The sequence below is a fragment of the Indicator indicator genome, chromosome 10, assembly GCF_027791375.1.
Source record: "Indicator indicator isolate 239-I01 chromosome 10, UM_Iind_1.1, whole genome shotgun sequence".
Classification (NCBI taxonomy): Eukaryota; Metazoa; Chordata; class Aves; order Piciformes; family Indicatoridae; genus Indicator; species Indicator indicator.
The window spans coordinates 12,363,705-12,435,793 of NC_072019.1; the positions used below are offsets into that span (position 1 = coordinate 12,363,705).

The following is a 72,089-nucleotide window of genomic DNA, read 5'->3' on the forward strand; positions in this document are numbered from 1 at the left end:
TATATGAATACAAATCTCTGTAATTAATGAGTGTTACTGTAATATTACTTATGTTCAAAGTAATAGGCTGGAGGCAAAACTGAAGTGGAAGAGCCAATGGTCTGATGTGGACAGTTTGAATTAAGGCAGAATTCTCTGCATCACTTATGATCACTGATGATCCAAATGTTATATATCATTTCTCTGAGACCATTGAATCAAGAGCAGAAGTAAAAGCTAGATCCTGGCACAGAGAGATGCTGCCATTATTATATATGCCTAGAAGGATTATATCTTTCATCAGCATTTCTATTAGATTAAACAACCTCTATCTTGGTACCGGCTACCCTGAAATGTATTTACTTTCATTAGCAGTTGAAGGGCAGGTAGTTCTTGCAGGATGAGACCCATCATTTTCTCATTATTTTGCTTTGTAGCACACACGGAGTCACTACATAGTATTGGGGAATAAGGAATAACCCTTTGCTCGAGTTCTTAATTTTGTATGTCTTTTAATGTCTCTAATGTTGCCATAGAAACTACACTTTGTATAGTTACACATTGAGAGATTGCAATGAAACAGTTCTGGTGGCATAGAGACACAGACAAAAGTATACATAACGTAAATCATAGAAACTTCACCAAGGTAATTTCTTATTAATTGTATTTCTTTCTTTGGTTTATTGGTGTATGAATTACTCTTTTCTGAAAAGAAAAAAACCAAACCACCATGCCTCATGGCATGTTTCTGTACTCTATCAAAATACGTGTGTGTGTGCTAGCCAAAGAGAAAAGAAAGATTTGCAGACCTTAATTTGATAGTAGTACAGCATAGTCCTCTGTGTGCTTTGGCTGATGCCTCTTTCCTTTACAGCAAAGGGGCCACATCAGACTCCAGAAACTGTTGAAACAACCAAGTTCTGGCCATGCCCCCTTTCTGATAGCTGCACTTCCTTACTGGTGAATTCAAGAAGGGAGCACAAAACTACTATAGCCACAAAGGACCATCAGCAAATGAAGCCATATTGATTTACCCTCAGCTACTTGGGAGCAAAAGCATTGAGTGCATTTTGGTATCATACTGCTTGACCTTATAACTCCAACTTTTTTTCCCCCTTTGTCAGGTATTCTTGGCGCCATCAATTGCGGGAATTTAAAAGTGAATATCGAGTGGTGGCCCTGGATTTGAGAGGTTATGGAGAGACAGATGCTCCTTCTCACAAAGAAAATTACAAGTTAGACTGCCTGATAACAGATATCAAGGATATTTTGGAATCTCTAGGTATGTTACTAGAAGACAAACTCCTCAGCTCATTGATAACTTGATTTTTTTTTTAAGATGCATTCTCTTTAATATATACACATTACAGATATGTATAGATATAGCTCTAAAGATGCTCATATTTTATGGACTATTATCAATGAAAAAAAATATTTTCTAATTATTGTATGTATGTCAGCATGAACAATATGTAATCATTTTCCATGAGTTAAAAAATAATAATCTCCCCTGTGTGCTGTGAAATTCAACAGTACAAACTTATGATCTTTTTCCCTAAGAATGTCTTCATTTACTCCTAACCATTGCACTTAGCTGATAATGTTCTGAATTACTCTAGCACTTGAAGACCAAAGAATTTAAATCAGGTGACTTTTTTCTTGCACAAACAAGACAGAATAAATATTGTGGGCTTTATAAAGATGACAGTACATCTGCTGTATTAAAAAAAAATAATCCCAAAATACCACTCTTGCACAGTAGTCAGCTCTCAAGAGCTGAATCACTCTGTCTTATACAACAGTGAGAAGAACAGAAGGGACAACATGAGACACATTGCTCCCTGTGGTAAATACACAAAGTAATGGTCTACAGCTGAAGCAAGTCTGGAAAATTTGCCCTGGCAGTTCAGTCTGAAGGGGAGCCGTTCAGGTGATATATTGTAACACCTAGTGAAGGGTATTTCCTTTCTAAATCAACAGCAAGGCAAGGAATAAGAATGATATTCTACAATGTTTTTAATTTCCTGGATACTCTAGGGATACTGAAACAACTTATTTTGTTTCCTACGAAGAAATAGTAAAGCAGTGATTCAGCTGTAAGGCTTAAATTTAGGATTTACTTTGCTTGTGGTGATTGAGGATTGTCAAAAGATGCGCAGGCATTCCCCACACTGTGTTTACATTTTCCAACCTTTTCTGTTTATCTCCATGGTGTTAATCTCCATGGTGATACCATGGTTATGCTTAACAAATGCTCTCATCATAATTCAATTTCATAGGGAATTGAAAAAATTTGGAAACATATTTGAGGCTTGTCATCTTTACCCCAAGGCAAATTATTTTGGAGAACTTGACCATATCAAAGGTGCTTCAGAAGATTTCTATTCAAGAGAGGTTATAAGGTGCTTTGACAACTATGTCCAAATTTATGCCAGAATTCTGAACAGTTTGGCTTTTATACATTTCATTTCTAGTGTATGTTCTCAGTATTACCATTCTCAATGAAAAGGGTGATGGTATCTCACACTATAGAATGTATCTCCAGCAGTGGTTAAAGGGAGAATGGTTAGGCTTTCAAAAATTCAATCATGATTTTTCTCCTCCACTTTATTGCTGTTAAATAACCATTTTATATTAATGGAAAAATAAGTACATGAATGCTGAGAACTTTAAAAATTGCCATCAAAACAGCATATGGAGAAAAGCTACAGCCCTACTAAGTATGGAAATGTGTGTATTTGTGTGTGTGTATATATATGGCTATTAAGTATACTGCCCAATTTTTGCATAATGATGATGTTTAGTGTTTAGATAACTTCCTACATTCAAAGAAATTAATAAGGATTCATAAGGAGGGGCTCAGGAGATTGCTCAGTCTTTCTGTCTGCAGTTTAAAACTCCAAACTCAGAGCATAACAAATACATGTGCATTATAAATGCAAGTTGAATTGTACATCTGACCTTATATTGGCTAAAATGTGAACAGGGTGGTCACTTTGATACTGAGTGACTTCATTTTGACATTGAGGTAGTGTAGTTAAAGTGCAATTGAAGTCCAATTAAATGATATTAATTATTTGCAATATTTTTTCTGGCCATTTGTAATGAAAGTAGTGCAGTATTAAATAGTCACATTAATCAATGTGCTAGACCACATATTTTGCCCAGTAATTATTTTATTGTATATGGTAATTTGTATGTATATAAATTTCACCTAAATAAAAGCACAAATCTATGTTTATGTGGTAGGATACAACAAGTGTGTGTTGATTGGCCATGACTGGGGAGGAATGATCGCTTGGTTAGTGGCTATATGTTACCCTGAAATGGTGACCAAGCTGATTGTGGTTAATTTCCCTCATCCTTCTGTGTTTACAGGTGAGTTTTATAGTAGTCTCTTTTAATCCAGAGTATCTGCATTTTCATCATGCTTGTGTTTGCTTTGCGGTGCTAAAGAAGAATCAACTATTTGCCCCATTAGATGTTCAGTAGATTAGTTGCCAGTATTCAGTGCCTCTCAATCTGGACTGTATTTTATGAAGCAGCAAGGTATCATATTTGTTTCTTTGTTTGTTTGTTAATAATTTATTCTAGGAAGTGAGAGTGCTTGCAACCAAATTTTCTGGTGTTTTTCTTAGTTCTCAAAGGTCCACAAATATAATTTTCATATGCATGAATCTAGTTTATACCACTTTGGCAGGACAGAATTCCCTGAAGAAGGGTGTATATTACATTACACCCAGGTTAAGGCCTCATGCATTCTTAAATCTGCATAAACCAGCATTTGTATAAATGTGAATCAGACATGAGAATTTAATTCTCATTTAGATAACAAGTGACAATTTATGTCCAGTATGATACTCACTGAAACAAGACGGCCTTTACAAGCTACTTACTAGAGGCTTGGAAATGTACTAATATTGAGCTGAAACATGGATTAAAGAATCTGTTGTGTGGCAGGCTTTCAGCTTGTCTACTACTCAGAACTATGAAACATTTCATAAGGATTAGATCAACATTCATTAATTAAAATCACAGTAGTATCTCACTAATTTTAATTTCTTCAATTTCTGACCTTACGTAGTTCCATTTAAAAAGTCACCCCGTTTCCCCAGAAATATTTAAGCATATCAGTGTAGCTTTAATATCTTTATTTCAGCTGATTGTAAATCTGACCCTACATCATGATGAATCTCAATCGTTCACACATGTTGTTCTCACAGAGTTCTTGGGCACCTTTCTAAGATACTAAAGAAAATTTTACTGAGTAATTAAGCCTCACTTACCCAAAGAAAGGTCTGTTCACCACCACCAGCATAAGCAGGACCTTTTTGCATCTTTTTCACTGAAAGCAGGAGCCAGGCTGTATAGAAGACAAATACATTTTATTATAGTATTTCTTTGCATATTTGTTAAACTACAAAATCATTTTTGTAGCTCAATATAGTGTCCTTGGATCAAATCTGTTCTACTGTGGATTAAATGAAAATGCACAGTTTATAAAGTGCAGAAAAATAAAGTGAACAGTATTGATGGTGGTACATCAAGAAAAAAATATAATGGGTGATGCAGTTTAAGAGTGTATAAGATATGAAATCTTAAAAGACAGCTGACAGTTCAATTTACTTTGTTTTACCCATTTTAATTCACTGTCAGTATTTCAGAGAGATCTCCTATCTTGGGAGTGCAATTTTGCTTTCCTGAATTTGCATCTTTAAAAAATAAGTCTTAGATGCCCTTGTACCTTCATACAGTCTGTGCTTGCTTTGGGGAAGTTAGATATGTGAATGTCAGTGTTGTGTCTCTTGCAATTCATTGGAGAAACAAAATTACAATTGAAAAAAAAAAAAAAAAGAGAGACACTGCAGATTTGGCTATATAATTTTCTTTTGTATGCTCAAATGTCTTTAAAAAGTGACATTATATAATCTTTATTCTGGTTCTTAATATTGCCAAGAAGACAGCTGTTAGAAAAATTCTGTATTTTTGTGAACAGAATTGATGCTACCTTCAGATTGTACATCTTTGATGAGAGAAATACTGAAAGACTTGTATTTATGCCTCTTATTCCATGTCTGGGAAAAAAAAACAACAACAAAAGACCCCAACAAACAAACAAACAAACAAACATTATTTGGTTGTGCTGCACAAATAGATCTCTAAGTGAAAACCTATCATGTGGTTGAACTCTTGAGTGTCGATACTTTGGCAAGTTTCTGGTTTGCTGACTGTTTCTATTAACACACATAAACCAAGTATGTTATAATGGCCACAACACACACTCCTGAAACAATAATCATCTTTTGTTGCACAGCATGCTCTAATGTAATATTTTTAAAACATTCCTTTAAGTTTAAAAAAAGACTAATACTAACAGTAATTTTATTTGAGTCATCAGTTTTCATTTTTAATTCATGGGCATTTTTGTTTCAGAATACATTCTACGACATCCATCACAATTGATTAAATCTGGTTACTACTTCTTTTTCCAAATGCCATGGTTTCCTGAATTCATGTTTACAGTAAATGATTTCAAGGTGAGCAAAATAAGTGCTCTTGTTTATATGTTTAACTGTGAGTGATGGAAGAATTGCCACCTATGTTGATCCTTTCTGATGTAGTTAGGATTATTGGAAAAAAACCAGCACTTTCTGATTTTTCTTCTTAAGCCTTATATATTTATATTAAATAGGATGTTAAGTACACAGAGTCTCTGAGATTAAGTCTTTTGCATTTCTGGGAGGCATTCAGGTACATAATTTTAACCTCTGGCACTAAGTGCATTACTCCACCTAGACAGCTGGTTTTACTTGTGCATGTGCCAGTGGGATATATTTGGTGCCTGGGGTACTCCTGCTAACTTATATGAAGCTGTTGTGTGCAGTGAGACATCCTCTTATTCCCCAGAGCCTGCTACAAGGCAGGCAGCCTCAGAGTCTGGGCACCAAATTCATCCAGGTGATTAATTCTGCTTGAGGAACCAACAAGGCCAACAGTTTGTATAACCTTAAAAAACAAGTACAAGCATATAGAAAGGGAAAAATCTGCTGCAGGCATGCATCCTTCTACATGCATACAGCCCAGTGAAGAGCTCCCAGTGCTGCACACGCTCAGAGCAGAGCAAGCTGGGGATCATTCTCCCTCCCACCTTGTCAGATGCTGGGGTCCATCCCAAAGAAAAGTATGTGCCAGCACTTGCCTCTGCCTGTCACAGGGGGAGATCAGCGGGCAGAACTGTATAACTTGGTAATACTGATATTTGCCTGAACTTGATTACTCCAAAGTAAGTTATACCAGAAAGAAGTTTACCATGTGTTTTACACATAGCTCTCAAAAAAAAAAAAAAAACCCAACCCATTCACTATACTCTAAACAAGGTATAAATAGAGTTTATAAAACTGTGTCCTGTTGAATGAGAAGAATGATATTTTCTAGCTATGTTATGTAGTGGATTTTTATGCTTCCTTTTGCAGGTTCTGAGAAGTTTATTTACCAGCCAGGCCACTGGAATTGGAAGGAAAGGCTGCAGATTAACAGCAGAGGATATTGAAGCTTATCTCTATGTCTTTTCCCAACCCGGAGCATTAACTGGACCCATTAACCATTACAGAAATATTTTCAGGTCAGTGTAACAAGGTAAAATAATCTAGAGACCCTGGAGGCCACAAATGTCATTGTTGTCTTCTGCTGCTAAAGTAGAAGGAAAAGCCACAAGTCTGTTTCTAAAGTCTCATCAGGTAACAAAGGCATTCAGTGTCAAACAGGGTGATGCAAACTGAATTGTATGAGGTGTCCACACAAAACCATGAAACAATCAGAGTGCAGACAAGGCAAGTCTTTGTTTCAAAATTTACTAAAGCAGAGACCCTTCACAGAACCCAAAAATCCATCTCTCGATACTACTTTAAAAAATACCATCAATTATTTGTTCACATCACAGTTTGTATTACCTAATAATAAAATATATGAAGAGCTTAGATAATAATTCTAGATAATATGGCATCCAAGTATGTTATTTGCACTTGTAACTTTAGAAAACCAAGTCTCATGTTTGGGTTGAGTTTTTGAAAAAGGTGGGGTAGGGTTTTTCATGAAGTCTAAAACTAACCCTAACTCTCTTTCTTTTATGTTCCTGCACTGGTCTCATCAGACTCACAGGCAGCAGTAAGCAGATATAGCAGGAAGCATTCATAGACTAAAGCAGAGAGAGAGTATCATAATAGGAATAGGTTTTATTTTCTCAAGCCATTTTCTAATGATTTTAACTTTTCCTGGAAGGAGTTGGTTTGGCCTTAGAGATTGAAGCCCCATTTTTATCTACCAAAAACTCAACAGGGCCAGAAGATCTTCATCTCTGTACGTACTCTACTTATAATTTATATCCCTAACTTAAAGCCCTACACCAAGAGAATGGGACTGATCTTTCCTTTACTGCCTCCAGTCTTCAACAGTGCTGTATCTCCTTATTGCTTCTCTAACACAAGATCAACTTCCCAATATTCTGCTTAAATTACAATCTTTTTCCTTCTCTAAGATCAGACAGTAGATTAATTTTTCATTTTCCCCAGTCCAAATTCAGTGTTCTTTCTGTGCCTACCTTGCTGTTGCTGTCAGGAGAGCAGTCAAATACTTCAGGGAAATACTGGGAGCAGGGAAATACTGGGAGCAGGGAAATACTGGGAGGAAAAGAGAAATCTGAGCTAGGTACTGTCTTACTCAGGGTAAGAGACAAAACTGGAATGAGAAAGAAGAGAGATGGTTTATTTCCTTCTAAACAAGATAACCCCAAGCACAGACACCAATGAGGAATAAATGAGATGGCTGTGCTTGGTGACAGTATCCTTATTCAAAGCTGTGCACCATCAGCTGGATGTCCAAGGGCAATGGGGAGCTGTGTGGCTTCACAGCAGCTCTCTGGCCTTGCAACTGCACTGCAGAAACCCCCAGGGTAGGGCTAATGAGGATCTGGAGAGGCATGAGCACCCTGAGCCTTCTTTGTTAAATTTGCCACAGCACCTCGCATCAGTGAGCGTGCACGTTAACCAGATGCTTCTCTAACAATAACACTGAAATATCTGTGATAGCTGAATTGCTGTGGGATTCATACAAGAGAAATGTCAGAGTTGCATATGTTTAAATTACTGTTTCGGGCCTTTTCAGACTCAGGAAAAAAAATCTTAGTATCAATTATTAATCAGAAAGTATCTTCACAGCTATTAATTCCTTTGTGTGTCTGTATGTTTGTGCATTGTTTGCTTTATTTTTCTGTACTGAATTCAGAGAGTATTTTTTTAAGTGCTATCTGCCACAATGCAACAGGCTTTGGACTGGAATGAAAGGATTAGTCTTCAGCTCATTCAGTTCTTGTCACCAGTTCTGATGGTTGCACTTTGTCAGATGTGAATCATTAAAAAAGTAAAACTGGACTTAAATTTTCACTTCTTATATAAGCCATTAAGCAGCTCTGGGTTGTTTGCAAAATGAGATTTTAAATCCACTGCTACCAAAGCCATTTTAAGAATTTTTCTAATTCATCAATCAAAATGAAATAAAATTATTCTTTAAAGTGACCTTTTATTAGTGCATTTCTGGAAATTTTGTATAAGTGGAGAGGAAGAATGTCTTCAAAGTACCCATTTTTTCATCTTATTTTTAAACTAATGCAGGCAATCTTGTTTGTCTTTCCCTTTTTATGGAGCATAGTCTCTCAACTCTCAAAAGTTTCAAACTAGTACTTAAATATGTCATAAAAGTTTGTTCAGGAAATTTTTTTAATATATTATTGGTTTAAAAGAATAATATTTGAGCACAATATTGAGAATGATATTTGAGACTGGCATCTGATGGGACAGAATCTGTTCTGAATTTTCACAGCTAGTCCATCACAGTCTCTGGGAATGCTTTCTAGTCTGTTAAAGCTCTGGGTTGTGATGTTGCAGTTTTAAAGAGATTATGACCCCATGAAAGGCAAATTTTTAAGGAACAGTTTTCTTTTACTGCATACAGATATAGGTATGTAAGTCTAAAGCCTTCAAAAACAGGCTGTAGCTCTCTGTAAAGGAAACTGTGATGCACTTTGAATGTTTGCATGAATTTTGTTGATGTCTAAATGTAACTGAATTCTGTTCATTTCAGACATCAATGTTCTATCAAATATCTTTTTCTACACATATCTTTATTTTTAGGTGTATTAAATTGTATTTAATTTTGAGTAGATCTGAAACACACCGGCTAGTATCTTCCATAGTGTCTAAAAATGGCAGTTTGGCATTTCCTGGACAATCAATTTTTGGTAAGGCAGTTTGGCTACTCAGGTAGCTATATGTCTTTAACACTGTAGTCTTAACTGCTTTGTGTTTCATTAAAATCTACTTGCAGTAAATAATGCAGGTTCAGAAATTTTACCATAGCATTCAACAACCAAGGAAAAGCCACTGACCTACAAAATCCTAGCTGTGTTGTTCTACATTCCCTTTGGCAGAGATCAAGTGGCTCCTGATCTATGTATCACCATGAAGCATGTTCCAAAAATAAGACCTCTGTTGCAATTAACTGCTGATTACAAACATGTTACAGGAAAAATATCTTTTAAGAATGTCACCATTCTTAGAAACAGTTAAAGGACTCTGGGTCACAGGAGTGTTTTCTTAGTATCATAGAAAATATCTTGTAACGTTGGAAACTTGCAGTGAGATTCACTGTTGATTTCAAAAGCCAAGTTGACTGAAATCTGTCTTGGTGATTTTTTTATTTTTTTTTAAATAGGACCTAACTAACTGTGGTTTATTTTTAAAGCTGCCTACCTCTGCAGCACCATGAAGTTGTCATGCCAACTCTGCTGTTATGGGGAGAAGGAGATGCATTTATGGAAGTTGAGATGGCAGAAATTACACGAATTTATGTTAAAAATCACTTCAGATTAACTATTTTATCTGAAGCCAGTCATTGGCTCCAGCAGGATCAGCCTGACATAGTGAACAAGTTGATATGGACCTTTCTAAAGGAAGAGACAACAAGAAAAAGAGAATGACTGCTTGTATATGTTTTAATTTAATGGGTCTACATAAAAGCTCTTCAATTTAAAAAAAAAAATTGTTATCAGGGCCATATTTCCAGCCTGCCTTCTATTCTGAGTTTTTGTTAGAGAAAGTGTTTTCAATGTACTGTACCTTTGGACACCAATGTTACTGCTACAAAAAGAAGTATGAGAATACATGATACTAACATTGTTTTTACTTGTATTTTGCACATAAGAGCACCTGCCTTAAGATATACATGTGTTTGTACAGAAAGAAAACTATGGAAAGTTGCTTGGTTTTGTTTTCTCCCTTGCTTTATGGTTTTAATGTGTGGTGCCTTTTACAGATTTTCATGAAACAATAGAGTGGTGCCATACCAGAGGAAGTCATGAGTTTTCATCCTAGATTCGCCTGAATATTTTTAAGGTGTTTTACCATTAAACAGTAACTAACTCTTTTTATTATCTGTATTTTAGCACTCTGAATGATTGAATAATTTCTGGGTATGTTTGTAGTCCTCAAGTGAATAATGATACGTATCTTGTTGTATTGTTGAATGCAGCTGCTTTGTGCAATGTGTTCCTTCTTGACTAAAAAATGGGAAACCTGTACACTCAACTTGTCTGCACAAGAAGAATGGAAAATTAAGATATAACATGTATCAAATCCACCTCTGTCTAATAAAATGCAACTTACAATACTCCCTTTAGCTGACTTCTTATGGAGAGATTTCTTACTGAAGCTAAGAACCAGGTTTGCATAGCTGAATTGTCCACTGTGCAGCCTTCCTCTTGCTGATTGTTGTAGTTTCCTTGGAAATAACATCTCATTGCTGGCATTACCTATCCTGTGTTAACAACTACTGTTCTTGTGTCCAAGAAAAAAGAAGCACAAAACACGATTTGCCCAGAAGAGGTGAGTCACCTGTCTATAGAGTTTCTACCTCTCCAACTGCAGAGCCAAGCACATGCCCTAGAAACAGACAAGAATGAAGAAGGACCGATCAAGGAAGGCAGCAGAGCCTGAACCAATTTTCCACACCAGACCATAATACAGATGATAGTTGCTGAGGCATCACAAGTCTCACACTATCATGTGTCATCTCTTTCAAGTCATGGTGTCCACACTGATACTTGGCACAGCTCCTGCTGACATCTCGTTCAGTGTAATCCTTGCAAGAAAGTGGACCAAGCAGTACTGTCAGCTAAGTATTAGCTTCTGGGTGGCACTTTCCTTCCTTTCATGCAGCTCACAAAATCTGAGGAAGTACTGCAATAATCACAGGCAAGATAATTGATCTTGCTTGTTTTGTCCACAGCTGGTACCTGCCTTTCAAGGATAATTTTGCCCTGAATGTTTTCAGCGTTTATCAACTTAAATGGTTACATGCTTCTTTCATTCAAAGTCGGAAGGTTCTTCCTTGTCTCAGAAGGGTGTTGGAGAACAACTTTCATCTCCTACGCAGCAGGTTAATTTCTCGGCAAGCCTCAGTCGGCGCTGACGGGGTACGGCTTTTCCTCAGAAGTAACTGCTGCTCACCGGAGCTCCGCCTTGGGGGCTGCTGCTGCTGCTGCTGCTGCTGCTGCTGCTGTTCCTACTCTCTGCGAAGTGCAGCAGGTGGTCAGGTAACAGACAATAATCAAAGCCCAGGCTCTGCTTTTAAACGTGCCGGCTGCATACCGGCGACGAGAAAGACTGCCCTATCTGAGGGCCGAGGCGGCGCGGCGGCCAGCAGAGGGCTCCCTCTTCCCGCAGCCGGAAGGGCCCGCCCCCCGCAGAGAGGCCTCGCCCCGCTCAGAGAAGGGGAGGAAAGGGAGGCGGGCCCGGCCCTCCCACCACCCGCAGGGGACCCTCGGAGAAGGGCGGGGTCAGGCGGGGAGCCGCTGGCCCTCATTGGCGGAGGTGGCTGCTGGCTACGCCCGCTGAAAGGGAGCGGGTAAGGCGGCCGAGCCGGTACCGAGGGGCTGTTACGGTTTGTTCTGGAGGAGTGCCTTGTCTCCGTCGGGGTCGGCATTGGCGGGAAAGTAGGCAGGCACCACCCGCAGCGACGAGCGTTGTCCTTGTTTTCGTGAATACGGTGGGCCGCCGCGCCGGCGGCGTTGCTACGGGTCCGTTCGTCAGTTTCCTCCCCCTGTCCCTGCAGCCGTACTGGGCGCGGAGCGGCTGGCTACACATGGCGCGGTGCGGCGGCGGCGCGGCGCCGAAAGGTCCGGGTCCGGCGGCAGTGGAGCGGCACCGGCTGAAGGAGACGCTGGCCGAGCAGCTCCGGCAGGACCTCAGCAGGTAAACGCGGGGCAGCGACCGATCTCGGGGGCGGCTCCAGGCGGGGCAGCGGGCCTGGTCGGGCGGGGAGACGGCAGTAACGGTGCGCTCCCGCAGGTTGCTGGTGGAGGGGACGTGCTGCGACGTGACCATCTGTGTGGGCGACTCGGAGCTGCGGGCGCACCGGGCGGTGTTGCTGGCGCGGGCGCCGCGGCTCTTCGGCGCACTGGGCGGGGGGCAATCGCCCAGCGACGTGCTGCGGCTGGACGGCGCGGGGCCCGCGGAGACCCGGCGCTTCTTGCGGTGAGTGCGCTGTTGAGCTGGCTTCGGCGGGCTCTGCGTTGCCCTTCCTCTTATCTCTAGTGTTAACACCCGTTTGAAAGCTTTTTCCATTCAAAGCAGTATCTTCACAGCCTTCCTGCACCGTGGGCAGATTACTTTTCTGTAATTTAGTTTTCCTCCGCCTTCGTCTCTCTGCTGACAGCACATACTCTCCACTGTAGCATGTAATCTACGGTATGTAAATGCTTTGTAATAGAGCAAGAGAAAAAGCTGCAAAAATCCGGAATGTATCCTTTAAATTGTCTGTGCCTACTAATACCCGTGTTAGCAAGATGATCTCTTGAAAGCACCAAAGAAAAGCCGCTCTAGTGACATGTTTAAAAAAAAGAGAGAGAGAGAAAAGTTACATCTTTGTAAACCTAGCAAGACTTCATCAAGTTATATGAAGATGCGTTAAGAGGATGTATCAGGTGACTGCGTGGTCACCACTTAAGTCAAAGTCATCCATGGTCTAAGCTCCCCACAGCACAGCTCAACAGTGAGTTGACATGCTGCAGCAAGCTGTGCTGTACCATCAGAGCACCATACGGGCTGGCTGCTCCCCAAGAACTGGTGCAAAGGCCAGTGTGTTTTCCTACTGCCAGATATTGGCACATACTTGATGTCTCGCTCCAGATCTTAGGTGAGTGCATCAGGGGTGTTGGCTGGTGCTGCTACCAGCCCTTGCAATCCTCCTTACCTGTAAGTTCCTCTAATCCTTTTTCCAAGGCACTGAGTAGAGTTTGCTTTTCTCTAACAAAGCTGTGGTAGTGCCACCTACCTTCTATATAAAAGTGTTGATGTTAGAACTGATCAGCACTTTGGGGCATGCACAGAAGCAGAAAGGTAGGTACTCTGGGATTTCAGATTAATTCAGGATGTGCTTGTAAAATGTGTACACTTAGTTGCCAAGCGGAAGGGGAAGGTATTGCAGTTTCAAAGTTTAATGCCTAAAATATAACCTAGGTTGACTTTTCCCTATTGGTTTGGCTTATTCTTTCCTTAAATTTGTAAATAAAGCAGCAGATGGATGAAGATAAGTGTTCAGAATACTAAAGTTACAATAAGTATGAACAGAGGCTTTTTGAATTGAGAGTAATTTCAAAGCCACAAAATTACTGTTGTGGGGCAGGTTGACAAACTGGCATTTATTAGATTCCTGTCAAGGTCTTGCTGGAACATTTGCAAAATAAGCAGCAAGAACCAAAACTGCAGAAGTTTTGTCTCCTGTTTTTCTTAATTCCATTATTCATTAATTGGCTTCACATGCATGTACGTGGTGGTGCAGAAGCCTTTAATGCAGGGGCATGATAATGCAAATACTTTTAAAAAATCCAAATTAATTTGGGACTTGGGAAACAATTCTTTTTAGTACCTATACACTGTTACATCATTCCTTTTTATTACCTAAACGGTAAGCACTTTAATATGTTTACAGTTTGCTGATACTTGCTTTTGGTTTTGTCTGTGTTTGCTGGAAACCAAGTTATGGTCTCTAGAGCCCTGCATATTTTCCAAAAAGCATGGCACAGAAACCCACCTTTAAACTCAAACCTGCTCATCTAATTATAAACCTTTTTTTTCATTGTGATCTTAGACTCTTAAAGGAACATTTTCTTTTATTCTAAGCTATGTATGAAGCTCATTTTGCAAGCTCTTTTTTTTTCATAACTTAGTCCTTAGTGCTGTTTGATAACTGCAGCTTTTGAATCCTCTGACCTAGCACTTTCTGAAAATAGATGTCATTGAATGCACAATGGAATTCCAGCACAGTGAACTGCTTTCAACTGAGGAAAGGAAGCAGCTTTGGTTGAAAAGAGCCTAATTTCATTGTTCAAATGGTGAAGTCTGCTAGTATCAGTGGCTGTTAAATCTCAGTGGTTTCTTAATGCTGACATATAAGTTAATTAGATCTTAAATCCAAAACAGTGCTTCACACTGCAGCTTGAGGTTTACTGGAAACTAGCCTAGTTCTTGGAGAACATGAGTTGCCATGATGAGTTGTAATAACGACTTGTAGCTACAGCTCTGCTTATGAGGGAAAGTTGTAGTTTACTACAAAAATTCTATGTTTTGTGGTTATAAATGCTATTTCCCTATAGACTAGGGTAAGTGGAATACTGGTATAATATAGTGCTTTCCTATCTTTACAAGTAAAAATTGTATTTCCTTGGGGATTTGGATTACTTTTTCTCATAAGGTATATCTGGCATGCCTCGCAGTGAGACCTGCTTCCTTTGTGATTCTGTCTAGCTTAATCAGGAGAGATGTGGGCTATGTGTCACTTGTGTGCTGAAGGCTGTGCAGCTCCTCCTGCCAAACTTCTGAGCATTTTTTAGCAGGATGGAGGATATGGTGAATTTTATACTGATCTTTTTGCATAGCCTCAGCATGAAACAGATGAGCAACTGAGTGCTGCTTTGTTTCCCCTTCCTATCCTAGCATTGTCTGAGGACAGCAGCAAGAAACTCCCGGTCACCAGGAACCGCAGCATTCATATTGTAGATGCCATCCACCCTGCAATGAAGCTAATGTCATATTGATTCTGCCCTCCAACAGCCTTCTGTGGCTTCATGTAACACAACCAGGAAAGGGTCAACAATTGCAAATATGTCACTTGCAGATGACTGCTTGAGGAAGGTTCTGCAGTCTGCATTGACAACAAAGAAACTTAGCACCCCTGAAGGACAATAGTCTCTTCTAGATCATTAAGTCATAAATATCTTGCCCAGTGCTTTTTACATTTTCAGCTTTGGACATAAAAATACAGTTTTTGCTGTTCCCTGATATTTATATTAAGCAGATCTAATTTAAGGAAGGGCAGAAAGACCTAATGACAGTCAGATACAGTTAAAAAGCAATAAATATGGATCAAATACAAAGGAATACAATTGTCCTTGTGATGTTTATTTGCAGTACCAGAAGTTGATGCAAAATAGACAGCCAAGGCTGTGGCTGTATTATATTTGTGTAGTTCTGTATTGGGCATTAGAAGGATGCTATACCTAGATTAAGCACAGGCAAAAATACTCTTGAAGGTAAACTTCTAGCCTGATGACAGTAACTTTTTTTGTGGACTCTGTGCACGCCTTTCCTAGTAGGAAAGAAAAATCATAGGCTGTAGCAAGGTCTATTAATACAACAGATACCCTATAGCATTGTTCCAGTTTCATCTGTCACTTAGTCACACCTCTTGCATTCTCGTTGGTTATGTCTGTCAGAACCTTTTCTGTGTGCAGAGGGGGGAAAAACAAACAGCCAAAAAAACCAAACAACCAAAAAAACCCAACAAACCAGAAGGTGAGGAAGCTGTTAAGACTACTTGGCATCAGACTGATGTTATGGAAGAGGATGGTTGAGCTCTATCTTCAGCTTGACCTTCTCTTGCGTGTGAGGTTTTCATCAAGTGGTTACACCAAATACAGCACAGCTTGTTTGTGAATATTTCTTACCGTGGTGGTTTGGCCCTGGCTGTAGGACAGATGTCCACCAAAGCTGCTCTGTCATTCCCTTTCTTAGATAGACATGAGAGAGGGGAAAAAAACACAGGAGTTAAGATAGAAGCAATTTAATAAAATGCAAAGGCTGTGTGTGGAAGCAAAAGCAATCAGAGATACTATTCTCTGCTTCCCATTTTGTGGGTTATACAGTTTATTCTGATGTGGTCCCTTTTATTCTCTTACCACTTGTGTCTGTTGATGTGGTGTGCCCCACCATGCAAGCAGTGTATTCTCTGAGTGACTAACTCATGAGGCTTCAAAACAAGCTGACTGCAAAAATGGCTTTCTGTAGCACTTGCAGGTGCGTTTTTTTTTTTGGCTCAAGACCAGTTCCTTGCATTAAGACATAAGGGAATCAGCAAAACAGCTGAAAAAAATCATCCATCTGAAAAACGAATTAACAAAACCTGCCCTACAAATAAGGACAGTGTGGGAAATTTGATTTGACTGCTACTGTCTTAAACTTCATGAAATGGTAAGCACTGAATTGTGGAGGTTTAAGTGCTCTGTAAAGACTTATCTCCAGTGAACAGTGAAAGCTGAGAAAGTTGAAAACAAATTGTATGCTAAGTGTTTATTTCCCAAGGTAAGGGATTAATGAATTTGCTCCTCTGAATAGCTAAACGGTTCTAACTTAATGGCTTTCATTCATACAGCTGTCTTCTCCGTTCTGAGTTTGTTACTAGAGCATCAAGTTGGTTTGTTGTGGTTATAAATATGAGCTAAGCTAGTCATTGAGAATAATCAGACTTTGCTAAGAAAGGAAGAAGAGATGGAAGGAAATTAAGTACTGCATGAAGCTAGTAGGGTAGATGTTATGCTATATCCTGTTGGGGGAAGAAAACCTTAACCATGATCATTTGGGGCTTTTTTTTTGATGAAAGCAGGCTTTAAACACATGCCAAACAATGACAGCCTTATCTGCTTTCCACATATGTAGAAACAATGAGTTTGCCCTTTTTTTTTTTTTTTCTGATGGGATTGGAGCTTTTTGATCCGTGTTTATATTTAATTTCTGTTTCTCAGAGGAAGTTGAGAAGCTAAACTGTCAAGTCAAGTATATATCAGTGTGTATATTTCCAATTTGCTTTGGAAAACATAGTATCTTAATGCCATGGATTTATGGCCTTAGGAAAAGAGAAGAAAAACAAACGAAAACAGTCAATTCAAGAGAATTGGGTAGAAACCTTTCACTGGGACTATGACTACTTCAAGGGTCAGATTCTCCTGAAATGCTCAGCTTTCAGGAGAAAATGGAGAATTTAATTAGCATCTGTGTGAGGCAGCAAGGCTGATGATGTTGCATCTCATGAGAAGAAATTTACTGAAATAATTATCTCAAGAAATCAATGAAGTTTAAAATAATCATCTTAGCTGCAAAAATCCAGCCGACGGTTCTTACAGCAAATCTAAAGGGAGATGGACGACTTAAGGTAGGTTGAAGTCATGCGTATGACGTCCCTGACTTGTACTAACAAAGATTCACTGCTATAGGTGTACTGCTGAAATATTTTTGCTGCAAGTCCACTAAGATTAAATACAATGCATAAGAATATTGTCTGCATTTGGGTTTTATTAAAGACATCTGTGCATTAAAACCGTGGGCAGGGAGTGGTTCATAGATGTTGTACATTCACAGTGGGATTTTTATTAACAAAAGTTAATGTATCTTGGTTTTATTTTGGCATTTAATAGTGATAAAACATAGTTTTGTTAAAGTATAATGTGGTATTTTACTTGTATACAGAAGGTATTTCAGAGATAATCTAGTTACAGTGTGAAGTTATGTGTATGCTGTGCTGAAAACTTGTTGGAAACAACACACCTGTATAACTTGGTAAATAAAAGAAGAACAATATTTTGGGTCTGTTTTCATTAATTGTGTTTTCCTCTATTCTACCAAATGAGTATCCTGTTTTGGGCTTCTGTGCTTGTCTCTCTTTATTTTAAAGTTGCCATAGGATCTTTTTTTCAGGACAATTAAAATGATACACTGCGAAACACAGATTTTCCCCTTTTCATATATGTTGAACTTCTGTGCTGACAGGTTCTTGCCCTCTGTAGTATCTATGTTGAAGAAGCTTCTGATTTTTCTGGTGTACTCTGACATTAACAACCACTCTGTCTTGCTAGCCGATAGAAAAATACATGGAGATAAGAAAGAAAAAAAAATCCCTCTCTCCCTTCATTAATGGCTGTTGTTCAAGCCTGCTTTGTAATCTCTTTACTAATGCTCTGCAAATCTGGGCATGTGTGTAACATATCCATAACAATGTGCACAAGATTCTGTTTCAACAGCTAGTGTCTAAGCTCTCAAAAGCAACATCAATGACATGTGTGTATTGCTTTAAGGAGTGGCAGGTAACACTCTTCTCCAGATGGTCTCTCATTGAGCAAGTGGAAGCATTTGAAGGTGGACGTGTAATTAGAGTATTTATTTCTTTATTTGCTTAACAACTACTTTAGGACAATAGGAGAGGCTGTCCTAGCAGCTTTCAGTAAAGCGTCATGATGATGATAATGGTGTTCATTCCAGTGGCTTCTGGTGTTCTTGGAAAGAATAAGAAAAATGGGTTCCTCATGCTTTTAAATATGGTATTTCAGGAAAAGAAAACTTGTCTTTTCTCGCCTCCCTTCTTAGTTGTGTTGTCTTTGTGGTCATTAGTGGCATTCAGCATTTCAGTTTGGGATTTTGTCAGTCTGGTAGACAGCGGGTGTGGCCTATGGTATGTAAATGTACCTCTTGTTTCAAAGGACCAAAAAATGATTTTTTTTGATCCAGGCGCTATCTTAAGAAATTTTTGCATGTGTATGATTTTTTTTTATATATATATTTAGTGAGTATAGAAATATTTTGATGATTCTAGTCAGTATTGGCTTTGTGGCTGTTCTGAGAACAGAACCGTATGGTTGTTCCTCTGATGAGACTGTGGTTTTCACAACAATGGAATCTGACATCTACAATTGTAGAAGTAGGTGGCCATAAAGAGAGTTCTAAGGCCAAGAAACTTCTCAAGGAATTTAGCCTAAGTGATTTGGAATGAGAAGAGATGTAACTTCAGGACACCTTTAAAAGCAGAACTGTGGATGACATTTTTAGATGCACAGAATTAAGTTTGGATGGGCTACTTAGTGTTTTCATAATACTCTGTAATCTACCCACAAAGTACATTCTTCAACATGCACTTTGAGATGTCTGTGTAGGCTGTGTGGTGTTAAACAAAGTAACTCTGTGCATCCTGTATGTTCTAGGAAGATGTTTTGTTTTGTTACAGTAACACACATGTAGCACTTCCTAGATTACATTAGGAATGTTGAAAGAACTGAAACATTTTTATGCTGCCTTTGATTTTTCAGATGACTATGAAAATTGTCTAGTAAACTTCACTCTGCCTTTAGAAATGAGCCTATAAAATACAGGGTGTTGCCAAGCAGAGTTCTTTGTAACACATTTTGGAAAACAGGAGAATCTTCTGTTCTGGATAGAACAGCTAATGGGGTTTAACTAAGATAAAGAAAAATTTTGAAGAGTAATGGATGCCTCCATGAGCCTTTCAAAGTAATACATTTATAGTCTGGATTAAGCAAGGCTCTAATATGCAAATATTCTGAGTTTCTGGAAGTAGTAAATCTAGGACTGTGGCTGGATTTTAAATGTGAACTGGAACGATCAATGTTCCTTGACTTTTTTACAGGGGGGAAAAAAATGTTTCAAAAGGAATAACTTTTTAAGATCTAGGAACCAGATAGTTCTGTTTTAACAACAAGCTACTTTACTTATTCTGTTTACTGAGTTCTTACTTGTGGCAAGAGTGCCATTTGTATTGACTTAAGCTTAGTGATAGCAGATTTGCGTTCCTGAGGTTTCTTATGTATTATCTGAAAATACCCTGAGGATCCCCAGGAGATTGTTGCCTCATTGCCTAGCTTTTCAGACTCTCTATGGATATTTTTTGCAGTTACTGGCAGAAAGTAAGCAGGAGGATTAAAATAATGAATTTATAGCAAAGCAGCGTATCTGTTGCTGCTAATTTTCTTTCCTCCTCAAAGTCAATTGTACTGCCTTTACATGTTGAATATGTGATAGCTCCACAGCAACAGAAAGGTGAATAAGTAAAGTTCGAGTGGAAATTTAAACTAACATGTTATGAATGAGAATTTTCTTTCAACAAAACCTTACTAGGGATCTTTATTTTTTTCCATGTTCAGTGTGTTACTGTTTACTTTTGTAATTGTGTTTGCTTACAGCTGATGAAGAAGCAAGGATAAAGCAGGAATGATTGGATTTTGTCTAGTAGTCGCATTGTTTATGTGACTTCAAGTGGTATTTGTTGGAAGATCTAATGTGGAAAAATAACTTGAAGACAGAACTTCAAAATACTTTGAGATTTTGAAATCTCTAGTTTAATTTGGTTTCTACTCTTAATTTCTGTTCTTGTGTTGTACTGCTGTAGATCTGTAAAACTCCCATGTTAAGTACTGAGAAACATAGTGGATAGGGAAAATGTGTGGAAGTCATGGTTTTGAATTTTCTGAATAATTGCAAAGTTTCCCAGCTCCAGCAAGTAACCTGTAGTCTTGTTCTTGGTAATATGGCATAATATTACTTAATTTGTCTTTCCCTCATGCTATTGTTATGCTGGGTTGGAAAGTACTATAAGTATGACAAGCAATTGATGATCAGACCAAGTTCACAGGTTGGGAGTTCTGAAAGCACCTTACATGTACAATGAATGACCGTAGAACCCATATAAAGACAGTCCACCAATCTTAGTGTTTCAGTGTGAAATTTTATTCCTGTCACATTTTCCTGCCCTTGTTTTCAAAATCTAAGAAAATATTAAAATTCTCATTCTCTACATTCATGCTTCTTCTTTCTCTCTTGGCAATAACAAAACAAAAAATCTACCTAACTCAATCCTTTAAATACAGAATTTAAGAAGGAAGATAATTTCTTTGTATGTTTTCTCCACCCCTTCAGAGGATAGTGCTTAAATAGCATACTCAAATTACAGTGTTCCCAGTACTAACAATAAAGCCTCTTTGCTGTGGAATGAGTGACTAAATGAAGATCTTCAAGTACATGTCTACTAAATCCAAAGTAACTGTAGCTCTCCTGGTACATGTTGCTAACTTCATCTCTATGGTATGAAACCACTGATAAATTATGTTATCTGCTCACACTGACTTTTTTAGGCACCATTAAGTTGTTGATGTGCAGTATGCTATAAATATGAGATCTTTGCAGTCACAGAATGGGGGCTTTGTTAGCCTTTCTAGATCTTGAGCCAAAAATAAGGTGGTGAAACAGATGGGGAAGTGGGAAGTTGGAATTACTATATGGGCAAAGTGAATGTTCTTGGGTAATCTTAACTGCAGATTTTCATGTTTTCAAGCACTTCCTTTGAAGTTAAAATTTACATCTCTAATACCATTTATTTATAACCCTATACCATGACTTCAGTACTTGTGGCTTTGTTATTAGAAGGTTGTTTATGTTTCTGGGTTTGTAAATTTTGGTTGTACTCGGATTTACAAATCAGTCATCTGTCATTGCTGACACAGCTTGCTTCTGCCTTTGCCAGTAGATGATTATAATAATTGATGAGCTACAAAGAGCAGGCAAAACTTTCTTTAATTAAAAAAATGAGGGAGAGAAACCTTTCTCCTTGTAACATTAAATTACATTCTACATGTAATGTTTTCTATGGACAAATGAGGACATGGGGCTGTTGATTGACAAGAAGCTCAACGTGTCCTGGCAATGTGTACTTGCAGCCCAGAAAGCCATTGACATCCTGGGCTGCATCAAAAGAAGTGCAACTGGCAGGTCAAGGAAGGTGATTCTCCCCCTCCATTCTCGTGAGACCCCACATGGAGTACTGCATTCAGCTCTGGGGCCTCCAAGATAAGAAGGACATGGATCTGTTAGAGCAGGTGCAGAGGAGGACCATGAAAATCACCAGAGGGCTGGAGAACCTTGGAGCACCTCTTCTGTGGACACAGACTGAGAGAGTTGGGTTTATTCAGTCTAGAGAAGGGAAGGCTTTGGGGAGATTTGTATCACCTCGCAGTACCTAAAGAGGGGCCTACAGGAAAGTTGGAGAGACAAGTTTTACAAAGGCATGTAGTAATGGAAAAAGGGGTGACAGTTCTAAAGTGAGAGAGGGTAGATGAGAAAATTGTTTGGGGGAAGAGTGGTGAGGCACTGGAACAGGGTGCCCAGAAAGGTTGTGGATGCCCCTTACCTGGAAGTGTTCAAGACCAGGTTGCATGGGGCTTTGAGCAACCTCATCTAAAGGAAGATACTCCTTGCCTGTAGTAGGAGAGTTGGAGCTAGATGATCTTTAAGGTCTTTTTGAACCCAAATTATTCTATGATTTATACTTTTTCAAGCATTGCAGAAATAAGTTTTCTAGAGAGACAGTTTTAAAAAGAGGCCATGGCAGGGAGGAGAGTATTGTTAAACACTGCAGAGTGCAGCTTTTCTGGTCATCAACTTTGTTAGAGGAAAGAAAAAATCATTTTTTGTTTTGATCAGTTGAAAAAATTACAGGACTAAATGTAGTGTCATCTTCTAGGCTTGTATATGCATCTGATAAAAATCTTAAAGAAGATGAGGAGCTGGCGATGATGAAAAAAGTATTGGAGCCCAAATTAATACAAGAAAGCAACATTGTTCCTCTTCAGAACACTCAAACGAATGTAAATTGTGTAGGTAAAAGAACACCTATTGATCAGAATACACTAAGTGAAGCTGTGCAGAAAGTTGTTTGTGCATCTTGTATTGAAGAGGAAATCCCAGAAATAGCCTTTGATGCAGAAACCAACAAAGCCACCACAGGTAGGTTTGGACTTACACATTTATGTTTTGTATTGTTGTGTTGTTGTTTTATTTCTTTTAAATAATTATCCAAAGACTGATGTAAAAATGCAGGCAAATATTAAATCTATTGTTGTAACGTGGATATTCTTTGCTACGGTCTACCTCATTCACACTAATTGCTGCAGAAACTTGGCAGGAATAGTTCTCAGCCAGTGTGTAGCATAATAAATCTGATAGGATTTGCCAGCCTTTGGGCACATTCATCAGCATTGTGTCCCAACTTCTCTCTGTAATGCAGCAAACTCAAGTCCTCAACACATGGGACATCATAGAGCAGAATCTCTCATTTCCTTTTCTAGCAAATTACACTAGTACCACTGTTCTATGAGGCTTTTGGAATTCTTCAGAATCTTCCTTACTACTACTGTAAATGAAGTAAGATGAGGAAATGTGTAACTGCATCTACACCAGAGGTATTGACTGCTACAGCTGTGTCAATTAAGATAGGATCAAGCAATAAATCTGTTCAGGAAAAAGCTCGCAATGCTATATGACCCTGAACTAATTCAATTTGCTTTAATGCATAAGCACCAGATTTCTGTAGGAAAAAAATAATTGGCTTCATAATCTTATGATATAATAACTTCTGTAGATCTTAAATATGAAGTGTTTGTCAGATTTCTGACAAGTCAAAACAAGAAAAATGGAAGGTCTGGAAACTCTTCAAGGAAAATTCTATCTTGAATATGCAATATTAAAATACTCCATTATGTCAGATTCTTCATTTAAAATATTCTCAATTGCCTGTGTACTATCAATAATATAGTGTACACCAGACACAGTGAAAATAACTGTTTCTTTCCATCTGCAGGTCATTCCAAGCTAGAAACTGCATCTGTGTTGGGAGAAGACTTAATGATGCTCTACAAGAAGTGCTGTTGTCCAGATATTAATATATGTGTAGAAGGCAAAGTTTTTCAAGCTCACAGGTACTCACAGGCTTGGATGGATGGATGCTTTGCTGGGTAAAAAACTGGCTGGATGGCTGGGCCCAAAGAATGGTAGTGGATAGAGTTAAATCCATTTGGCAGCTGGTCACGAGTGGAGTTCCCCAGGGCTCCATTCTGGGACCAGTTCTCTTTTAATATCTTGATCAATGATCTGGATGAGGGGATTGAGTGCACCCTCAGTGAGTTTGAGATGACACTAAATTGGGAGGGAGTGTTAATCTACTTGAGAGTAAGAATGGTCTGTGGAGGGACAGGCTGCATTGATGGGCTGAGGCTATTTATATGAGATTCAACAAGGCAAAGTGCTAGGTCCTGGACTTTGGTCACAACATGCCCAGGCAACACTACAGACTTGGGGAAGAGTGACCGGAAAGCTGCCCAGTAGAGAAAGACCTGTGGGTGCTGGTAGACATGAGCCAGCAATGTGCCCAGATGGCCAAGAAGGCCAAAAGCATCCTGGTCTGTGTAAGGAATAGTGTCACAGGCAGGACCAGGGAAGTGATCGTCTCCCTGTACTCAGTACTGGTGAAGTCATACCTTGAGTACTGTGCTCAGTTTTGGGATCCTCTCTGCAAGAGAGACACTGAGGTGCTGGAGCAAGTCTACAGAAGGGTGAAGAGTATGGAGAACAGGTCTTATAAGGAGCAGCTGAGGGAACGGGGGTTGTTTAGTCTGGAGAAAAGGAGGCTGAGAAGAGACCTGCTTGGTCTCTACAACTAGATGAAAGGCAATTGTAATGAGGTGGGTGGTCATCAGTCTTTTCTCTCTAGTAACAAGTGAAAGGGCAAGAGGAAATTACCTCAAGTTGCACCAATCCCCATCACTAGAGGTGTTTAAAAGATGAGATGTTGCTAAGGGACATGTTTTAGCACCAGACCTGGTAGAGTTTGGTAATGGTAGACTCAATGATCTTAAAGGTCTTTTCCAACTGAAATGATCCTACGATTCTATGATTCCCTAAGTATTTAGTGTGAAGTTTTTCAGCCAAAATCCTTTCATTATAAAATGCTGTTGGTACTCTGTAGTGTGTTATTGCTGGTGCTGTTATCTAGCTGTGAACCATTACAGATTTAAGTCTTAATGTGAGAAGTGGCCATATTTGATACTAATAATAAATATTATCTTATTAATAGCAACTATTGTCAAAGCAGTTGCATTTTTAGCACTTTTAAGATTACCATTGTCAAGTCATATGAGTATATACTCATGTATAAATACTTCATAGGTTTTCTTTGCTAACTTCTATTTAAATCATCTGTGCTCTCTTGAAGAAAATGGAATATCTATTAATAACCTCTTCAGCTATTAATGCTGACTAAAATTACCATACAGGTAGAAAATTTCTGTAGTAGTAATTTTTTTCCCTAGTCTTTAAAATGTGCAGACAGAATCTGATTTTTACTTTAATTGCTTCAGTCATGCAGATGTAGAGATTGTCAGCAGCCTTTATTAGGTCTAAAGTCCAAAACCATTTAAGAACTTTGACTTATTGGACTTCTGTATCTTAGGAAAAAAAATTTAAGTGTCAGTACCACTCGTTTGTTATGAGTCTGTTTGCATTTGAGATAGCAGACTAGAGAGCCTGCATTTTGTTTCCTTTGAGTGTAAAAATAACAGAGATTATAAAAGACCTCCATTACTTTTGGTAGTTTCTGAACAGTATGTGGGGTTGTATTACTGACGTTACAGGTATATTTACAGAAGAGATGTCATAGTAGTGTTGGGGGGGGTTATTTTATTTTTTTAAATAATAGAATTAGGATAGATACTAAATTTCCATAATGTGTATTTAGCCGTGTTTGTTTCTTCTGGTCAGCACTGTAAGACAACATGTTCTTAGGTCCATAACTTCGAGGAAAAAATACTTTAATGGAAAAAGAAATTTTTAAAAATTCCATCAGCAGAGCTTCTTTAATGTAGGCCTCTACTGCCTGCAGCAATGTATCTGGTCTAAAGAGTTTCAAAAAATATTGCAGTAAATCACTGGGAAAACAAGGATGTTCTGAAACAGGGACAAAACTCACTTGCTTTAGTATTGCATCATGTGAATAGCTGGAGTCATAAGGGAAATCTAACTTTGTGCATAATTGTGTGACAGCACCAGTGTGATTTACTTATAAGGGTTTTTTTTTAATTTCTCAAACAGGAGACGATTTAAGCCCCCACTCCCTCCCACTGAATTATGTCTTATGATTCCTTACTTTGTCATGAAATCCTATGAACTTCCCACAGACTTTACAGTGCGTGCAGCAGAGTTCTAAGGAGAGCTGCCAAGTTATGTCTACCTAGAGCTGTGTTACAGTCTTACAGAACTTGGTGTGGGGCAAATAAAATTTATTCAGTAATAAGCGTGTAGCACAAACTATGTCAGGAGGAAAACACAGATAAATTTACTTTTAATGCATTTGGTACCTCCATGTGTTCTATGCTTAAAATTTATCAATGTATGTTTAGGTAATGCATATTTGTCCATATTCTACTCAGTAGCTGTCTAATTTAAAATGAGTCCTTCAATCATGGAATCAAAGGATTGTTTCAACTGGAGAAGACCTCTAAGATTATCGAATCCAACCATTGACCTAACACCATCATGGCTATTAAACCACATTCCAAACTGCCACATTCCCATGCTTTTTTGAGCACCTTCAGGGATGGTGACTCCACCAACACCCTGGGAAGCCTGTTCTGATGCCTGACCATTCTTTCAGTAAAGAAATTTTTTCCTAATGTCTAATCTAAACCTCCCATGGTGCAATTTGAGGCCATTTCTTCTTGTTCTATCATTTGCTACTAGGAAGAAGAGATCACTTGCTATTCCACTACAGTGAAATACCCACTTCCACTATGCCCTTGAAGTTAGCCTAGCCTTATTCATTACTAAACGTTAATTGGAAGAGGATGACAAAATTGGAGATAGTGTATTTCATATCTCCATGATAATGTGTTTTTTGAATCTTATAAAAACAAAGATTGTGTATGTATTGAAAATCTCACATACACAGACTTGTGATTTACATTTATACATTTAGATGTGGACAAAATTGACTGAGATGTGAAACGTTCTGTAAAAGCTTCATTAAAATTGCTGGGTGAATCACAGGAAGAATGTGCAAGAAGTTTCTAATTTAAGTATTGAGACTTCTGAGGCAGGAGGGAAGAGAGATGAGATGAAAGATTCCAGAATATATTATGACTAGAAAAACGTATAGAGCGTTCTTCTTGCTTCTTCCTATACAAAATGAGACCACTCCGAAACATCTTAAGAGTCACCAAAAGAAAGGATTCTTATGCCCAATAGAACACTTTGCCTCTTCTGCCACAGGAAATACAGAACATAAAGTAATCTTATCAATAATGGGAAGCTTAGTAAGTGTCAGGGAAAAGTTGGGTGTGTGACAATATTATCCACAGCTGCAGTAGCCCAGACAAGGTATATAAAGGCTAACACTATAACTGGTGGAAATCTGGAAGGCTGAAATTATAAAGCAGTTTTCATTCACTATTTTCTCTACCTCTCTGACCTTCTACTTTCATCTTAAGAAGCTCCTGTTGCAAAGATCTTCTCATCTTGTGGTTTTTTTGAAGAGTGATACTGGTGGAGATTCTAAGCTGCACAGAATGCTGGTCTGGGGTTTCTTTATTTTCTTTGATGAAAGTAGCATTAAATTTTATTGGATCCTTTATGGCCAGTTATGGCTTTTACATATACAAGGGTAATAAATATCAACAGAACTAATTGATAGATCTTCTTAAGCAGTGCTGGAAGCACACATCATATTGTTGTCATCTGTTGATATCAAGTTTGCTTGAATTTTAGGATACACTTGTAGATGGCCAGACAATTTCCAATAAAAGACTTTTTTTTTACTTGTCTTTTCATTTTAATAAATACGCATTTTGTGGTATAAAAAGAATTTAAGGGATTTAGGGTGTAATTATTTAGCTGGAATTGGGCTGTATAATCAAGGGGGGGGTTACTGTTATTTAGTGAATAAAACAAGAAATCAATTTCCGTTTTTCTGTTATATGAAAGGAAAATGCTGGGATAATAGATTTCCTCTGTGTGAATGTCAAAGTCATACAAGAAACAAGCCTTAACTGTGAAATTTACAGTACTGTTTGTGGTTTGTTTTTTTTTCTCTAGCATATTCTGAAATTACAAACATACTGGAAGAAAAGGCATGCAGCGTACAGATGACACTTTAATGCATAAAGGGCAAAGATTTAAGTCAATGTTGTCAGAGTCTCATAATAAATATTTTTATCTAGTGAAATAGCATTTACTTTTTCTCTCTCAGGGCCATTTTATGTGCCAGATCTAGTTACTTTGCTGCTATGTTGAGTGGAAGTTGGGCTGAAAGCTCCCAAGAGCACATCGCTCTTCAAGGGTAAGTGTTGTCTTTTCAAGTCGTGTGGGAGCAAAGGTAGGCAATTTAAAATCACTGCAAATATGTAACAACTGTGCTGTGTGTAGAGCACTGAAGATTAATCTGCCTTGACACTTTTCTTCAACCTGATATATTTTCTGAGTTTTGTTTTGACTTCAGTATGAATCTGCCTCTGTAGTGTATTTGTTAACACTGTCAGATGGTTCAGGGGAAAAAAAAATCATCTTCATCAGAGGAAAGGTACTGATTTTAGTTTTCAGTCATTGTAATATTGCTGCAAAATCCAGAATGTTCTCTCTTGATTTGTTTATCCTATATCTGATGAACTTCCTAATCCTTACAAAACAATATACTTTTGATTTAATTGATTCCTTAGCTTTAATGTTATACGTAGTATGTTTTAGAGGCTCGTAGACCAACGATTACTCTGGTATTTATAAAGTAAATGCCTTCTTTTCCTGTAATTGATTTCTACATGGCTAAGAAATTTTCATCTCTATTTTTCAGTCGTCGCTTTCCCCTGAGAAGTACTTCATTTTTGTATAAGTAGATTCTCATTCCAATGTCTCATAATTTCTGTTAAGAATCATATCCATAATTTTACTTTTTCTAGTTCAGTTTTTCTCCTTGAAGCAGACTTCCATGCTGTCTTTTTAAACACTTAGGGCTTACTCTGAAATAATAAAATACTGAAAATTCTGCATAACAGCTGTCAAGTCTGTGGGGAAACTGCCTTGCTGATTTCATGGCTGTCATGTGTACTAATACAGAAAGACAACTGTGCTGATTCTGCTTATTAGTATGTTGCAATATTTTTTTTCCTTTTGTTTTTAGTCATCAATGTCTGTTGTTTAAACCTGCCTAATGTTTGAAAAGGTCTTAGCTCAGTCTTTGTGATTATACTTCATTTATACTAATGCCTGCTTTCAAGCTCTGCAGATTGCACACAGGGATGCACATATGTAAGCACAGTAATGTCTTGTTCAGGAGACCATATCCACCATTTATAACAGACATCTGTGCATTCTGGTGCTGGGACAGTGCAAGGATGCAAACACTGTTCTGGGCAGGAATTGCATATTTCTAAATCTGAATCTCGGCATAAAGACGTTTTGTAAATATTTTGAGATTAAAAGTTCCTATGTAGTATTGTAATGAAACTGTTAAATGTATTTTTATTGTGGGAAAAGCTTAAATATATCATAAAATTAAAAATTATTACAGAAGAATTTGAAACTATAGAAATGTTTAATAATTAGTTTATTAGTAGTAAAGAGCTTGGAGATGATGAAAAAACTCTTTCTGAATATTGTTAGTGTACATAATCTAGGTACTAGTGTTAGTAGTCTTCTTATGACTTATTTTCAAAGATTTCAAATATTACAAAATTTTAGCAAGACTACCGAGTAGCAAAACTCACCCAAAACAGAGATCATTTTGATGCTCTTACATTGCAGTAATCTTGATAATAGCTTGAACCTGATCAGATCATCTACCTTCCATTCACAGAATCTTTAGCTAAGAAATGTGGTGCATTTTATTCTAGACATGTCTTCATCTTTTTTTCTTTCTTTATTTTATTTTCTTTTTTTTTTTTTTTTCCAGCATAAGCCATGTGGAACTAAGTGTCATCTTGCATTTTATATATGGAGGTATTCTGGACTTCCCAGACCAAGTTGATGTTGGGTATATGTCAACTTTTACTGTTTTTTTAATTGTAGGTTGTGCTTGTTTTGTGTTTTTCTCAGTTAAAAGTCAGAAGAAAAATACTTCATGTAATATAAGTAAGATCAAGGTGTCAAATATAATGACCATTACCCTTAAACGTAGTTCAGGAAATTCCAAAAATAAAGCTGTCGAAGAAATCTTGTCTGTTTGACAGCTACTGGAAAAGGTTTGCCAGCCATTTTTTGAAAATTATATGAGGACAGGGAAAAACAGAAGGGTGTTTTATAGCAAAATAATGCCCAGTTTGCATCTATCTTCCTTTTAGTGTGATATATAATAGTTAATAGTCAGAATTTATATTTCAATAATCATTTGAGGTGATGTGAAGGTAGGTAACATTAGATCCATAAAAGATGATACATAGCAACCAATGTTCATCTTGGCATTTTCTTCTGGGATAATTTTTAATCACTGTTTTATACATCACCTGGTAGTAGCAAAGCGTGTGCTGAAACATGTGAATTATTCCCTGAAACTGTTTATATATAAGCCATTGAACTTTGCTACTAAACATTATAAAACATGAGTTTCTTACTGTTAGAGTTGTTATTCAAAGCTTATCTATCTAAAATAACAACATGGAATTGTTTATAATACATCCCAATGTCAATGTTTAGGTAATAAATTGATATAGACAATAAAACTATGGTATTTATTAGTGTATAAAATAATGGCTTGCTCTCTGTGCTTTTTAGTATTTGGAAGGGACATAAATCTCAGATACTATGTCACCAATAATGTTTTATGTAATCCTTGGGAAACACCTACACATTGCTGAGACTCTGCTAGCACAGATATCTTCAGTTGCTACCCTCAAAACAGAGAAGCAGTGTTCTGAACAGTTTCTTAAGCCAATGGCTACTGCTTACTTTATATTACAGACTGGACTCACTAGTTGGGAGATCATTATTAAGTCAATACGTGCTTCTGTTCGAAGATTATTCTTTGCAAGTTTCACACTTGGTTATCAGTCTAGTTCAAATGGAACAAAGAGGTGAAATTAGCATGTACGTTTTCCTGTATACATCAGAATGATTTCTGATTCCTGTTGCTACTGCTTTCCCTTTAGCCGCATGTTGGGCATTGCAGATATGTATGGCCTAGATGGGCTGAAAGAAGTATCTATCTACATTTTGAAACGAGATTACTGCAATTTTTTCCAAAAGGTATGTCAGTTCTCATGTTGCTTTGTGAGTCATAAAGCCTAAGAAGAATTTTGATTCTATTATTTACACATCATACTGATGAGATACTTAAATTTGTGGTCAAGGTGTTAGCTGAAGTCAACAGATCCTTACCTGTAAATCTGCTAAATTCACTGTGACGATGGGAGTAAGACCTGTGGTGTCAGCCACCTACTTGGAGACACTTGTAAGCTACAACTGATGAAAAGCAATATTCCACCTGATTCATTCAATGTATTAAGTTACATGTTACATACTCTTTCTCTTAATAGGAATAATGAAATACTATATATTTACCTATCAGGTTTCAAGGGCATATATTTAGAAAATACCTGGGCTCAATTAAAATCAGTTCAAAAAGAAGTGACTGCTGGGAACTAAGTATCTTCACACATTACGCTTACAAGTCTGAACACTGTTTTACTGATTGTGGAAGCAAATTACTTCCTTATTCTACATGAAAGCAAACAAACTTAAATACTGTAGTAGCTTAACAGTACTTCTGTTTGAAAAGAAGATTTTGTACTAATGTACAATTTCTGTAAGTGGGAATGTACAGTAATTGTGACAATTTGATACCAACTCTAGCCTGTTCCTGGAAAGCAGCAACCTGTACTAGAATGCATGGCTATTGCTCATTCACTGGGAGTGGAAAACTTATATGCTGCTTGCATGAAGTAAGTAAAATAAATTATGGTGTATGCTTTTCATTTCTCTGCTTTCTGTTGAAATTATTTTATTTTGCTAGATTTGGTTTATTTCAGCATATAAAATCCTCACATTTAAAACATTATTTTTTTTTCTTCACAATACCATCAGAGGTAGCACTGATGCTAACAAATGAAGGTAGAACATTTTCCATATTCCATACCTAAGAAAGGCTCTCTTTTCAACAGATGGGTAGGAAAACATTTTGCAAAGTGTTTGTCAGAGAGAAGCTTTGCCAGTTTACCTCCTGAACTTCAGAACAACTGTCTTGTTATGTTGATTAACTCCTTGGTAAGTAGTATAGAGTGTACTTCATATTAAAATTAAGCAATATAATTTTTTTCCCTTAATTAGCTGTATAATGTAAATAAAATATTTTAAATCTGTAGTGTACTTATACTATCACAGAAACATTCAGGTTAGAAAAATCCCTCGGGATCACAAAGTCCAATTGATAACCCTCCTGTACAAGGTTCACCCCTACACCATATCAAGCACCACATTCAAATGACCTTTAAACACATCCAGAGTTGGTGACACAACCACCTCCCTGGGCAGCACATTCCAATACCTGACCACTCTTTCCGTGAAAAAACTTTCCTAATGTCCAGTCTAAACCTACCCAGTCACAGCTTGAGGTCATTCCCTCTTGTTCTATCACTAATTACCTGTGAGAAGAGACCAGACCAATGTCTCCACAACATCCTTTCAGGTAGTTGTAGAGGGCGGTAGGGCCTCCAACAGCCTCCTCTTTTTCAAACTAAATAGCCCCAGCTCCTTCAGTTGCTCTTCATAAGATTTATTCTCCAAGCCCTTCACCAGTTTCACTGCCCTGCTCTGCACTCACTCCAGTACCTACGTAAAAATTTCCATTCAAATAATTTTAAACCAGGTTCTGATGTGCGGCTGTCATCATTATGATTCGCAGCACACAGTCTAGTGACAATCGCATCTAAGTCCAGCATAATACAAAATAAGTTTATGAAACACAGCTGTGACATCATAGTACTGCATGTGTTTCGGTTGTGAGGAACAGCAAATTGCTGTATCAGTGTCTCTGTTTGGCTGCAGCATAAATTGTTTGTTTGTGTTTGCCATTTTCCCTTTGGCCATACAAGAATTTGGGAAAAATGTAATTTCTTTTTTGACCCAGACTTCAGGTTATCACTGGCTATTGGTGATCACAAGCCTTCTGTTAACAGGCAAGGTGACTCTTCACAAGTAAACAGCATACATATCCTGTGCTTCTCACAGAACAGTACTGAAGTTTTACCTGCTCGAAGCTCAGCGTTCATGTTTTGTGACACATTTTCATTGTTTCAATTTAGATCTGCCTTAAGTACTTTATCATTGTTTTTCTGTGTAAAACTAGGCCCAGAGCTGACTTAAAAGCAATTATTTGAACTAGACCTGTTAATGGGCGTTTGATCCAGCAATTGGCTTGTAAATGCACTGAGTTGTAACAGATGGGAAGAGTAAGAGGAGGAGCTAAAAGTGCCGAGTACAGCTGCTCCAAGCATGGCTGTGTATGTATGCGGCATACACAAAGTTTAACCTAAGCAGCTCAGGTGACATTAACAGGATGATTTTGGTTTTAGCACAGGAGATAACTGTGTGATGTCTCATATTTCTCATGCTGAAGTCCTTGTCCCTCTGTCTGTTACTGTTGCTGCCCAAGCTAAATAGCTCGGGTATGACTACTGACAGTGACAAAGTGGCCAAGAACTGCCCCTTGCTGATAGGGCTGTGAAGGCTACTTGTGACTATTTTTTTTTTCTTAGGACTTCTTTGATGGGGTACTTAATGCATGAAGTGCTAGGTCCAGCAGATCAGCAGTTAGTGGTGGTTACTACTGCATATTCCAGTGAAAGCCTGAAAACCAAGAGATTACAGAGCTGTGTGGCTGTTCCAAGGAAGCTTGAGAGTACCCATAGTTACAAAATTTGAACAGTCCTTCTACCAGAATGCATAATTTTTAACAGAATAAAGGTAATAAGTCTCGCTCTTAAGATACTAGGTGTTCTGCCATTATATTAGATTAGTATAATCAGTTGTTCCTAGAACATATATATGTATACACACACACACACCCCTTTGTCTGTCATGTGTTGTATAAATAGTTGAGAAGTTTTAAGTAATATTTTCAGGATTATAGATCATTCTGATCTATAGGTGTTCTTAGTTACACTACCAGCCATCTCCAAACTAGCTCAGGTGTGTACCATAGCCAAGAGTGTATGTAGACACAGTTCCAGGCTCCTCTCCAGGAGCCCTTGTGCAAATTTATAAGGACAGCATAAAGGTAAACCTAAGCCACTTCAGGCCTTCCTCCCCTCTGTGCCTATTAAACCAGAGCAAGATACTGTGGCTACAGTTTGTGTTGAAATACATGAGCTACATTTAAGCTGTCTTTTGCAGAACTGTCATGGCACTGTAGTACTTGGTATTGCTCCAGCTGTGCACCCAGCTTCTCTAGAACATTTTTGCACTTTGGACTAAAGCATGTTTGGTTCCCATTTTAAAATTTGTGTTGGTGTGTCTTTGCAAGATTCACTGGTATTTTATGGACTAAAACCTAGAAAGCTTTCAGAAGCATAAGCCTCTTCTACCCACAGAACAGTTCTGGTGAGCAATCATTTAACTCTGAGTCTAAAAACTTGGAGCTCCCAGTGGAGTTTTCCACAATATACAAAAATGCTTAAAGTTGCTTGAGGGAGAAAGAAGAAAAGATCTGAGATTATTTTTGCAGGGGCTACTGTGTGTTTTACGATCTTACAGGTTCCCTTCCAACGCCTAGCATTCTGTAATTGTGTGATTCTTTTCTCTGCTGTAAAACTTTTTAACAGTTACACCCAGTTAACAGCATGACTCTGCTGATACTTGCATTTGCCAATTCTGGAAATGCAAAACCTAGTTAATGTGGGATGGTCCTTTAGAGGAAGGAGAGTGTTCACTGGAAAATCTCTGGGAAGCCATAAGATGAACACAGACACATTGAAATGGGAGTGCAGTTTAAAACACTGTTCAGGTGCTTATCCCTGGTGTCTCAACTATATGCAAGAAAACTACTGTTTTTTGAAGTAAGTGAAGTGGGCTCCACTTTAGAATGGTCAGGGAAAAAAAAAATAAAACAAGAACTAAAACTCACAGCCATTCCTACAAAGTGCTGATTTAATTAAAAGTCAATGAAGGCGTTTTATATTTCACTGGAATTGTCTAGTGGGAGTAAATGCTTATTGCTTTCTGAGCAAGGGCTGAATTCTGGACATTCAAAAAGCTTGTAATTGAGTCCAGTGGGAGCAAGATCAAACCATAAGCATATACTTAATTTACCTTATATGCATGGAAGCAAACTGGTTTCACCCACAGATGAATAAATTAATTAAAAACTGTGTGAACAATGGCTGGACAGATTTTATGTTGTAACTATAATATGTATGAAGAAAATCCTCCCTGCATTATACTTTGCATGGGATAAATGTGATTATAATCTGAATTTACAGCAGAGGTGTTTGCGTCAAATATTTATCTGAATTGTTGCTTTCTCCAGTGTGACTGATCTTAGCTGACCTGCTATGTCATGTTGAGTACTGCTTTCAATCCATTCTAGTGTGGGTAACAATAACTTACAAGTTCATTTTACATGACGTGTTAGCCAGTAGAAGTTGCCTTCAGGTACCGTGCTGATTGAATGTATGAAAGAACCAAAGGCACAGAATAGGGGGAATAAATATTAGCAAATCTGTTTGCTTGTTTTCAATGTAACTATAAATATAACAGTTATGTTTCTTAGGAGAAAAGTTAGACAACAGTAAGGGTAAATTTAGTTAAAACTCCATCTGGGAAGACAAATATTTGATGTCTCCTTTCAATATTTGATTGACTCCTCTAAATAAAGCAGAACTATTCATCGCCATGAAAATGCTTGTGTATTTATGTATTCTGAATGCTAGGCCATCTTCATTCATCTAAAAATTTCACTTACCCATTTCATTTATCTATTATTTACCCATTTTATTACCTATTTTGTTTTTATTACATCTTTCAGTGACCTGAAACATTTTCCTGTGTTCATTTTCTCCAGTTACCATTTACCTTGTTGTGTTTAGAACTTCAGTATGTAGTGATACACAGTTCAAAAATATGATAAAAGCCAATATTCAAATTTATTCACAGTTCAAAAATACAATAAAGTTTTAAAACTTTACTGCCTAACTTAGGCAGGCAAAACCAAAGGGGTAGACTTTTTTCTGCTTTAGTTTCAAAGGTAGGAATAATGCTCAGAGTTACGAAAATCCATCTTTAAATAAAGAAGAGAAATTAATACATCACTGGATCCTTTTGTAAAATGTAGCTGAACAGAAGCTATTTATGAGCAGCAATTCTTGGCAGCAGGCTAATTTCTGTTTGTTTTAAGAACCACAAGAATGCTGCTTTTCTTTTGATGGAGAGTGACCGGCTGATCAATAGTCTTCCCCAAGTGAAATGGACAGAGACAGCTGTGGCCTTGGCATCGAAGCTACAAGAAGAATGTGTAACGTTTATCGTGGCAAACTTCCTACATGTAGTACAAAGTGAAGGCTTCTCTATTTTGTTGCAGGTAAAAAAGCCCTCAAGCTGTTGAATTATATCACACTTTTGAATTGAGTTATACCACACTTTGGATAGCTCAGGCTGCTAAATAATCAAAACAGTTTCAACTTTTGCTTTGAAGTACAATTCTGTGGAAAATGACAAACAAATAATTAAGTAGTGCTACCGGTTTGGTTTGGGGTTTTTTTTGTGGGGGGGAGGGGTTTGGGTTTTTTTTCAGTAGTGTTTTAAAGCACATTAATACTTTGATATGGAGGGTTGATGATGCATTCAGATTATTTGCCTCAGTTAAGCAAAAGTTCCAGTTAATTTAGTGGGATAGTTTGTGTTGGAAAGAGGTAAGTGTATACATAAGCTTCAAGAAACCTTTTGGACCCATTGAATAACAGCATGTACTTACTGGAATGATTACAAATATACCCAAACTTCTGATTTTTCTTGAAAAAGTTACAAGAATGGGGGAATGCTGCAGGTACTGGTGAAAACATACCTAGCCCTCCAGCTGGTTCAGTTCTCCCATTAAAGATGTATTTTTAAATATGTATGGAGGGTTAAAAAAATGGAGCTGTTAAATACATTTTGTCTTTGAATCTAGAGTTGTATGCGGCTATAAATTCCTTGTGGTGTGCATGTTCCTAAAATTTGGGTTAGCAAAGGACCTCAAGATGGTTTGCTAGAGCCCTGTAGAGGGGTGGGGTTATGGAATGGATGCAAGGAAGATGCTTAGCTTTGGAATACCTTCTGCACAGCATGACAGCAGGTCCCCTCTGCTCAGTAATGCTTTTGTATACAAAGTTCACTCGTTTGGTTTAAATGGCTGCCTTTTGTTGTTTTCTTAGGCACAGGCAATGAGCAGCAAACCGGATCTTCTAGAACTAATTTTTAATGCAATTGAAAAAAGTATTAATAATGAGAATAGCTGCTTTCTTCTTGTAGCTGTGGATACATTGTTGGACTCTACAAATGTGAAGGACATGGTAGGTTTCTAAGTGTGCAGTGTTTGTAAGAAAAACTTCTGGTATTGTCTTATGGCTCAAATCAGATGATGTGGTTTGAGCTCAGGTGGCTAAGTCTTGAAATTAGGGTTGCACAAAATTGGGGTTGCACAATTGGGGTTGCATGATTCCAAGGCCCTGTTGGAAGTGTAGAAAATGTTGACATTTTTTTACTGGATATTAACACTGTTTGTCTTTTTTTCCTGGAAAGAGAAACCCTATGTACTGCAATTAAAAAAATCTTGTGTGTTACTGAGAATGTAAGTCCCATGGGCACCAGTGTTCTGCTGATCAGCACTACCTCCCTTCCAACCCAGTGCATTCAACGATTCTTTGATTCTGTCACTTTAAATTTGTCATGAGAAAAAAAACTTATCAAAATGTTGCATTACCTTAAACTTGCAGTGGAAGGATGCTTATTCTTTTTTTTTCCTCTATCTATCTTTGCATGCATTTTTGTAAATAACTCATCTATGGTGGGTTTTGTTTTAAACTGTCCTCTGAAGGAAAAATAGCCTCTTAATCTAGTGTGCGTGTGTGTGTGTGTTTTGGACTGGGAGGAGGTCTCAGTCTCCATGTGTGTAACCTGCTATGTATATCCACACAATCTAAATAAAGGTATTTAACCTGTGGTTGAGTGAAATGCTGGGGATAATTCATTAATAGTATGAGATACTGATTAAAACACAGAATGAAGCTACAAGCAAAGAATGAAAAATAAATGCAAAATGAATTACTGCAATCTGGTGCTGTTGTAGATCTTCTTAGTAAAAGCAATAAAAATTTAATCAGATACATTATTTTTCCCTAGAGTATTTGACCTTGTTGTGACACAGCTGACAGTAAAGAGCTATTATGGGGTTAATTTAAAAAGAAAAAAAAAAGGAAGGAAAAAGAGCAATGTGGTGTTTTCTAGTGCTGTAGTATGCCTTGGTTTTAAAGTATTGTAAAAATTACTGTGGTGGGTAATAATCCTTCAAAAACAGCATCTTCATTTACCAGACCGTTATAAAATATAAGTGATGACATCATTGATCTAGCTTAGGGAGTAAGTAGATTCTGAAAGGAATAATGACTGGTTGCTATGACAATATGCCCCTCGCCAGCTGCTGATTTGTTACTTGAACACAGGGTTTTACGTGCAAGATCCAGGCTCTGCGTGATAAGCTCTGGGTCTTCCTGGTTCAGTCTTTTTATGCTGTTCGTCACACAGAAAGCTGGAAGCTGATGAGGCCAGACCATCAACATAAAATACAAGCAGGTATGTCTCTCATCAAATGGTGTTAGGATTTTTAGCAATTTGTTTAGTACATAAAATGTAGGTGGTATTGTGGAGGCAGATTCAAATTAAAGCAAAATTTGTGATGCTTTGTGGTTTTGAAGTGCTGCTTTAGAACAGAAGCATGGTAGAATGCTTTGCTAGTTTCTAACATGGACATCAGTAGTTCTGTGAAAAGCCTCCCCTGCTTTTCTTTTTAGGAGTGTATATAATAGGAACCAAAACCATGTAGATTGATTCTGTTCTTATTTATAGCTACTCTGAATTATTGAAAATACTGCAGTAGGATTAAAAACCTTATCTGCCTCATTTTTAAGGAGATAAGCACTCTGGATTAATTAAATTTGCACAAAGCAGATGATCTGTTCCACGAATTCAGCTTCTGTCCTTTATATTTTCCTCCATAATGTATAAATATTGCTTGTCTCTTGCATAATGCTTACCTTGTGCATTGTGAGTAAATGCAGATAGCTTGACTTCACAGTTGATTGGTATTGTGATATTGTGTGTGCTACTGCAGAGAGCCCCAAAGGAGCTGCATAGTGTTCTCTCAAAATTTAAGAGGCTCCAAGAAAAAGGAGTTTTTGTTCCAAACGTTTCTTTGTTTCAAAGTACAGAAGTAATCTGAGGATGCAGAACTACCGATGGAGTTTCGGTTATAGTTGAATATTAGCTGTGACAGCACAGTGTTGTAAAAGACAAAAATTGTGTTGGAAGACTTCTCTAAAATCAACTCACTTGTGATTGAAAGGAGAAATAAACGTTTTTGGTGTCCCTTACGTCAAAGACATTAGTCACTAGTATTTGAAAGTTATAACATTGTTTATGCCTGTATGTAGGTGAAAATTTTATTCTACAATTACATGCTGAGAGAAAAATGCAATTACTGTCTTTCTAAGCATGATTTAGGGGGTGTAGTCAAATATCATCTCGCTGCTACTGTATAAAACCGGTTAATGCTTTATAAACCCTTCAGAAGCTGCAGAGCTGGCTTCAGAAATAAGAGTGGATTTTTTTCTTTGTTTATTTTGGGCTGGTTTATTTTTAGGCTTACAATAACCTTATTATAAATAATGTTTAGGATGGTTTGCACTGGTGCTTTCAATACAAAAAAAATATTTTAGACCAGAGTTAGTTGTCCTAACTCCATCTTGCCAGAAACTGTTTTGTTCTGTTTTAGATTGTATTGTAAGTCAGAGCTAGCATGTATTTTATACAAAAATAGCCTGATATGTTGGCATAAATTATCTGGGTTTAATTACAGGCAAGGAGATCACACAATACTGGTAGACAGAATTGTAATGTTCAGGTAAAATACATCTAGGATAGCTTAATTTTCATCTTAAAGACTTCTGGTGGTGGTTTATCTTCTAGAGATGTAACCTATATAGAACTGGAAGGCTATAATAGAGGAGGAAAAAATGCCAAAAGATGACAGATGATATTGTGGGGTTTTTCATTCACAACATGTCTTGTGTTTTCTCAGGCACAAGTTTATATGGATTTTGTCTTAATACATTGGTATGTATTAATGTGCAGAGTCATTGCTAGAAAGGATTCGTCCCTGGGGTGCCATTTTCAGTGTACCTTTTGTGTGATTTTTACTGACTTACGTAAAAAGTATTTTTAGTATCTTCAATAAGAATTCAGCAAAATTTTGTTATGCATAAATGTATTTGTGTATAATTACTGTCTCAGAACATGAGACACACAATGCTTACCTTTTTTTTTTTTGTTGTTGTTTTCCAAATTTAGTTTTGAGCTGAAGTATTTATACAAACAAAATGAAACCTTATTGATTCTGGGTCTGCGCAGTGTCTATAAATAACCTTTTTGTATTCTACAAGCGCAATTGATTTAAAGGCTTTATTGAAAACTGCTTCCCTCCCAGAGTAGACCAGTCAACAAAAAGGAAAAAAGGGCATCCACTGCATGAAAATTCCACATGACAATCACAGGGATAACTCTCATGACATTATGCTGCATGCTATTTAAAGAGGCACTATGATCTTACTGTGTACATTTAGATAATTTGGCTTGTCTATTTTTAGAATTAATGTAATTAATCTCTTCTTTTAACAGAATAAATAAATACTCTGTAAATTACAGTACATCACTTAGGACTCATTAGTCCTCTAAATTTGAAGCTCTCTTTGTTCAAATGGTATACAATTTCAAAGGTCTCAGTGCACTGCAAGCTTAGAGTGAGCTAAACTTGGATAAACAAAAGTGTGTCTTACTATGGAAGTGGGGAAACAGAAGAGTTAAGCAACTTGCTTATGGCCATGTGACCTCATTACAGACACCACACTTTGTTCTGAACATAAAACCATGTATTTCCACTTAACATTTGCCATGTCACCAAAAATAGCTTTCCTAGAATAATTGAAAGACCCAAAGAGCTGCTTTCTGATTTCAGATTATATTAATTGAGTAGGCTGGCTTATTTTCTGTCTCCCTTCTTCCCTGCTAAAGAAACGGCTTGTTCCTTTTGCAGCTGCATTTGACAAGGGTGATGACCGGAGACTTGGCAAAAAACCTATATTCACTAGTTCTCAGGTAAACATATTATCCAAGCTTGCAAAGAGAACTATTTTCATCTTGTGTTTTCAATTCAGTCAGAATTTATGGTATTATTTAATATAACTTGCTTTTGAAAACTTCCTTCTTTTTTTTTTTTTTTTGATGAACTGTTATTTCTGCAGAGTCAGTAATGCCCATTACTGGGAACATGTTAGGACTCAGCCTATGCTCTGCTACACTTACAAACAGATAAGCTCAAATAAAAGACAGGAATTTGTGTTCATAATCTCACATTCCCCTGTTCCTATGTAATGAAATGGATCTGTTTCCCAGAGCAAATGGTTTGCTACTGAGCTAATGAATCTCTGCTATTATCACAAGCCATCACAGCACTGAGTCTGTTACACTCCCTGCCCTGAAAGAAAAAAAAAAAAGTTAGTGTCCTCAACAGCTCTTCTTTGAGACTTGCACTCAAAGCTACTTTACTCTTTGGCAGAAAAACAGTATGGGATTTGATGGTCTCAGATACATTGCAATGCCATTGGCATCACCAAAATTCCATTTCATGCATTTAATTCTCCATGTTTCAGTATATATCTTTACCTGAGAGAGAGAGTGAATATTGTCACTTATCTGATGGATACACTTGGTAAATCACATATATTATAAATTCATTTTTGGGTTTGTCTGTAATAATTCGATCTTTATTGCTTTTTGGAAAACATGTATGTGTAACTTTTAAAAAGTTGCCTTTTTTTTTTTTTTTTTTTTTACTTCAGCAGACACTAAGAAACATATATTACAGTGTAATTTGTCCAAAGTAAAAGTAACGTCTCTGCTTAGATATTTCTATGTACTCTATATAGAGCAGTGTGTCACCTGAGATTTACTAGGCACTCTTGTTATTTTTTTTTTTTTACTTTTATATCTTAGAAAGTCAGCAATGTGAGCTAAAATAGAATTTTTTTAAATTATGCTGAATCTTGTTGATTTAGGTTTATGTAATAATTAAAAAGTAGCTATGTTTCAGAAATGAAAGATTGTGAATAGTTTGGTGTTATAATATGTCTTCTGTTGTTTGGTTTTTGTTCTTGATGCCTTTTTTTTTCCAGCTAAACAAATCTGAGTCTGCTGGCATAAAGAATAGTTCCTGGAAAGAACACGGCAAGAAAGATTGCTGGGAAGGTTCTTCCACTAATCAGGATAAAATGAAATCTGATGGATTAGGAGCATCTGGACATACATCCAACAGCAACAGAAACACTGTTAATAAGACTTCAAAACATGAGGATGTAAAGGGGAAAGATGGCAAAAAAGTAGTCTCCAAGATTACTAAGGATTCAAAACCTGGGGAAAAAGCTGCTTCACCAAAGGCTAGAGCTGTTATAAAGACAAAAACAGAAAATAATGGAAATGCAAAGGCAGAAGGCGTGCTTACCAAGCAAGATACAGAAAAGACATTATCTGCAAGTGGACAAAAAAATTCAGGAAGTGGTAAAGGACTAAAGAACCATGAAGGAAAAATTGCAGGTGCTAGACCTAAAGTGCTGACAGTAACTTCAAGCGTGCAGATCAAAACAAAGCCATTGAAAAAAACGACAGAGAAGAACTCTCCTTCCTTAGTGACTGTGGCAGGAACTTCCAGCAAGTCAAACTCAAACATAGATATCCAGGCTGCCAGTGAACAAACAGAAGATCCCAAAGACGATAAGTTAGTAGAGGAAGGGAAAAAACAGACTGGTAATTTTTTTTGTTATTATTATTAAAGTCCCTTTATGATTTGTCCCAGACTGGTCACACACTGAAAACTAGCCTGGGAAGAGTCAAACTTCTTGCTCTGCAAATCAGTATTAGCTCGAGATAAGAATATTAAATTTCTTCTCTATTAACTGAATTTATTTAATGACCAACTGATAGCCATATAAAATGGTAAAAGTTTTACAAGTTCAGCATCTATGCTTTTTCAATAGCTGATCTTCATGTATTAGATTTATTTTTAGTATTTATATGCAATGACTTTCCCCCTATAATTAACTTTGCATTTACTTTACAGTAGTGAAAATGAAGCCATCTATGAAAACATCAAATGGAGTCACCACCAAAAAAAAGACTGAGCTTGAGGCTAATGTCACAACAAGCAGGTATGTTACAAATCATTACGCTGCTTTACATATATGTGTGTTTCTGTATGTTAGCGAAAAAATGCTTTAGGTGAACTATGACATTTGCTGCTAAGTCAGCATGTGCTTTTTAATTTGAAAGTGGTTGTCCTTTGCATATTATTAGCAGAATTGAGTTAGTTCTTGAAAATATTGCTGTGAAGATGAAAAATGGATTTTACTTTTGTGTTGGATTGTTTCATGCTAATAATTTTTAAATTGTTATAGGTCATTCAGAATTCTGCATACTGGAACAATTAATGACTACACAAGGTGTTGTAAACTTACCATTTCTGGGATAGCTTAGTAAACAGGAAAGTGACTGAAGCATTGTGAAATTGTGAAATGGGTCATTATGTATATATTTGTCCATAAAATATATACACATATAGGTTTTACACATATATACGAACAAATATTTTCCAGAAGTATGCCTTTTAGGTTGCATTTTCAATGTTTATATATGTGAGCATATTAAAACACATCTATTGCTTGTTTAAATGTAATTAAACATTGCTAGATCTTAAACATGGAAATGACAGATATAATAACTTATTTGCAGTCTGGCAAAAAAATCATCTGGAAAAGGGTGTAATGAACAAAATGTACAAGCTGCCATAAAGAAAAAAGGAAATGTGAGTAGCAATTCTGCAGCACACCAAAAGACTCAAAACACACCAATCAGTTCTCCCAAGAACCAAGGTAAAGTTTCGTACCGCAATTAAATTGTCTGCCATTATTATGCAAAGCTTTGCTGTACAGTAGGTTTTTTGTTGTTTTTTTTATTTTTTTTAGTGCAAGAATTTGGCAAAATCTTCTAAACAATTCTGTTTTCCACATTCCACTTTTGGTGGCAATCCAGAATTGTAAAATGCAAATGAATATGTGTCAATGTCAAAATATTTAAAAGATAATATTCACTGCCAATTGGTGTTTTCTTCTGCTTGTTTGATCTGCTTTTCAGAGTCTTTTATTTGCTGTTCCCTTGCAATTCTGCACTTGGAACCATGAGTGAGTTCAGCAGAAATTCTGTAGGTCAAGCATTTTTTAATGTGTCAAGTATCTGGACTGCAGACACCTCTATGAACTGTTAGTTTATGCCTTCTTTTTTTCAGTGATTCTGCCATAGCAGTAGCACTACTGATGCTGGCCTACCCCACAGACAAATACTTGATTTCAACAGCTATTCATATCAAGGGTGGGAAATGGCATTGTAGACGAGAGAGAGGATACCCTGGTTTATAAATATACAAAGTGTTAAGGATGGAGCTCTTTTTAATCCCATTTGGACTTGGCATCTACTGAAGTGGGGGAATTAATATATTAAGATAGATTATTTTAAATGCATTGTGATATAGAAAACACAGGTCCTGTCAATTTGTGGTCAGTAAAGCTCTTGCAGTATTTTCTAACTGAGCAGGGGCATTAATTCTGGTATTCTAATTGTGTTATAACTAATGTTATTATTTTCTGCCTGCTTTCATTTCCTCCACAATAAAAATTGAATACTGTACTCATCAATTCCCATGCTAAGCTGCTGTGCAGTGTTTCTGTGCACTGGTAGCTGCTGACTTTTACTCCAGCAATGACTACTTCTGTTACAAGTGAAAGTAATTCTTAATTCTTTAACAAGCCTTAAATCCCTTAGTTACACAAAAAGTGAAGTAACTTGCTTCTCAACATTAACATTAATGTAAATTTGGTGAATATACTTTGACTAACATATACAATCTTCATAGTCTTTTTCTACTGTTTGTTAGGACCTCAGGGGGAATCACCAAATTCACTGAAATCAGGAATGTCCCCAAAACATAACGAAGAAAAAAATGTAGTACATTTGGTTCAGACAACACTCCCCGAAAAACATCCTTCAGCCAAGAAGAGGAGTGTTAAGCAGTCACAAACACCTTCTGCAAAAGCCACTGCAAAAACAACATCTAAACCTTTGGCTGCATCAAAGCATGCTGAGATTATGAATAATAAAGACACAAAACTGAAAACAGTTGGGCAATCTGTCTTAAAATCTCAGTCCTCTGCCCAAAAACATTCAAGGAGTGAATCCCCTGTTGTCCAGAAGAATGTGCACGCCTCTGAGCACAGAGGTTCAGGTCAGAAACCTGAAAAAAACATGGCTGATGCTGTGGCAGGTCAGCTCAATGACAATAATGAATGCTATTCTGCAAAGCAAAGTGTATCTTTAGAACCTGTGATGGAAGGTAGCAGCAAAGAGAAAATGCAGGTGTCCTGTAAACCCAGTAAACAAAAATTATCAGATTCTTCTGAAAACATGGAATACAAAATACAATCAGAATCATCTCCTCCTCTAGTTACAGAGGAAACTGTTTCTAAACTACCCATTTCCCTGCAAGATGAAACGGAAGCAAGACGAATCTGTGGAGATCAGACTGGAACTAAACACATTGAAGATACAGAAAAAGATGATAAAACAACTGAATTTAACTGTCATGTGCAGTCTTCCAGTAATGGATACTCAGACTTTTCCATGGAAACCAATCAAAAAGCTACTGCTTCAGGACAACTGGTAAAACATTCAACAGCAACAGAAGTCTGTAGTGAACAAAGCAATAAATCAAACTCTGAAACAGGTCTTAACGATCGTGAAAATGCTTTACCAAGCTCTTCCAGTACAATAACCAGTGAAGAGGCTGAGGCATCATCTCCTCAGATTCATATGGAGGGGCTTCTTACAGCTGATGAGCTGTGCGATACATCAGCCTTAACTGAATATAAATCAGTTACTGCAGATTTAGATGATGCTTCGGAATGTTCCACAGAACAAATAACAGAAAAATGTTCACCTAGTTACGCAGAGCCTATGGATACTACAGACATGCCAGAAAACCATGAAAATGCAGAAATTCCCTTCATGGACCACTGGAGTACTGGTGCACTAGATCCAAAAGAGAGCCCTGAATCAGATACTGGTAGTGCAACCACATCCTCTGATGATATAAAACCAAGATCAGAAGATTATGATGCTGGAGGCTCTCAGGATGATGAAGGATCTAACGAAAGAGGCATTTCTAAATGCAGCACTATGTTGTGCCATGATTTTCTTGGAAGAAGCAGCAGTGACACAAGTACACCTGAGGAATTAAAAATTTATGACAGCAGCCTACGAATAGAAGTGAAAATGAAAAAAGAGAGTTCTGATCTCTTCCGTGTTAATTCAACAAGTGATGATGAAATACCACGAAAAAGACCTGAAATTTGGTCCCATCAGGGAAGTGCAAGGACCAATAGTAGAGAAAGCAAAAGTTCTACTTTTGGTAATACACAATTTAGTCAGGAAGCTGACCAAGTTTCTTCTTCCGCTGATGAAACAGAAGATGACAGATCTGAAGCAGAGAACGTTGCAGAAAACTTCTCTCCGTCAAATGTTCCTCCACAACAGTTCCAGGGAATTGATAACTTAGCTTTTGAAGATGCAACAGAAAATGATACTGCAAGTCAAGACTTTTCTAAAACTAAAAGTTTCAAACGATCTGTTTTACTTTCAGTAGATGAATGCGAAGAACTGGGATCTGATGATAGAGTGGAAACTCATACTTCACGTCAGCATTCAGTAGATTCTCTTACTCCTTCAGAAGTATTTGACAGTATTTCTCAAGAGAAACATGGAAAGACTTTCTATTCAAGGTACACAGTGGAAACTGAAGATGGATTCCCAGATTGCAAGCAGCATAAGGACAGAGACAATAGATCAGTTAAAAGTGCGAGTTCTGTCCTACATCTTCATGGCACTGAAATCCCAGGGAAGGAGAATCAAGTTGCTTCAATGACTAAACAGCATTGCTCAGAAAAAGTAGATTCAGCAGCTAGTCCATGTCCAGGAGAGAACCAAAAAGTAAACATGAAGAATGAGGTGGCTAGCGAATTTCACCAGTGCAATAAATACTTAGACAATGATGCAAAATCTCAAGAAAGACCATGTCATTTGGACCTTCATCAGAGAGAAACTAATTCTGATGTGCAAAAGAGCAGCTCTGCAAAACCTGTAGAAGCCAGTAAGAATCAGATACTGACTCAGGAAGGTCAAGAGAGAGACAGTCAACCAGCATCTACTGAATGCGCTAATACTGATTTACTTCCAGGTAATGTACAGAAATAGAAACATTCAGTCATTCAACAAACAAATTAGTAGGGAAACCTATGGCAGTTTTCTGGGATTGAATCCTGAACTGAAGTAATTTTGGCTGAAATGATATTAAATTTAAATATTTTAAAGTATTTTACTTAGGTAGAGATTGCTTGTCTGTTTGAAATGCCTGTCAGTACCCTGCTGTTCAATGAGAAACTTGACTACAAGAAAAGAGATTTTATGAAATGCTAAAAGAAAGATTGGATGCAGTTGTCTGTACTTCAGTGATTTTTAATCCAATCTAACATTGACAGCATCAGCATTTGATGGAATTTTAATATTTGTGTTGTCTGCTTAAGAACCTATAGTATGTCTGAATGGGATGTGCAATAAATACAGTAATAACCTTAACTAAAGCGCACTTAACTGTTTACCTGAACAGCTATATGCATTATTGTTGTAATTTATTTATTTATATAATATACACAAATGTGGACCCTTCTCCCACTGAATATAACTGAATATTTGCCATACACATCAGTGGGAGCAGGTTTGAATTCTGATTTAGAGCTTATGAGATGTTTAAAATTCTAAATTTTACCAGTGAAAGCTTATTTCCTAAAATAGAGATATTATACTTAGAACTAATGCTTATATACAAAAAGGTTCTAACTTGTTTCATGTAGCTAGATGAATACTTGTCTGGTTTTGTGTTTTGTCTTCTTTATACCAAATATTCAGTCTGTTTACCCCATCCGAAATATACAATAGTGTTGATTACAACTATTGTATATTCAAGAGTAATGAAATGCTGATGATGATATCTGTTTGACAGATCACAGAACAAGAAGACATTAAAATTTGTACTATTTTTCTTTTTTAAGTTTGCTTGCCCTTGCCTGCAGCTGCCCTTGCATGTGCAGTGTAGAAAAAAGCCTGTGGATAAACAATTTTGGTTTTAATTCTCTCCTAAGCTGATATAGCTTAAGTCACCATTCAGTAATCATTCTCTATTAATTCCCTCCATACACCTCCTGGTCTAAATTTTAATTCCTGTAGTAAATGAAAAATTTCATGTGCATTAAATGTATATTTACATTGTCATTTTCTGTATCAGAAACCTAATTATGGAGGTTATTGTTAATTACCAGTGGTGATTGCTACTTTAACTTAATTTATAAATTATACTTTGTTTTTTATATAGGAAATAAATGCCTCAAATTTTGTCAATTTTGTATAACACTCCATTCCCCCTTTTTTAACCTGGTTGGATTATCTGTCCTGAATGAGTTAAATTTTGCTCTACACAGCCCTGAGGGGAGGATCATCTGCAATTTTTACATTGTACAGTATTGTGAATTATTTCAGGAGACATAGATGATTATGACTCAATGGCACAAACCTGCATGTATGAGCATCGCCCTTCAAAAACCCTTTCTCCAATATATGAAATGGATGTTGGAGAAGCAATTGAGCAGAGGATGGATTCAGAAACAGCAGTTCTAGATGTGGATTTTGAAGATCAGCAGTTTGCAGAACAGGACTGGACACTTCTCAGGCAATTATTATCTGAGCAGGACTCAAATATAGGTTTCAAAAACTCTGTTCCTGAAGACCTTAACTTAGCACAATGTCTTATCAATCAGACACTGTTTCTGGCACGAGATGGTTCAAATCCTCAGGGTACATCACAAGTTGACACATTCAGTAGGTGGACTGAACTAATATCTCCACTTGATGACTCTTCAGCAAGCATTACAGTGGCAAGCTTTTCATCTGAAGACTGTTCGTCCCCTCAAGGGGAATGGACAATTCTTGAACTTGAAACCCATCATTAAGGTGATCAATGGTTTGCAACTGAACTCCAACCCGTTCCCCAAATCTATTTTTGATGATTTTTTTTTTCCGTACAATAATGAAACACTGCATCAGTCGAGAACGAGCGATTCTTGATACTGAGGCAATCTTTCTGGTACAATGAGGTAACTATGTTAATTTATAATCTAGAGTTAATCACAGGTACAGTAATTTTTTCAAGACTTAAATGTATGTCTTTTCTAAAAATGAACTTTTAGCATGTGTTTTCTAGAATTGTTAGAAAAATTAGATTACATAAGAGGGAAAAAAAATCCTGGTTCCCACCCTTCTTTCTATCTTCCTTTCTGACATTTGCTATTCTTATTGAGCAAGACTTTACCGATGATGGCACAGTTAGTCGAGCTATTCCCCTCTTCCCCCTCTCCCCCACCTGCCCTTATGGTGACTTCATTTTCCAACAATAAAGATTCAGAGTGGTCATGTCGAAAGGTGATGTGTGCCAGCACTGCTTTAAAATGATGGAAACATATTCAAGGAAAATGTTTCAATACGAATCTGCCTTGGACTTTATTAACATGAGAAGTTTGCTTCATCTGTTTGTTTCAGATTTGATTTTTGTATTTTTGGTTTGTTTTGTTTAGAAGTTTCCAATAAATTTTTTACATCATCTTTCCTTTAAATAGAAGACTTCGTGAGGGTCTGTGCTATAGGAAGAGTACTCTTTCCTTCTTGGAAATGCACATATTTAAATATGTTTAATGGCATAGTCCATGGAATTCAGAGGAGTTGGTAGAATGCTGCTTCTGTTCTAAAAACCAGCAGATCTGGAATCTCCAAATGTGTATCTCAAGTCTGAAGTTGTGGTCAGTGTTACATCAGAAGTCTAACATTGATTAGAGTTACTTCAGGTTTCGATTTATTATACTTGCATCCTTCTGACTCTGTCTGAGGCATAGAAAGATTCTCAGGAATTTGGTTTTGTTTGTTCTCATAGATGCAACATTTTTCAAGGGATAACATAATTTTTGCATCTTCATTAATAGCTCTAGTGTAGCTTTCATATTGAGACTAAATGTGAGCAGAATGTATTTCTCAGTACTTCTCATTCTGCTGCTTCTGGCTATTAATATTGGTGTGGATAGGACTGTTTATTTTCTTCTCTGATTTAACAGGGGAGAAATCAATTTCTTAATTCTTACCAAGTCAAAACCCCTCCTGAAATATACAGGGTTTTCTCCCTGCAAAAGTTAGGCCTTCTAAGATAGCTGCATTGTGGAAAGAGCAGGGCTAGTATTTCACACAGCCTAAAATCTGAACAGGAAGCATTCTACCTCCTCTTGGTCATTAACAGAAGTGCCTTCAGAATTGGGTACCATATGGCAGTAAAAGGCTACTAACATCTTTTTATTAGAGATTAAGTATACAACTTAAGGTGACTGTAACCACTGATAATATAGTCACTTTTGCAAGCTTTTACGCAGTTTCAGCAGTGCTTTACCCATATTTTTTAACATCCTTCTGAATTGAAAAAGTAACACTGCAAAGTGGCATATGAAGTTTCATGTTTGTTACAGGAAATACAATGGTGTATAGAAGTTTTTTAATTGTTGGGGGGTTTTTATTATTATTTCTTTTCCAGTTGTATGAAAATTAAATTAGCTTCTCTCTTCAAGTCCCTGACAATGTTGTTGCCATTACTTTAACAGTTTTGCAGTAGACCAGTGATTAGAATTTTGTGTATTGTTCCGTTGGTACATATGCAGCCATAGAATTCAGCTTCCCACAGCCAAATAGACGCTGTAGAAGCAGCCAGAACAGAAAGTGGTATTGTTTTAAATTTGCGTTACCAGAGTGCCTGTGAGGCTTAATCAGACCAGCATCCCACTGGCTAGACACTGTGCAAACACAGAACAAAAACAAAGACTTCCCACAGAGTGGTTATAATCCAAGTTAAGACAAAAGACAAAAAGAACATGGATGGAAAAGTAAAATGAGAGTGTCAATATTTGTCTAGCTGATTAGCAATGGTTTCAGCACATCATCAGTTTAAATATTGTCATATTTTTTCTTCTGTATGCATTATGAGAAGGGGAGAATGGAGAATGAGATTTGGAGGCTTGTTAAGAAGGGAGCTTGTAAGAATCTATATTCCTGACCAGCTGTCTGTGCCATCTAAACTCTGTTCCTTGACCTGGCTTAGTAGTCTTTTCTCACTCAGTCAGATGTTCAAGCTTTAAGCAGGTGTAGGTTTAACAGTATCAGTCACCTGAGCGCTCTGGAGTCCTGCTCATGCCTCCTGATAGTGATTTTGCCATTGTATTGATCTCTTCTCTAAAATAAGAAAATGGACACAAGTTTGTTTCAAAACTTTACAGAGAACCAAAGCTGGTGTTATGGGCTCCAACCTAACAGTGGTTAATGGGTCCTGAGTGACCTCTAAAGAAAAGACGAGGTATGTACATCTGATGAAAGACTGAGAGGGCATCAGTGAAGAAACTAAAGACAGAGATGACGTAATCAAAATTTAAGAATTTACCTTTGCAGCAATATTTTGAATGAGTAAAAACAGTGAAATTGCTTTGTCAGAGCCTGAGAAAATATTGCAGTCAGCAGGTGATACTGACAGCTCACATGAGATTAAGTGAATGAACAAAAAAGTCTGTATCCTACAGCAGCTAACAAGAAATTCAGTGAAATATCAGTAAAATTTAGAGACCTCAGAAATCAGAATTTAAGATGACTCTGGTTTTACCCACTTTGAGTGACGTTATGAAAGTGAAAATAAGGAAGGATGTTTTAAGTGTATGGGTGTATTAAGTTTAAAATAGGCTAGACATCTAGAAGGTGACATCAATAGGCATCATTACTTCTTTTGTTTGAAAAGTTAGTGTCTAGTCTGGACTGCAGAGGCAGCTCTGCAGGTCTTTCACATGTAGATGCTAGCTAGAATAGTATTTGTGGGATAAATCACCAACAGACATGTCCTGGAGGGAAAAGGGAAGGAAATATGGAGTGTTGGGTCTCCAAGTGTTGGAAGCCCAACGCTTGGAACAGTATGGGAAATTGAGGAAAGTTCTTCCAAATGATCTGCTGGGAGGAAAAAAAAAAATAAATAAAAAAGACAGTGAAATGAGGATTACAGGATCTAATGAATAATGTACCACTGCCTTCATTGAAGATGACCTACAAGATGAGTATAAAATAGCAGTTTGGGGGGCAGTTAAGAACATATTAATAAGGCCTGTGATCAAAATGAAATACTGGCTTGCTCAAAATGAAAGGCAGGCAGATGCCAGTTTGGTAGTGTGACAGAACTACAGGAAGGAAAGTGAGTGTAGCCATTAAAAGAGAGGCAAGAGCTGGAAAAGCACATCGGTTAATATATGTGTTTTGTGTTTTTAAAGACGAGAGATTATACCATATTTATATAGTGTATCAGGGAAAAAAATAAAAAAAATTAGGAGACTGAGACAAAGTGAAGATCAAGGCGGATAAATGTGCTTGAAATGAGATGAGCAGGCAGCCTGAGCTGTTACTACGAATGATTAGATAAGAGCATAAGAAAAGACAAACATCTGCTTTTGTGGTAGGAGTAGTGGAAAGGACACTCCGTATATTCTTTTTTTTTTTTTCTATTAGAAAAACTTGCTGTAGAATCAGAACTACAAAAAAAATCATAGAACTACAGAAAAATGCAAGATGGAAGGGATCTCAAAGGGTCTCGAGTCCAACCATATACTAAAAGCAGGGGTAACTTATAGATCAAATTGCTACAGCCTTATCAAGGTCCATAGCATGTAAAATGGTAATAAAATCAGCAGGCAGGAACATGGTGCTCACAGGAGAAGTATTTATGTGAGGTATAAATATTCTCATTATAATGAAGTTACTTTTGGTATTGGGAAATATTAGTAATAAAGTACAAGAACTACAGGTTGCTTGCAATATTTTTAAGTCCTGAAAGATGTGACTGAGCTGTACACATTTAATAGTCATATGCCACGTTTTTTGAGGTTTTAAAATTATTTCAAAACTACGCATAATTTTTGAGTTTGCAAATTTTATTATTTTGGAAGAAATAGCAGGCAAGAGAATTTCTCATGCTTCTCACAAAGACTGTCCATAGGATCTGTTCCCCTAACACTGTCTCTCAGTTTCTTTCAAGGAAATTAATTTTTTAAAAAATAGTGCACCTGTTACAGATTGTAGGAGACTGGTTTAAAACTTTGCGTAGACGTTACTGCCATCAGAAAAATAATTAGTAGCATGCTTATTCTACTTTGCTTCAGAAACTCTAAACCTTTGCATGAAGTGATTAAGAACTGCTATTATGTTGTTCATGAATTGCTCAGAACCAAGATGTTTAAGAAGTCATTATTTTGCTTTCATGAATGTCAAAGCAGAAAATTTGGTTGACCTCAGATGAAGCAGGTTCAGGGCATGCCTATATTAAATGCATGTACTAAAACTGCTATTTTTCCAATATATCTATTTCATAGTTTTCTAGTTTTATTCTACTGTTAACATTGTACGATTGTAGATGTGACAAATTGCAGCTAGAAAGACTTCAATTTAGGAGTCATAATTGTATGTGTTTTGTTAATATTTCATGACTGGAGTGATTTAACATTTGTACATTGATAGATGACGTTCTTGCCAGGACTACACAGGAACTAAGGACAAAAGACAGAATGAATAGTAGCAGCTTTGTTAACAATGGATGATTCCATGGAAATGGGGTTTTGGATTTTAAATCCAGTACAGTTAGAAGCTTTCATCTCTTGCACAAAATCCATATTGGTTTTCAGCTCTATCCCTTGAACACAATCTATATGTGCTGTTTTTTTAAAAATAAGGTTTGAATCTATTCTTTGGCTAATTTAATACCAAACTATTGACAAACTACTACATGTGTTTGAGAAAACTAAACTTTGAACAGGGAAAAGTGATTTATATAAAAAGTGGGTAGCAACTGGGGGAAAAAATACCAAGTTTGATTGGTTTGGTTGGTTGGTTGGTTGGTTGGTTGTTTTTTTACCTCTACTAACTAATAACTGAAGAATCTATACAGCATATGGGTACATGCACACCTGTTTATTTTTTGCATTCTGCCTTCGTTTTCTACTTAGCTTTACAATCTTCACTGTCTAGTCAATTAGGCCACAGTTCTGCACACCTGAGAGCAAATTGACTTAGAACATTTGCAGATTGGCTTTCAGGTTAACATTCACTTTTTAGAGAGGGTAATAAAAATGGAACTGGCACTGGGGCCAGGCACTGTGTATATGTCTGCTTTTATGTAGTACTCAGTGAGGTTCTAATCCTGATGAACCTTCTGGACACAAAGTATGAAATAATGGAATTTCATTAAGTTGCTTCCCTGTTCTTGATTTATTGCTGAAGTTCCCAGGTCGGAAGACTGTTCCAATAGAGAAATCAAAGTCGTAAGAAATCAAACTTTTTGCATTAAGTGCAACAAAAGATCTTTCACTATTGCACAGTAAAATACTGATCAGATCTTCAATAACTCCAATAAATGGTTAGAGGGGGCTTGACTACAGCTCAGTAACTAGTTATATTTAACGAGGACATTGATGATCAAAAGAGTTTTTGTATGTTAACAGAAAATTACTCTTAACTGGATTAGAGTGAGTGGATATTCTGATGTACCTGCCAAGAGGCTCAAGTGTACAAATATGGGGACTGGAGCTCAAAACCTGAGGTAGTCCATCAGGTTTTATATTTATGCACACGTGTAGAAGTGACTCTGACTTTTTCTCAGCTCCCACTGAAATTAGTGTGAGTGGTATCAGAGCCACGTTTATAAAAGACTAGAAACACAAGTAAAATTTTTGGCATATGTAACTTATTTTTTAATTGCATAGGCCAATTTTGAGACTCATCTCTCCAGATTACTTTTTAAATCTACAGCATCCTCATTCAAGCAATCCTTATTTAGTCATTTGTGTGACTCTCTTGTGTTTAATGGAATTGGGTTTGGTTTTCTTTTCTTCTTATAATCCTCTTTTGAGTCATCTGCCTTTCAGTAGAATTATATCAGTGTGCTTAAAAATCAGTATAAATAGGACAAGCCATATATATATGCCAAATTCAGTATAGGTAGTATAAAACCTTTTTGTTACCTTCATAGAATCTGATGATTTCCATGTCCATGAACATGAGACCCACCTGTAAGTAAAATCTCCTGTCTGTAACAATATGTTCTTCTGTATCTTTGTGGTAGAAAATGAAACATCAGTCTCTTATTTTCTGGATTGTCCTGGTCACAAGGATTAATCCTATCTATCCATGATGGGACGCATTTGGAGAAGAGTTTGAGTCACTACCTATACTCCATGGATTTATCATCCTAGTCTTTGGGCGATGAGGGTGTTAAGCTCTCAAACTGAATGCTTGCATGTTTTCCACCTGCTTGCTTTTCAAACCTGGATAATTAGCTGGGGGCTAAGTAAACATACTTCTAAATGAATCTGTGAACACAGTCTTCTATTTCCAGAATCTCTGTTCAATTGCATAGTCCCACAAGCTTTCTTCCCCATGCTCCATACTGAAGATTCTTAGTTGACTTCTGTATGACAAAATAATAAACCCTATCTGTAACTTAAATGTTGAGTCATTGTACTTCATTGAACTTGTGGACTGCTACAATCAATTCTTATTTGTGTTCCCTAAATTGCAAAAAAACCCAAACGTGTTTCTTTCCTCTTCTGTTTAGTGGACTTCCACTCCTTTTTCTCCTCTAAAAGGAAAAACTGCTTTTTCATGGATCACAGCATCAGAGAACAAGACAGGTAGGTGATGTGTGCGAAGATGAGGCCATACCTCAAATACTATGTTCAGTTTTGGGCCCCTCAGTACAAAGAAGTCATTGAGGTGCTGGAGCATGTCCAGAGAAGGGCAACAAAGTTGGTGAACAAGTCTTACAAGGAGTGGCTGAGGGAACTGGGGTTGTTCAGTCTGGAGGAGAGTGAGGGGAGACCCCCTTGCTCTCTAAATCTACCTATAAGGAGGTTGTAGTGAGGTGGGGGTCAGTCTCTTCTCCCTAGTATCAAGTGATAGAAGAGGAGAAAATGGTCTTTAATTGCACCAGGGGAGGTTTAGATTGGATACTGGGAAAAATTTATTTACTGAAAGAGTGGTCAGGCATTGGAACAGCCTGTACAATAAGATGGTGGAGTAGCAAAATAGGAAATCAGATGCTAATCCACTCCTTGTCTGAAACAAAAAGAAGGGTTATTTTTAAGTCACTAAGATGTCTAATTCTTTCTATGCAAGCCAAGCAATTTGCTATTAAAATATATCGCCTTTAATGTATAAAGTCAGTTTCTCTCTCTAAAAAAGGGCTTAGATGAAAAAGCTTTTACCACAATTTCCCATTTTCACTAGATAAACATAAGGCTGGATTCACATACTGGGGGATGAGCAGAGCTGGAAATCTATGTTCTTTTTCAGTACATTCGATGACTGCACTCCAACTCTTTTTTGCCAATAAAAGAAGTACTGTTTCCTCTTCCATGATAAAAAAAGAAGCTCAAGTGACCTCAGTACTTCTCTTGAACTGAAAATGGTGCTGTTTATTGATTTCACGTTTTTGTACTGTTACTTCTATATTTAGAGTATCATAGAAAATAAGTCAGAATATTCTTGCCCAGAAACAGCTGCAGATTCTTTTCTATGCACAAGTAGACTACCCTCACTGTTTAGAACACCCACTTGTTCTGCTTGGTGTTCTTCCACGTTTTTGTCCTTCCAATCCTTTTTATCATCTAAAAATGTCACACAATCTCTATGTGTATGGCAACAGCTTCTCAGGCCAGCACCTAAGTTTCTGGAAGACTTTTCTAGGACATTTAAAAGATAGCAGGGTTTTCAGCAGTAGAAGCCAGTGCCAGATTAAGGGTGGAGTGGAGGGAAGGCAACTAGCTTCAGTACTCCCTCACATCCCACAAAAGCCCGAGATACTTAGCAAGGAGCTATGTGCACTTCATTTGGTTGTTACACATTTGCCATGTCTGAGGGATTACCCTCAGCTCTGTGGGGCATGGTTGGTTTCACCTGCCACACATCCCAGATAAGGAGGAACCACGCCTCCCCCTGATGGCTGCGGGAAGGGAACAGACATCCACAGAGGCCCAGCCAACAGCCCTGCTGAGGACAGGCCTGCCCCCTGCATTGCAGTGCCGCTTGATGCTGGAGGCCTCTGCGCGCACCTCCAAGGTTGAGACAGTGAGGCAGGACAACAGCCAGGGCTACCCAGAAGGCGGGAAGTGTGGAGCGGGTGGTCCCTGCCCACCACCGGATCCCTCGCTGTCCCGGGAGGCTATGGGCTCTTCATTTCATTGTATTACCGAGCTGTTAAGATAGCAAGGGGCCCAGTTAAAGCCTACACTGGGAACCAGCTGGCATAAGGGTTTTGTGGAATCCAGCTCTCCCAGCACTCTTGGCTGCCTCACGCTCTTGCCTGGGAGCTGCTGTGTCCCCAGCTGCACCAGCTGACCGTAACCCAAAGAGAAAGGCCTGCTGAGCTGGGTAGCCAGGTGCATTTTCAGAAGAGCAAAGTGCAAACATAGAAGAAAAGAGCTACTGCTCTGGCCTATGGTGTGGTGGGCTGCCCCAAGCTGGGAAGGAGGCCCAGGGTTGTTTTCCCAGAAGTATCTTAGTCTAAAAGGTTCACAGTGCCAAACATACCATTTGAATATAGAACAAATGTTCCTTACTTGTTTTAAGTGCTTTTAGGAATGTTTTTCTGGACTTAGTTATTATGTTGCTCTCCCTGTTATGCTTTCCTCTTTAAAGGAAGCCCTCTCAGATTTAGGTTCTTAAAACCATTTAGCTATCTAATTGATATCTTAAAGTAGTTCAGTGGTAGTAGGCACCTGTATATGTTTTGGAGAAATGGGTAGTGCCCAGTTCCCTTTACTCAAATATTTAAGGGACCCATGTGCCTTAAATATTTTACATCTTTAATTGGCAGGTAATATCTGTCATCTTTTTCCAAGCTATTCACTAAGTGGCACCTGAGATTTCACTGCAAACTGTTGAAAAAAATGTCAGAATGTGGTGGGCAGGAACAGTCAAGATGGACAACAACAGTTATTATGAGTACAGTTCTGCAGGTACAATATCACTTGTCAAGAGCAGCATCTGGCTTACTAAGAAATACTGAAATAAATATTTCCTATATTTTATACATGAAATATTTTTATCCAATATCAATGAATTTATTTTTTTTTAGGATAAAAAAATGATACTAGTCTGAAGTTGATTCTGCTATAGTACTGGTTCTTTGTTTTTTTTCTCCTAGCTGCTTCTGTATCTATTTAGCATTCTTGCCACCTGCTATTTTGAGTTACACAGATTTAGACTTGTCCTTCTGACTCATCATTTTTGCACTGAACTGATGCTGCTTTCAATTAGCTCTATAAATATTTCCATCTGAAATGTTTCTGATTTACTGAATTCCTCTTTAAACACTTTATTTTCTACTATACTGTACCAACAGCAGGGTAGATTGTTATTCTGGCATTGTAAAATTCAGTTTAAAATAGTCTTACAGATACAGATTTATAGCTGTTAATATCATAAGCCTCCCCAGTAAACTGAAAGGGTATGTCAAGGAGCTGGTAATTAGTTTCTGCAGCTGAGGCCAATTTCATGCCAGAAGGATAATGAGAATTTAGAGACAAGAGGGCTTTGATTCACAAGCAGGGATATCTTATGCTAGTTTGGCTGACAAGGTTATCACCTTGTCTCTTCTGCATAAATGGGTGAATGGTGTTGAAGTAATTTCTGAATCATCTCAGTATAAAGCATGTTCTTATTTGCTTGCTTGTCTTGGAATGACAGCTTGTAAACTGTTCCAGTTTGGGAACTACTTCAAGAACAACTAAATCCATAGTATGGTGAGAGCTAATGGAGGGCAGTGACACTAGTGTAAGTCACTCATTAATAAGCACCACAGCTGTAGTCAAAATGGACTCCTGGTGAGCAAATGTATGGAAATAGTTGAATTCAATTCTAAGATGGCTTTTCTCTTACAAAGATAGTGCTTTGTATCAGTTTTGATCATGAGCTTTCTCTTTTCCCTGTGCAGCTATCCTTATCTTTTAGCTGTTATTTGTATTTGTGTATTAAATAATTCACTGTCAGCAGAGGCTTTGAAGAAGCAGCGTCTTTTTCCAAAATGAGAGCTATACTTCAGCAGCAGCTGTCGCTGAGTGTTCCCTTTTCAGACCAATTGAAAGCATAGCGTTTCTGGTTATTGCCTCCTTCAGGGTTCACTTGCTATGCTGACTTTATTTTGTACTCTTCCACTAAATCATGACAATTCCCTATACAGGCAGGTTGGCTACACTTTAAATGAATAGGTTAAAGAACATGGTATTAGCTACAAAGGATTCAGTGATTTAATCTTCAATATGTGTCAAGCAACTTCTATAACATATTACAGAAATGCTTTTTGCAGGCTGAAAAATACATCCCAGCCCACTCCGTTCTCTAGATGATTATGTTGCATAGTGAAATGTTCTAGTTTTCTTGAGTGGATTGCATTCTGTCAAAAAGCTTTAAAGAAAATCATGTCCCATACAGATTTTTCTGAACTATCTTCCAGATGAAATGCTGACATCTGTGAAAATAATACCATCTAATTAACTAGAGTCATGGAAACACACTGCTGTATGTTCCTCACTTCTGTAAATCCCCCTTTAGCACATCTTACAAAAACAGACTGCAAAATGTTTGAGCTTCTTTATGTATTATGCAAGAGCTTCCTGAGGCAAACTAAATGTATGCACACAAAATTGTTATTCGGTGCTTGATAACTTCCAATCCAAATATTTTACCATTTCATTAACTAAAAAAAGTTTAATTAACATGTTACTACCTTTTTATTGCAAGCAGAATAAAAGAAAATTTAAACATTTTTTTCTATAGCTAATAGTTCAGACAACCCTTTAAGAATATTTTTATCAATCTTGTTGGCTGAAAACATATTTTTAAAATAACCTTTTAACATTTATTCAGAATCATGAAATTTCTACAGTTCTACGAAGGCAGCAACACCGAGTTCGATATTCTGATTCAGTGGAAATTGGATCTGTGATTTTTTCTCTTTCTGGTACAGTACTTTGAAGTTTACACTTTGAAACTCATAATCTCTAATGAGGTACAGTATCAGGCCCTGTTTTAGGCTACGCTGAACTGAATAAAAGCTGCTTTATTGGGTGTCAATAGTTGAAGGAGGTGTGCTGTGATTGCATGTAAATCAGAGGATGGAGCAGAGAACTCTGGGGATTAAACATTTTCATTGATTTTTGCTTTTTTTGGACATATTGTAGAACAACTACATTAGATTTGATCATCAGCTGAACTGTTCAGCAAATTCTTGTTATTACTCAGCAAGCAGGCTGAGTGCCACTAACATGTAAGACAGCCATCATTTAGTATTCATGGCTGTAAACATAAGACTGAACAAAGACCCTTAGCTTCCATGTTCCAAGTTGAGTCTGCAGACCTGGTGCTAGCAGAAGAGTTAGGGAAAGATTCTTTGAAAAGGTTTGATTAGGAAATCACTGCAACTGCAAATATGAAACACCTATCCTTCCTTTTTAAAGCAGAGAATTTTTTAGACAGGTTATTATCTGTTTTTTTCCTGAACTGTAAGGACTAACAAAGTGCATGTTGGCCTAGTCTTTTGTATCCTTGATTGTCCACGGCAGACAATTAAGCTAACTTTTAATATGTTACAGGTGTGATTATCTCATTTAGAAAGAGGACTTGCTGCGCTCTTCAGTCCTTGCATTTGCCCTAAATTCATTCCATTATAGCAGTTGCTTGTTCCTGAAGTGTGTGCATTCAAGTGGATTTAACAGTTGGAATTTTCTTTTGATGTTATGGTAGAAAATAACCTCCAAGATATTTGTAGATTAATTTTCAAATTATTAGCCATCACTGGCCAAATCTTATGATTGCATTTTACTGTGAAGATGTGTAAATCCATTCATGTGTTTTGATCCACCACCTTTTAAACCAATGGTTAAATGGTTTGTGGTGAGAACTTACCATCTTACTACCGTGATGTGTACATTTACATCAATTTCTTTGACAGGTGTTGCATTTATGCTGTTAGACGCTCAAGAACTGCTTATAGCAGGGGAAGAACAGTACTCCAAAAGACTTCAGAAATTCATAAACATTCATCGAAACAGTTTTTTGGTTTTGTCAGCTGCTCTTCATGGACCAGAAGAATGGAATGTCATGTTTAGGATTCAGAGAAGGTATGATTTCAACATTGAAACAAATGTTTTATTGCTAGGATGAATTGAAATAGCATTTCTAGATTCAGGAATATTATTTTAGGAATTAGGTTCAGGGATATGAATTTTACTTTTCTAATGCACTGGAGAATTAAATGAAAACAATACTAAGTCAATCAATCTGATACATCATGGGTAACAGAAGAGGATGTTCCTCTAAACATACCAAATAACACCTCTTTCAGTCAGTTTATGGCTATATAATATAATCCTTTTCTGCCTGGAAAAGTAGACAATTTTCTTAGCTGTGTCAGCATCTTTTCCTGGTCATTTTCAAAACAGAACAGGCAACTCTCCACCAGAAAAGGCTTTGCTGGCTTTAAAAATCTGTTTACTTTTTAACAGTGTCTATTATACACAGCTACAACAATGGAGTAATCAGTGTTATTTTACACCAAAAGTATAAAACTAGCTATTAAAACTGGTTTGTTTAAAACTTTATCTGTGATTTCTAATGATGCCTGAAAACTTGTATGTTTCAGTACTGTTAACAACAGTTAACAGACTGTGCTCCATATTTGTAGTCAAAACTATTTTCTGGTAGGTAATGTAGTGTCCTAACTGCAGTCGATTTTCACTATTGACAACCAAGAAGTGACTATTCTAATGGAGTCTTTGATCTTTACTTCCTTGAAACCAGCATCAATTCCCTTAAATCCTGGGCACACTGCCAAATGCTGATGAGCAGTAGAGTGTCTGGGATGAAATGTAGGAGATCTATTACCCATTTGTGAAAATTCCATAAATTTTCATGAGAGGTCTTAAAAGCTCTGCTGCTATTCAGCAAGAACATGTTATTCAGCTGGTAGCAGTTCTAATTCTCAATCTACTTTGTGGTTATGGACAATGGATTTTGTGCACGTCTTGATCACTGCTAACAAATGTGATGTTTTGAAACTGTATTCCATTTAGAAAGTGTATTCCATTTGATTTTATTAAAATAATAGAAACAAAATAATAGTTTTGTCATTGAAGGCTATCATAGCAAACTGATGCTGAGACAGCACGACTATATTTTAGATGCATGTGCATTTTTACTACCTGGAGTTCTGCTACTGTATGTAGATCACTGGCTGAGCTTTTGTGTCAGTGGGGTTGAAACTTGTGCCATATTCTCTCAAACTACAAGTTACATACTAGGTTGGTTAAAAAACAAAGTCCCCTGTTTCTTTCTGCATATCTATGGTTTTGTGGAACCAGGGGAAGGATTTAAAAATTATTTTTAGCAAGGACATGATGGGAGTGATGTTCAATAACACAAGCATTTTACATAGGGTTGCGTTATACCATGGGGGGAAGTGGGAGAAAAGCAATCTTCATTATCACAGCTCAGATGAGCATTCCACCAATATCCTCAGTAAATCTGCATGCTAATTTTTTGAACACTGGAGCAAAGAGCAGCTAGGTGTTCTAATGGCCAGCGTTCTGCTCCTTGATCAAATTAATAAAATACAAACTAAATTCAGACCTGTAGTAACTGGAAGTAAAACTGCTGATAGAAATGGATTTTCATGGATACAGGTAAGTACAAGTAACTGTTTCTTTGGTGCACTTTGCTCATTCATGCTTTGCTTAGCCCACTGCTTGGATTAGCAAAATTGCATCTGTTTATTTCCCTAATACCTAAATGTAAATCAACCACACTTCTGCATTCAATTTCAGCAAAATTCAACAGTGACCTGAGTACCTAATCTTAGGAAAGGCCACTGCCTTTAACATTTATTTCTGATAATTACAAGAAGGGGCAGCCAAGTTCAGATCAGGTATCTACACAGCATGAGTCTTAATATGAGTAAGTCCCAGTCATCAAGCAGACTGAGGTAATCACAAAGGGTGGTAACTACGGAGTATGCAGTTGAGCAGCTGGGCACTTAGTTTGGATTACATTTTTTATTATTTAAAATTCCTCATTCTTTGCTGTTAAGTCCATGTAGTGTTTTAGCTCTACAAGAGAAAACAGCAGCAATTCTAACTTTGTTACAACCTGTTTAAGATACAGGCCTTAAGGAGAATCTCTGTGTTTGTCAAAGCTTTGATCTCCCTCTCTTTTCTGACTCTCAGTTCTCAAGAATCAATTCATATGAATAACATTATTTATAGAAAAAGAATAAATTTTATATAATTTTCAATTAAATTCTTAATCACACCTTAGACTGCTACACTACAAATACTTAGTTCAAACTCAAAGCCTTTTTAGCACAGTGTTTTTAGATACTTTCCTGTGTTCTTCCCAATCCATAAATAAAAATGCAATATATAAACCATAAAAACCAAACAACAGAAAACCCCACAAAAAACACCAACAACAAAAGCAAACAACAATAAAAACAACAAAAAACCCCAAACAAAAAAAAAAACAGCAATTTTTTTTTACTGGCAGTGAAAACAGTCTTCATCAATATAGCCGAAGAGGGTTTAGTCCTCTCTGCATGCACACATGCTTAACAAAGTGTTGATTGTCAAAAACCCCTAGAAAAAGAAATGAGCCCTTCCAAGTCCCACCTAAACAAATAGTACAGAAAAGGGACAGATGGCTATATAAGCAGCATCAACTCTCCAGTTGCCTTTAAAGTTTAAAGAAGTCTTCTGTACACTTGTAGTGAGGTTACAGTAAGAAGTTGTGGGAATGCTTGAGTTTTATGGCATAACAAATCGAACATGTGTTCTTAAAGTAACCTTAATATATTTTGACATGCAGATTCTTTGGCAGTAATTTACGCATAATACCAGTTCATAATACTGCTGAAACTGTTAAGTTAATGCTAACTATAGCTAAGGTAAGTCTCATTGCAAACAATTAAATGTATTTGTTCAGAAGTTTATTAGCCAGGAAAAGCCAAGAAATAGAACATTTATTTTTCCTTATTGGAACTTTTTGGGTCACATTAACCACAAGCCCTGTAATACATTGGGCTGATGCTTCACCTGAGTTTTTAAATTATTGTTACAGATAACTCTGAGAGCTCTTAATAGCATTTATAAAAACAGGTATGTAAGAGCTAATTCAGCTCTTACTTGCCATTATTAAGTCAGGATGTCTTCAGTATCATTTACTAGCGCAGAACCAGCCTGATAGCTAAATATGTAATGACTTAAAGTGCCAATCTGAGAACTCTGCTGGTGGATTTTTAATGATAGTATGATTTCCACAGCTTAATGAGTGTCATTTATCTGTGTGTATCTGTATTTGCAACATATCCTGAATGCATTGACGTATTATTAATTAAATTTACTGAACGGCCTTGAAGAACGTTTTTCCATGAAAATTCTAAATTGGATACTCAGTGCAATAGTACTAGCAGCATCCAGCTTACTAAAAATGCCTTAAGTGGGCATCTCAAAATAATAAGCATTAGCGTATTCAGAGTATTCATAAGCCACAGTTCACTTATTGTATGGCAAAAGTTGTTAAATACTTCTTACCATGTTGAACATGGAACTTAAAAAGCTTAAGGAACCCACTGATGTCTGGCACAGTCTCCTAACATTGACCTGAAAGCTTTTAAGATTACGGCTGCTCCCACAAACTTGAATTTGCTTTTGTACTTGTTCAGAAAGCTTACACCAAATCTCACCAGGAGAGCCCCATGAGAAGTGATGACAGTATATAGCATAAATCTGTCAGGACCATTACATTATTTGTTACCCATGCAGTGCAAAGCCAGTTTGAAAAATAAGATGTTCTTTTATTACTTAAGTTACTGCGCTCTATTCATAATATTTTTCTCTCCTCTAAGATAACTTCCAAGCCAAAAGCAGATGATATTTGTTACAAAATGGTAATGATAAAAGCCCAAATAATAGAAAACAGTCCAGTTTGGAAGATGCTTCAAGAGTACCAGAGGCAATGTAATTAATTTAATATTTGGGGGGTTTATTCATAAATAGAGTGGTTACATTTTAAACAAAATATAAAATGTTCCTTCAAATAGTTACATTTCAAAAGACTATATACAACTTATGCAGGTGGAATGAAAATTTGTACTGAATAACTATACGGTGAAAAATATCATACATTATACTAAATATGCATTCTAATTAAAAAAAAAAGTGGCTTACTGCACTATACAGAAGTCATCCTTTATTTCTAACTGGATTCAGAACTTATGACCTCATCTGTTTATAATTTCTAAAAATATTTTAATGTATCTTAAATAAAATTTTATCATTAAAGATGTTAAAAACAATTCAAAAATACAGGTGTACATATGAAATCTTATGTAGTGTTTGTGAAACACAAGTGTTCTCTGATGTCTTATTAACTTTTAACATCTTGCCTCCAAGATGATGTGTCTCTCTTTAAACCTGGTTTCCTCTGCCATGTTTCTACTATTTACACCTTACAGTCCTGCTTGCAAGTATAGAAGCATGTTTGTCAACATAAAAAACTGCTAATAAAACACCTTGTGCATAAACAGTGCTTTGTAATTACTTGTTCTTCAGTCACTTTATAAAAATATTTGTAAATTCATACCACCAGGCAGCAACTATTATGTACGAATCTTGAAAATTAACAATAAAATAAATGCACAATACCTCCCTGCCCCAGCAAAACAACAAACCCCACTCATGTTTTTAGTTTCTAAATTTGTGAATCATGTACACAACAGCAAACAAAAATAAATAGTAAGAGTAACAAGACCTAGGATGAGCAGCATTTGCAATTCTTCTAGAGGCCACTCTAAATTGCTCTTCTTTTAAAGGTTGTTAGCCTCATCTTCAACTTAAGTTTCATAGTCAAAAGGATCTAAGAAGCATAATAATTCAAGTACTTCAGCTGCCCTAACTATTTTCATCCACTGCAGCTTTTATTTTCACTTCAATGAGTTCTTCTACTCGAGCTAGAACACTTTCTATTAAATCAAATGTAAAGAGAGCAGAGTCTAAAACCTGAAATGACAAAAGGGATATTATTTTTATTAGAGGATTTGTTTTGTCTTACCTATTGTACATCTGTATTTGTCTCCAGATTAAAAATAAAATTTCAGTGTTTCTGAATAACTCTGAAGGAAATGCAAACTCACCTGAAGCTGCATTTCTGTAGTCATGGCAGGCATCTTTTCCCCACTAACAGTCAGAGAACAAATTGTGTTAGAACTGTGTGCATCTGTGAAGAAAAATAACCAGAGATGAGCCTGATGGATCACATAACTTTTAGAATGAAAACAATATTTAGTATTAGCATATCTAGATAGTAAATGTTAAAAAAACAAAAAACCAAACACAGGACAGAACATGTTGAATCTTAAGAGAAAGACAGCTTGAGCTGGCTGTTTTCTCTGCGCTTTCTGTGACACATATGGGTCCATTACTAAATAAGTAATATCTGCAAGTCTAAACCATTTTATATAGCTGAAATGTTCCTTAAAAGGAAAAAAAGGTCATTTTTGGATACATTTTTTAATATTTCCACATCCAGACACACAGCAGGAGGTTCTTTAACTTGCCTTAATGACTCTAGCCATGAAATACTTATTTTTTTATGACAAAGCTGTATCTGCCGTTTTCAAGCAGATTACTTGCAGCAGGTGAAACTTACAAGGCCAAGTCTGAAAACTAAGGAGAAAACCTCTCACATTCAGACCAGGTTTGAAATTCAACCACAGTGCTCACAGAGACTATACATTGGGGAAAAAGGCTAAAACATCTACTGTTAAAAAAGTTACATGTTCTCTCCCAAACTCAAATATCTTCTGCTTTGTCAAAGAGAGAGACATTTAAGAGGAACTTAAAGCTTCCTGAATAATTTTAAAGGATTCCCTTTAGAAAGACATCTACAGATTACCTTCAGAAAAATTCCCCTTCTTTGCCTCATAGTTACATAGTTTACAACAACAGAAGAGGGTAAGACTAAGGGCAGAAAGCAGTACTGACCTTTTGGGTAGCAAAAGCAAGTTCCTTGGTCTGTCTAATTATATTGGAGACCATAAAGGAACAGAGGATCTGACATACACAGAGATTGCCTCAAGCAGCTACAGTTCTTATGCCCTGTGAAACATTATCTGTGTAACCCAAAGCAGAGTCTGATTCTGTGTGTCAGTTTCAAAAACCCATTTTTTAAAAAAATCCAGAAAGTAATCCTTCAGGCTTTAAGCCAGCACCTAGTGGCTGTCTAACCTTAACATCAAAAAGGTAAATGTAGAACAAGCTTTGAAGGTCTTCATGTGACATTTCTATCAGGTTTCCATAAAGCCTACAAATGTGATTGAGATAAGTTCAGATTTTTCTGACCAATAATAAAAATTAGTATCAAATACAGCAAGTACTGAATTATGATTTGAAATTTGGAATACTGTCAACAATTACATAAAATATGATCTACACAGCACTCATCAACTCTTTGCTTTCTGAAGGATTTCCAAAATTTCTAAATATGAACAAAGCCAAAAAAAAAGAGAAAACTAACCTCTTCGGTTTTCTTTCTTATTCTTTATTTCTGCTTCATAGTGTGCTTTTGACATGTTGAGTCCTACATGCAGTGGTTTTAAAAAATTTTGCTCAATCTTGGCAAGCATGGTCCATACACCTGTCTATTCAAACAGAACAGAGAAGGTTACAAATTGGTTTTCGAGCACAAGCTTTTGGACTACTTATAACATACATTTCTGTGCTGGAGGGGAAAAAAAAGGAAGTAATTTATAGATTCAAGCGTGAATACCATCATGATGGATATTTAAGCTTCTCTCCATCTGTCTTAAATTATTTGTTGAAAATTGGAGAATGATGCAGAAGGGATAGAGGGAGTAAACAGTATGTAAGCTGGTAACTGCACCAATGGAAATATACGTTTTCAACTTGTAAGCCTTTCTCAGCCGAGACTCTCTACAGTGAGTAAACAGCAGTTGTAGCTTCATCTGAGAATTCAGCAGCAAAATGGAACTAATATTTAAATAATTTTCCTGAATTAACACTGCAACACCAAACGAAAGCTGTGATAAGCCTCATACTCCCCAAACACATAAGAGTCTTGTCTGTATTGCATTCAGTTTAAGAAGCATTGTAGGAACATTACTGGTATGCTACTACCCCATCCTTAGGCACCATAACCATGAACTTCTCCCCAGTTTGGCATGGGTGATAGAAGAGGTTCACAATAATGGCACTTAGGAAGCAGGAGACATCAGGAAAAGATGCTCAAAAGCAAGGCTGTTCAAGGCTACACAGCACGAGAACACTTCTCTGCCTTGACCCCTTATAAGCTTGTAGTTACAAAACTGCTGTAGAAGGAAACAAACACAAAGCAGTCATTGTGTCTTCAGATATACGAGACTCCTTTCTTCAAGCAGTACCCCAAGGGCAAAATATGTACGATAAAAACAAGAATTCTCAATGATGTTTGCAGTGGAAAGTTCACCAGATTTTAATGCTAAATGGCACAAGCTGGTCAAATAAGAAAACTGGTAATTACTTCCACCAGAATGGGCCTAATATGAAGAAATAACTTTCCAGAAAAATACTAATTTTTAAGCTTGATTTAGGAAAGTGCTTGTTACACAACAATCAAAACATCTGAACTGAAATGAAGGGAAGTATTTTCATACAGGACAAGTAGAGCATAAAGAAGTGAGACAGGCACGAAGTCAGGAAGAACTGGCAGGGCTTAAATTCAAGGGGAAACTTCAGAAGAGATGATGTTACTTTCTCTTCAACCTGTAGGGACAGTACTAGAAAGCACTGTTACAATAATTGTGTGTTACTATGAATACTAAAAGAGGAATTCCCTCTTCTCTTACACAGCTATGCACTTACACTGAACAGTGGACCATAATGAGCATTTAAATAGTAACAACTTCTTAAATCTGAGAAACAGATATAGTCTATCAATACTAATTACATAAATGGCAAATTAGAAATGCACCAACTGAAATCTACTTTTGCTCTTCATTTTCATTATACTTTTGGTAATCAGTGTAAGTATTATCATTATTAGACTAATAAAATCATTAGGCATTCATAAAAACTTGTATTCATAAATCTTAAAATGCTCTAAAAATAGATCAGAAATTGTTCTATATTGTAGAAAACAGAAAACGCAACGCTGAAATCTACTACTCCAAATCATAAGGAAAGTCAAGGAACTGGGGGAGAAGAACAAAACACCACAGCTGGATAGAATATTCATGACCATGATACTCCTTATTCAAATCAAGGAAGGCTTTACTGTACTTTAAAACTAAAAAGCAATTTTTATTTAAACCATCACTAATTTAAACAAATATTTTAATGCAAAAATCAAAATATTCAGTACTAAGGAGATAAGTTATACTTGTTCACTATATATTTGGTAAAATGCTGATGAATTGCATAAATTGTAGAAATGGTGGAAATAATGATCTGAAAGGGTCAATGGGAATTGCACAAGTATTAGAGTCAGTAGCCATTTGGTACTGGAAGGTAATCAGAAAACTAAATACAATTAATTCCACTGGCTCTTCAATGCTGTAGTGACACAATCCACAATGGGTAAAACAGGTTTCAATTCTTTAAATATACTGCAAAGTTTAAATAAATATGCAGAATATTTCTGAAATACCTACATTCAAACATCCACACATCAGAGATATGATGGCAAAGAGGGTATACCTATAATAAAAACAGATCAACTGCAGTGGTGGGCTGGCAAATTATTTTTGTGCATGAAACATTTACTGGCTGTTTCTGGTAAAGCAACGTCACAGAAAATTGGGTCTGGCCATTCCTTTTGTTACTTCAGCAGATGGCTCTCAGACAAGAAATTTTTTTATGCTAATACCTAGAGAAGGCTATCGTGTACCTATTGTATATCTGCACAGTTGCTGTAAATACAGAGTACTGTTTTGCACAGGTAAAAAACCTTATTATTAAACACTTTTTGAGAAATTTTAATGCTATCAACTTTTAGAATATTGCACAAAAAGTATTTTGCCTAAAGATGAATAAAATTATTTTTGAATAGCAAAGATTTGTAGTATAATTACTATGATGATGAAGAGGCTTGAGGGATACCAGGGAATAAATAAGCAGGAGTATCAAATATTTGGGGTTTTCCCCCCACACACCATTGGAATACTTGCTAGATACACAACTTTATGGTGACATACTCTAAAGCTATGGATACAGACCATAGTTCATCAGGTAAACTGGTACTGTAAACAAGCTAATCTTTTCAGTATGAACGTAATGAAATTTCACCAGAATAAAATAACACATCACCTATTTCCTAACATACATAATAAAAGCATCACTTCTGAATAACTGGACATTGCAAAGAAAAACACAAAAAACACGTTCTTGAATCAAGGTTAACTGTGTTCACACAAACGCAGCTCTCAGTCCTCAGCTAATGAACCTTTTTCAAATCAGTTAGTACTTACCTGATTATCACTTTCACAATCCTTAATGACCAAGTACCTCAGTAGATTTAGTGATGCCATAATCCTGCAAAGTAACAAGTACTATTTATCACGTAGAGCACAGATTTGTATTACAGAGACAGTCGTTTAAATTGTCCATTAGCTACACGTCCTAAAAATTTCCATTTATACAAAATGCAACTACTCATCTGTTGAGCAATACAGACTAGCCTAGAGCACCAGTGTGCATAATGTCCATGATACAACAGTTGACTCTTTGCAGGTGAAATTAAAACTGTCAGCAAATTGGAGGAAGCTGGTGAGTGTGAGGAAAAGAGTTCTCTGAAGGGAAAGAACCTTCTTACAGAATTTGTAGTGTGCATCACTGGTGATCCAAATTTGATTTGAAACTAACATGACAGTTTTCTTTCTTACTGTACTGAGATTTTATTTTTGCTTCCTTTTTAAATATGTTTTACCATATTTTTTGGTAGAAACTATTTATTGCTTTTGTCACATAACACGTACAATCAGAGATCGTACCTCTGGGTTATTAAGTAGTTTTATATTCCTTGGGACACTATCACCCTGCTGATTTACAAGCCCAACCTTTACTCATCATACAGGAAAAAACTTCTCCTAGATAGAGTTTCAGACAAATTTCAGTTATTTGCCATTCAGGTGGCTCTGTATTCCCATTCACTAGATTCTGGCATCCCAGAAGCAATATATAAAACAGCCTCAAAGTTGTGTGCTGTAGTTGCATCTGGTGTGTGTTATCCTCCTGTATCACATAAGATAATAAATCATATTTCTTTTGTTCCTTCAACTGGTTCTGCAGAAAGCTCCCAACCATATTCTACTGAAAAAAAAAATACTTTACTACCAATTAGTTCTGTAATTTGACATTTGGGGCCTTATACGCTGAAGCAATGGAGGAGAAATTCCTTTCTTACTGTAAAACCAATGTAAAAGTATTGTGACATTTTTCTATACAGTTAGTTGAAAGGAAGGTTGAAATAAGT

The 72,089-nt window shown here is 37.0% G+C and overlaps 4 protein-coding genes across 4 annotated transcripts in view; 3 read left to right on the top strand and 1 right to left on the bottom strand.

The window, feature by feature from the left end:
- EPHX4 (epoxide hydrolase 4) overlaps nt 1-10,009 on the top strand; it is a 15,666-nt gene extending 5,657 nt beyond the window's left edge. Inside the window, exons 3-7 of the mRNA XM_054384435.1 lie at nt 1,104-1,261; nt 3,229-3,357; nt 5,413-5,516; nt 6,453-6,601; nt 9,775-10,009. Coding sequence (XP_054240410.1) covers nt 1,104-1,261; nt 3,229-3,357; nt 5,413-5,516; nt 6,453-6,601; nt 9,775-10,009 — 775 coding nt within the window. The remainder of the gene's footprint in view (nt 1-1,103; nt 1,262-3,228; nt 3,358-5,412; nt 5,517-6,452; nt 6,602-9,774) is intronic.
- A 2,162-nt stretch (nt 10,010-12,171) lies between these two features.
- On the top strand, nt 12,172-49,414 carry BTBD8 (BTB domain containing 8). The gene is made up of 18 exons (XM_054384468.1): nt 12,172-12,281; nt 12,378-12,563; nt 22,663-22,925; nt 23,779-23,896; nt 28,216-28,305; nt 29,911-29,991; nt 31,103-31,199; nt 31,806-31,894; nt 32,114-32,216; nt 36,343-36,525; nt 37,358-37,495; nt 38,645-38,774; nt 41,290-41,351; nt 42,428-43,055; nt 43,369-43,456; nt 44,037-44,176; nt 45,235-47,589; nt 48,945-49,414. The coding sequence occupies exons 1-18, from the start codon at nt 12,172-12,174 to the stop codon at nt 49,412-49,414; spliced, it is 5,331 nt and encodes a 1,776-aa protein (XP_054240443.1).
- A 9,048-nt stretch (nt 49,415-58,462) lies between these two features.
- Nucleotides 58,463-65,589, top strand: C10H1orf146 (chromosome 10 C1orf146 homolog). The gene is made up of 5 exons (XM_054384521.1): nt 58,463-58,531; nt 60,441-60,534; nt 61,525-61,693; nt 64,431-64,509; nt 65,470-65,589. The coding sequence occupies exons 1-5, from the start codon at nt 58,463-58,465 to the stop codon at nt 65,587-65,589; spliced, it is 531 nt and encodes a 176-aa protein (XP_054240496.1).
- Nucleotides 65,590-66,514: 925 nt separating this feature from the next.
- The window catches only part of GLMN (glomulin, FKBP associated protein), a 16,165-nt gene continuing 10,590 nt past the window's right edge, over nt 66,515-72,089 (bottom strand). Inside the window, exons 15-18 of the mRNA XM_054384205.1 lie at nt 71,086-71,149; nt 68,139-68,262; nt 66,757-66,839; nt 66,515-66,622 (exon numbers count right to left, since the gene is read on the bottom strand). Coding sequence (XP_054240180.1) covers nt 66,515-66,622; nt 66,757-66,839; nt 68,139-68,262; nt 71,086-71,149 — 379 coding nt within the window. The remainder of the gene's footprint in view (nt 66,623-66,756; nt 66,840-68,138; nt 68,263-71,085; nt 71,150-72,089) is intronic.

Coding starts and splice junctions, on each gene's coding strand:
- BTBD8 (XM_054384468.1), top strand. CDS start 12,172: ATGGCGCGGTGCGGCGGCGGCGCGGCGCCGAAAGGTCCGGGTCCGGCG. Junction 43,056..43,368: donor GGAAGGGAAAAAACAGACTG/GTAATTTTTTTT, acceptor TTTACTTTACAG/TAGTGAAAATGAAGCCATCT. Junction 43,457..44,036: donor GCTAATGTCACAACAAGCAG/GTATGTTACAAA, acceptor ACTTATTTGCAG/TCTGGCAAAAAAATCATCTG.
- C10H1orf146 (XM_054384521.1), top strand. CDS start 58,463: ATGTCAGAATGTGGTGGGCAGGAACAGTCAAGATGGACAACAACAGTT. Junction 60,535..61,524: donor TGTGATTTTTTCTCTTTCTG/GTACAGTACTTT, acceptor TTTCTTTGACAG/GTGTTGCATTTATGCTGTTA. Junction 61,694..64,430: donor ATGTTTAGGATTCAGAGAAG/GTATGATTTCAA, acceptor TTTGACATGCAG/ATTCTTTGGCAGTAATTTAC.